At 42.5% G+C, this 72,089-nt stretch overlaps 1 protein-coding gene across 1 annotated transcript; it reads right to left on the bottom strand.

Moving 5' to 3' along the window:
• Window positions 1-57,246: 57,246 nt before the first annotated feature.
• On the bottom strand, window positions 57,247-62,738 carry SEM1 (SEM1 26S proteasome subunit). The gene is made up of 3 exons (XM_065731284.1): window positions 62,577-62,738; window positions 59,220-59,313; window positions 57,247-57,426 (listed from the first exon to the last, which is right to left on the bottom strand). Exons 1-3 carry the CDS (start codon window positions 62,650-62,652, stop codon window positions 57,384-57,386), a joined length of 213 nt encoding a protein of 70 aa, XP_065587356.1. The 5' UTR covers window positions 62,653-62,738; the 3' UTR covers window positions 57,247-57,383.
• Window positions 62,739-72,089: the final 9,351 nt, after the last annotated feature.

Raw genomic sequence — 72,089 nt, 5'->3', positions numbered from 1 at the left:
GTATATTTGCTCATTTGGCAAAGGTAGAAGTTCAAATTATGTCTCATGGCCAGTTGACATATACCGGCCCAAATTCATCCCTAGGGTAACTCCACAAGCTTCAGAGCAGCTACTCAGGGAATGAATTTGCAATTTTTCTCTTAATGTAGCTTCATTCCAAGCATAATTATTTTTTCATGTGCTATTCAATACGCGCCAGCTGATACGACACAGAAATAGGGCTGCTAAAACCTGTATGTTGTTTCTGATTCTTTCACTGTACCTCAGCCCCTACCTATTTCAGATGTGCAGCTGTTTGCTCCACACTTTTGGGGGAGCTGAAACTGTTTCTTTCTGTTTTTTCATACTGCCCACAAAAGCAAGTTCTCACATCATTAAAAATCTCTAAAATGTATCATACAAAAGACATGAACAGTGACTTTTTTCAGAAGGATAAGCCAATCTGAGAAACAGTCAGCAGAACGAGTCCCGCCTGCTCTCTGTGCTGATTTTGCCCATGAAAAGTTTTGAGCCCATTACTGAGGCAACAGACCCTTCTCTGCCCATCTCGCCATGTGGTCAGTAAGGATACGAATGGAAGCAGGAGGTGGTTCTACACTTGTGACTTTTTTTCCAGTTCGGCTTTCATACATTAAAAAGTTGGACGTATCTCAGAAGGCATGGCAAGTTCCCATCTGACTAAATCCTTCCTCATCTGTTTTTTCTTTTGGCTTTGGTGTAAAATGTACACATATAAGCCTGAACTTACAAATATAACTTTACTGTAATGCCCCAGGAGGACATTTACTTATATGCGAACTCTCACTTTGATCGTACTCAGCTGGGAGCTGGTAGATGGTGCAGCTTCTTGTGAGCAATGGGAAATTTGGAGAGCTGAGGCTCAGCAAGATGGCAGCTGAGACCCAAGCACCAGGGGAGAGCCCTTTCAGCTAAATTCCTGGCCCTGGGTTTCCCCACTAGATGGATGGGGGCAGGGTGGTGGGTTTTAGGTGTTTTTTCTTATCCACCTCAACATGTAAAGGTGGTGAAATCATCACCATCCACTTCAGATCTCACTAAAAACTGGAAAATCTGATACCTGTTGATGTAATCAGCACAACCAGATAGACAAAGAGATCATGACTGAGAAACACGTTCCCATTCTGGGAAAAGCTGCATCACTATCCTTTTTCTAGACACTTCCTCCTCTTTGTCTAATGAGATAAAAAAAGACCCAGTAGAACTGCAGTTGTGTAAACTTGTGTTATTCCTTAGTACCTCACACTCCAGTGTCATAGCACAACCTGTTGCTTTCATGGCAGCACTACCTTTTAATTTAGGTCTGGCTTCATTTCTTCAGAACCATCCTCAGGTTTCTGAATTTCTGCCTCTTTTCCATCCCTGGAGGACCCTCCTTCCTTGTGGGCAGCTCTGGGTGTCCTCTCAGATCCATGCTAGTCCCAGCAGAGCTGCAGCCTCAGTACATCTGTCATTTAAAATCTCTTATCTCTGGGAGCAATAAGAAAGTGGAATATACTGCTGGCTATATTCTATATGAGTCCTCTCTTTAAAAACTATTGCACTCCTTAAAAAAAAAAAATAATTTCATCTAAAACAAAGTGTTGGTTGCTTTTTCTGAACCTCTGGTAGCTATCTTTTCCCATTAGGCATATGGATGTGCTACCAGTAAAGGAGACATGCATAACCTGCTGCAAATATGTGACAGACAGCTTGTCAGGAAACGATCAGGATAGGCAATGATTTGGGACTAATTTCATGGATGTTTTCCAGTTTCTATTTTCTCCGCTGATCCTCCTTTCCCTTTCTCCGAACAAGAGGGCTTCTGAAATTTCCTGCTTAACATCTTTCACTTTGAATAAAGAATACGCTAAACATCCCCCCTGCAGCTGGTCCTGCTGAAATTGCTCCTCTGGAGGGACTCGCAGATGCTGCTGCCCTCTTTGAGAAGGCCCAGGCAGGAGGCTTAGCCCCCAGCCAGCCCACACTGAAGCCTGCAACCCGACACGCTGTGCCCCCGCAGCCACTTCCACCCAACATACACACTCTCCAAGCAGAGGCAGGGCTTTAAATGAACCCAGATGGCTGGCACACAGGGAGTAGGCATCCTGGAAAAGTGCCCCGGGGCTCTCTGGTTGCTGTCATCTTGGTCGACGAACCAAGTGCCTTCAAGATGTCTGTGTTGTTTCTTAATCTGAGATCACTCCCGTTTGGGCTTTTAGCCACTTCCTGTTGGGAAATGTCACTGAGGCATCAGAGAGATACACAAAGATTGATTTGACTGAAATCAAACATTGCCCTAACTCAGAGGTTGTAGATTATTATCCTTAATAAAGACCATATTGTAATAAAATCCAAATCAGATCCCAATTGATGCACCGTACTTTCCCCTCTCCAGTGCCTGTGCCGTCGTCTGATTGATTTGAGTCTTGTGCAGAATAAATTAATTGCTTACAAGACGTATGAAAAGTGTGAATGTGATGAATGCCCAGAACCAGTTTAAAATCTTTTTCTTTTCCTTTACTTGTGTGTGTGTGTTTCAACCACACTGAACACATGTTACCCCTCCTTATTTCTCTATAAAAATATGCAAACAATTACCTGGCTTTGGAGACATAATTACAAAGAGGTTCATCTCTAAAAGTTATTATTGATTTATAGAGTTCTTTAGTTTAATGGAAGACAGACAGGAATAAAAAGAAACTTTCTTCTTTCCCCACAGATAATAGATGAGCTGCAAGGGAAATGTAAGATTTAGAAGTAATATTTGCAAGATGCACAAGCTACATAGTTCAGAGGGATGTTTCTTGGATGAGCATGAAGTTATTCAGAAACTGTAGTGCAGCAAGGCTGGTGCAGGAACCCACCTTACCCATCTTCCCATGTAAGTAATTCTGGACGGAGCACTCAGCAGCCATGGCAGCATCTGCAGCGCTGGATAGAGCGTAGGGGATGGGCTGCAACACCAGACCCAGGTTTGCAAGGTGAGAAGGACTGTGTCCAAGGGGAAAATTGGTTGCTTTGCAATTATTAGCTACCAGATAGAGGTTTTGGGGTGGTTTTCCAGTGAGTGTGAATTCATTAAAAAGTCTTACTAAAGAAATATAATTAGAAAGTTCAGCTTGCATTGGATTCAAGGAAGGAGCTTGGTGAGGTTGTTGAGAATGGGACCCCACATCCTATCCCAGGACAGTATTGCATGTAGTGTAGGGGCCCAGGCTGTTTTCCCTGTGATTTTTGTGTGATTTGTGTCTGTTTGAAACATGGGGTGCCAGAAACCCCTTGGGACAGGGGCTGCTGCTCTGTCAGGTACATACCGGGTTGGGATGGCATGGTGGGAAACTGGCCTTGTTCCTTGGGTGGGCTGGGTACTCTGTAGCCCTGGAGTAGGTGTGGGAGCTATAACAACACCAAACTACAAGACAGTTAATTTTCACTTTTCTCTAAGTATCTGGACAGAGTGAAGTCCCATTTATCTTATTTACCTGTGTGGAGCACAATTCTGCTGCCTCTGCCTTGCAATTAGTACTGCCTGAGTCTGATAAGGCAGCTCGTAAACAAACCTGGTCTGAATCAATTTTAAAAGAGAAACAGAATAAATCAATAGCGCAGCGTATGCGCTGTGGTTGTAATTGCACTTGATGGTCTTTCAGCTTCTTGTTTGTTGTTTTTCTGCCTATAAAGTGGAAAATCTTGGAATAATGATCTTTTGTCCAGCAGCACTTCAGAGGAAATCGAGAGCTCCCATTTGGCTGCTGGGGATGGCCCCAGAGTGTGAGCAGCCTGAGCACAGCCTTGGCTGCAGGATGCTGTTGGAAAGCTTTTCAGGAGGCTGAAAGGCTGTCACAGGTGGGCACTGCCAGCCTAAGCAAAGATGGGGCAAAGATCTGACATACTGTCACCATCTGCTAGTGCACAGGCTTAAGCATCCTTGCCTTAACCTCCTCAATAGATATCATTGCTTGTATAGTTCTCAACAAAACACATTTCTTGCTCCTTTATGTCTTCTGACAACAGTAAGCAACTGCTGTTACTGAAGCTTAGCAAAATTTAGTTTGGGGACTTGGAATGTAGAATAGAAAGCAGTGCAGGATTAGTTTATTTAAAGTACAGTCTTGTAGGGAATCATAATATCCTCTTGGAGATTTTACAATAAGGATTCATAATATCCTCATGGAGATTTTGCAATACGGGAAGACAAGGCAAACAAGAAGCTTGTGTGAAGAACTCACTTCCCTTACATGTATATATTGAATCCCTCTCTCACTTCTCACCTGGTGCTTCCACCATTAATCACAAATCTTCAAAGCATTGGGCTTCCAGATCCTCCTGAGAGATGTAGAAACCAATGAAAGTCACAGCCTTTGACTAACATTTCAAGGCTAAAAAAGCTTTGAGGGCCTGATATAGTCAATAAAACAGAAAGTTAATTTTACAACATATAATTCAGAAGATTCAGCTATAAGAAGCAGGAAAAAAATAGCAAATTAAGGAAAAAAAGATAACCTTCATTAGTTCCCAAGCCAATTTTTTTGTTTGTTTGTTTTCACCAGGTGCACCTTCAAAAGAGTAAGAGCATTGGCCCATGAGCTCAGCCATATACTACTGCTGGTAATAAAAGCACCGTTTGTTACAATTGCTTAAACCAGGCAAAAATATGGCTGCTTGAATGAATACCTACAGGATGTCTCATGGGGAGAAGTTAGAGACCTCAGAGTGGCCCACAGAGTCCTATTGTCTCAAACAAGATCTGAGTGGTGCTTCCTTTTATTGTACAGCCTTAATAGCAATCATTGATCAGCACTGCTAACATTTAATTTTATTTAGGTCTCATTTTCAGATGCAACTGCGGTTATTGCTTTGCAACAGATTTGTCTTGCATCGAGTAGTAACAGAGGAAAGTGGCACAAAGGATGGGAGCGGTGACACCCTGTAATTTATGCAGTAATGTGAATGAACAACAATAGTGGGCTCATAACAGAACATCGGTGGACATAATGGGTGGTAGAAAGCATGGCATCTGCCTTCCAGAAACTTGGTGTATTGCTCCTATTTGTTTCTAAGGAAAGCAAGAGTGCTTCTTATCACTTGTGTGTGCTGAGAGAGTGGACATGGGGAGAACACAGTCTCCCTCCAAAGAACTGAGGAACTGCTGCTCCCGATCAGCTTACAATGAGGACAGTGGAGGAGGCCAGATCCTCTGGCTGATATCTCTGTCAGGATAAGGAGAACCTGCAGGATCAGTCTCAGTATTTGTATAGGACAGCTCCTCCCATCGGTCTTTCCTCTCCTAACTGGGTGCAGCTAAAACTGCAGTAGAAATAATACAGACGAAAATAATGACTCAACTATTTAACTCCTTCCTTAAATGGAAATGGTTCAAATACTTCCTTCATTTATCTGTCCCAGCGGCATATGAGAAAAATGGCTGTGGGCTCTGCCTGGTGCCACGGGGATGAGGGGACGCACATGGCTCGCTGCTCCTCTCTAAGGATCCCTTTGTTCTGCCCAGTCCCGGGGGCACATGTCCCATGCGAGGCAATGACAGTTTTTGTTATCGCGCAGACGTATCAGTTTCAGTGACAATCACTCCCTTTTCAAAAAAACATTATTTCTCATGATTGTCTGCCTCTTGGAAAATGTGGCCTTTAAAGCCCGGGGGGGGATGAGGGACGAAGGGGAGACAACGAATGTCCTGGCGACACAGCCGCTAAATGGCGTGTTGGGGGGCGATCAGTCACTCAGCGCGAGGGGCAGAACGCAGCGCATGTGCGCGCAGAGACGAAGCACCGTGCGTCCCCAGGGGAGAGGGAGCATCCCTCCGTGATGCACAGAATAGAGGGAGCAGAGGGGAGGCGGGGAGCTCGCTAATAACAACATGTTTGGTTTTTTTTCCCTTCCTTCCCAGCTCAGTGGCACATGTGACTTGATGAAGCCAAGAAGTTATGAGCATCCGATGCGAAATTCCCCCCCCCAAAAAAATGCTCCTTAGCAAAGACCGCTGGGTAAACCATGTCACCACTAATTTCTGCAAACGCCTTGATTTAAGGCAGGCTCAGGCCCTGAAATTCACACCAGCTCTTTGTGTGCTGGAGTCACGCAGATACCAGGCTTGGTGAGAAGAAACTGCATACTTCCTATTTTATTTCACCACGGCTCGACCTGCTTTTCCTCAGACTTAAAATCGTTTGCCAGGTCAAAATAAACTCTTCAGAATCCCAATGTGAAAAATGTACCTAACAATTCAATCCTTGTCAGTTGGGAATTGGAAGAGAAAGCGCAGTAGAGTCTAATTAAATTATATAATAAGCAGCTTAACTTGTGGTTTCACTTTGGTTTCTGTTATTCTTATTATCATAAGCAATGTAGCTGGCAAGAAGCTATTGAAATATGCAAAGCAGAGATGACAAAACTGGAGGCTGTTTGGGTTTTTGCAGAAGCTTGCCTGTCAGAGCTCGGTTTTGTAAAGTCAAATCCAGAAGGGAGGTCAAGCCAATTCCTATTTAATTCAAATATTTCCTATGAGTTAGCAATGGGCTCTGTGTTTGACCTGTCTCCATTAGAGACACAAATCAAAGGCTACATGGATTTGCAAATCCTCATCTGTCAGGTTCTCGTTTGCAAAATGAAAACCAGCACAGGCTCAGGTGTGGGTGAAGCCGAGCACAGGATCGCGGGGCAGCTTTGTGTCCCTGGCACTTCTATAACCACAATAGATGCAGTTCTGAACACAGCACATCCTGCTGCAGGTCCTCCTTCCTGCAGGTCCTCTGCATAAGCAGGCAGACACCCCCAGGCAGGACATTTTCTGAGCAATAGCTGCTGCTCTGTCTAGCTCAAATGTGCCAGCAGAAATGTACCCCATGCTTTACCTGAGCTGTCAATGGAGCTGACTAGTGTTTACGTACGGGGAGGTTCCTTGAAGAGACAAATGCCCACAGATTTGAATAACAGGTTGCACTGCACACTGAAATCTGAATCTGGATCTAGAGCTCTGGTTTGGCACTGTTTCTGGATTTGAAGACTGTCTCATGCAAGCTCCAAATAAGAATAATTTCAGTCTGTTTAGTGGTCTGTAAATTCAAGTACCCCAAGAAGAGATGAATCACTCTGTTCTCTGCCCCAGGGGGTTGACTATTACAAACAATGACTGAAGTCATCAGCAAAAGACGAGGTCACAGGCTGAAAGAGGAAAATATGCTTTTTCATTTCTAGCATAAAAAAATTGAATGCATTGTTTGAAAATGTCAGCGCATGAACTAGGCTAAATGGAAGCAGACAAAGTTGGGCTCTGACATCTAGTGCTTCCTCCTCCATTCCTATTTTGTTTAATTTGACAGCTACTTACCAAGATATACAAGATCAAAAATTCTAAATACACTGCTAAGAGGAACATTACAACATTGTCTATGTCATGGTACAGTGAAATTTCATGACTGATGATAGGGGTGAGGTGGGAGCACCCTCCCCTCTGAAGTGGGCACTGCCACTGTCTGCTGCCACCAACGAGGTGTTTAAAGTCTTTTCCCAGGCCTTTCTTTCACAGGGATGTGCCCCACAGTGCTGAAGTGCTGTGTACAAAGCAGTTGCTCCTTGGGAAGCTGTGCACAATTCTTAGGGCTGGCGCTGAGTTGTGGACAAAGTGTGGGTTCACTGAAGGGCAGTGACCCCACAGGGTGCTGAGGAAAGCTACTGACCACATGCAGCCACCTCCTTTGTGATGTCCAGACAATCCCACAGGTTCTCCGGGTTGATTAAGAGAAAAGTTTAAATCTGTTGCATTTATTCATACATAAATATATATGGATATATATAAAGATAATCAATCTAGTCACAGCAAACCACTTCAAAATACTTCACAAGTACCTTCAAGTGAAAGAAAGAGATGGCACATGCATACTGCAGAGCAGCAGTGACTTGAAGTAATCCACAGTACCATTTTTTACCTGGTAGACCAATTAAATGTGACCCTTGGATTTTAAATCACAGAAGGATGTGATAAATATAATCTCAGACATGTACACACTGTCTGGCAAACCTTCTTATCGTAACTCAAGGCCTCAGAAGGTGAAAAGTTATCTACTTCTTCTGTTTAATATGCAGTCCCCAAACACTAAGTGCATTAGATGCCTTTACTTGAGGCTTTACTCCGTAAATACACAAATTCCAGCCTTATTCATTGAGCTGCTACTGAAGACACACTAGAGAACAGTCTGAAAATAAACCTAAGATGAAACTTCAATCCCTTTGTTGTGAATGTGCTTTTCCAGTGGCACTATCACAGCCTGACCTGGTAATATCTTCCTCAGTCCTTAATCTTCCCATCAGTGGCTCATGGGGAGCTCCTGTGTGCCATGGAAGCACAGGAAGAGTTACTGGAATAGAGAAAGCAGACTCCTGTCTTAAGTTCTCAATGCTCCTTTTTTATACAAAACCAAATCTTTTTACCTCATCAATGGGGAAAATGCTTAAAAACAGGTGCTCACTAGGTACAGGAGGTAATCCTCCTGTAAATCCAAACATACAATAAAAGAAGCCTAAATCAAGCATGTTCTACTCACAATGCTTCGTAAGCAAAAACCATTTTTAAAAAACTTTCAATTAATGACAATTTTCACTTAAATGCCGAGAGTCTGAACTTGTTCTGGTACACATTCTTCTTCACATACGGCTGATGATATGGATGCCAAAGCAAAATTCAGATTTACAAAGCACTTTGGACCTTTCCTGGTGTTTCCTACCAAACAAACCACTACTAAGACAGAAGGAGTTGGAGGAGTACAAAAGATTCAAAAACCGTTTCATCCATACCTACGAGACTAAACTGCAAATATCATCCAAACAGTACTCACCTGATTGGGCTCATGATGCATAAATCAGTTTCGTGGCGAACAGGAGAACAGACGATGAAAACAACAATGAAATAGCCAGAAGAAGCTGGTACTCTAAAATCAGCTAGTTTCACCCATGTTTAGGCACTGAGAAGCTTCCATTGACTTTTGTGGATGCAAGAGCCTGTTGTCATGTTCTTGCTCTTGAGATTTGAGTGTATGCTTTTAAAAATTGCTGAGACCCACTACTCATTTGCTGCTATTCAAGCATGGCTGCTACTCTTACCAGCAATAGTAATTCCCAGCCTTTAATTCATAAAAGAAAAAAAACTTCAGATATGGAGGAGTCATAACATTTACCTTTAAAAGGATACTGCAGTGTTTTTCCTTCCTTCTCTATCTTTTTTTTTCTTTAATAACTAGGACTAGTGGAAACCTTGCAGAGGAGAAGATAGAGAGAAGCTGAAGAACATCCTACATAGCATAGAAATTCCAGCACTGAGTTACAGTAGCTGTAGGTGCAATCACAATCAAACATCCATCCTGTGTACATAGGCAATTGGCATGTTCCTTCCTGACACTGCTCTTCTTGTTAAAGCAAGCAGGAGTCCTACACACAAAGTCCCCTTCCTAGAACTGCTCTTCTCAAAGGCAAAACATTCGGGAGAAATTTCCTACTTTGGGTGAGAATTTGTTTTGAAACAAAAAAGAGAAAAATTAATCCTTCTACCTTTCACAACACAACTTTTTGTTTTCCAAGTTTTCATTGTATGTCGCAACAGAAAACATTAAGAAAAATGCTTTGCCTCATTCCCTGCCTTGGTGTCTCTGGCTGCTTATCCTACACCTTTAGGAGCCAGATATACACCTCTTTCAGTGTGAGCCAGTGGTTGAACTGTGGTTGGAGAAGAGAGCTGCAAATCTAGGGGACAGCCAGCAGTGTCAGTGGTACAACATCAGCTTTTGGGAATATTCATGTTTCCACAGGTTCATTAGGTAAGTGAAAACACAAGAGAGAAAGCATTTAGTTTGTCTGAGGCTCCTTTTATGTTCTGCACTGGAAGATTCTGGGGAAAAAAAATCTCAAAGAAAAAGGGTAGAAATGTTCCCCTCTGGTGCTCAGTTGAGCCCAACACGCCATTATTAGGGGTGAATTTGGCCCATTCTGCCCACCAGCTGTACCTGCCACACCTTGGAGCATGCACTAAACCTTTCATTAATTTAGTATTTAAATGGTATACCATACCCATCCTGTTAAATGTAAATTGACTCCACGCTTACACTTTAGGACAATTTAAAGTGTCAACTTTACTGTGTCATTTCATGAACTCACAGCCATGTCTTCTCACTGATAATGCCAAGCTGAACCGACTGGGCTAAATCCAGCTGTGGGGTAACCAAACACTACACTCCTGCTGTCAGAAGTTATACCCCTATATGCCAGGGCTCATTCCAGGCTTTCATTATCTGGCATAATTTATGTGAAAAAGTGGGTGAGAATAGCAATGTTTCAGCTGTTACACACACTATAGGCAAAACGTTCCCTAGTAACATGTTTCCTTATCTCCTTTGACTACAATGGAAGCACCTTGATTTGTGCTGGATGGCACCCAGCCCTAGCTGAAAGCAAAGACAAAGAAACTCTCTTTAAACCAAATTGCTCTTGGAGACTGATGACATAATTAATAGCAATTAATATGCTAACATATAATATGCCGACAGTATAAGCTAACAACACAAAGCAAAGGCTTTGGGTTCAAGAAGACAGCCTTAGAGAGAAATGACTGTCCCTCTGCTTGTTTCTGAGCAAGGCTGAGCATGAAGTACGGATCCTTGTTGGGGACCTGGGCCCTAGAGCCCAGATTTCAAGGTAGTTAAGAACACAAAGATGCAAAAGGTGTTACCTTTCTTGATGTCTTTGAATTGAAGAGGTGTCTGTGAGTAAACTACCTATTGTTAGGCAACAGGATGCTGGTGGAAATCAGACTCTGCAGCAATTCAGATAAGAACAAAACCATCAGTGGGATCAACCATAATGGGAAAAAACTGCTAGCACAAGCAGGCAGTTCTCTGTGGAGCTTGTCTTCTGCTACATGCAGCCTTCCCCCACTGCAGTCCTCCCCGTGGACTCCTCCTGCCACAGCTCACGCTGCTCCTTGGAGGAATCAAGAGCGCTGCTTGCGGCCCCCAGCAGTCCCCCATTGTCAAACAAGTGGCACATCTTGATCCGTCATGCGGAGATGCCCACAGGGGGTAATCAGGAGGAAGGAGAAGTTTCAGACCTGCTTCCTCAGGTGCTGCCTCCAGTTACAGACTCCACTGCTACACGCACCACAGTACCCAAAAGTAGGCTGTGTCCTTTCTTTGTTACTACATAGAACTGATCTGTATTTTGGACAACTTTTGCACCAGCACTTAATTTTAGAAGTCAGCATGTATTACGAAGTTTTATTGTGTTAATTCCCCTCACCTTGGACTTCTTACACTGGGGGGGAGGAAAAGGTGCTTTTCAATGTCGAGTGTTTTAAATAAAACACATTCATTGTTGTCAACATCTCGAGCTGGTAAATCAACAGATTCATCATCTCATTATGATCCCTGCACCTGTTCCAGTTTGCAGGCTGCGGTGTGGTTTAGCTCATGTATGGTGTGTGCATCTGTTTAACAGGAACAGTTAACTGGCAGAATTTGTTTATAAACCCAGTGAAGAGCTAAATGAGGTAAAATGCATTATCTTACATGTTAATTGTATTTCATTGCAGACAAACATTTATTAAAGACGCAGACGGCAAACCATACTTTCTAATTGTGTTTGCACCCATTTCTGGTTTTACCCTGGTTTCCAGAATTTCTTTCCCCATCATATTTCAGCACTTCAAGATTCAGACTGAGATATCCCTACAGGAAGCCCTCCTGGCAGTGCCTGGGCACATACACTCACCTCTGCACACAGCAGCAGCGCAAAGAGCTCACCAGAGCTCTGTAGGAGGGATGCTGCCATGTCCTCCTGTCTTGCGAAGGTCCACGGAGAGATGAAAGAGATATCATGGAAACTGAGCACCACTTTGAAATGACTTCATGAAATGTTTCTGGGGGTCAGCAGCACAGTGGGAGCAGGACTCATGATGTTCAGCAAAGGTGCCCTATGGGCCCAGTTCCCCACAAACAAAATTTGGTGGTGGCTTTTACATGGTTAGTGCCAGACTATGCTTTCTCAGACCTTTGATGATCTGAAGATGAGGTGACAGAGGGACTCAGGAGCAGGAATCTGTACTGCCTGGTGGGCTCGTAGCCAAGCAGTGCTGCCTACAGCATGACCAGACCAGGTGGACAAACTCTGTATGCACTGGATAAAACCCTGGGCAGTGCTTGGAAAGACTGAGGTCTAGGAGAGAATTAAACCCAGCACTTTGAGTCCACATCCTGCATTGCAACACAAGAATCTCCTCCTTCCTTTTCTGTTCACCTGGTTGGGAATTCGGTCTCTGCAGAATGTGTTATTATCTGATCCTAAGCTTGTTGTTATGGGAGAAGGACAATGGCTGGTTCCTCTGCACAGGATAAATCCCTTCTCTTAGTCCCTCACTGCCTGAAGCCCTTCCAGAGTCAAACCAAACTGCTGCCTCGTCCTGAAACAGGACCAAAATATGAACTGCTTGAAGACAAGGGTTGTTTGGAGGATGGAGAAGTAACACAGAGCAGACTTGCTGCAGAGGAGCTGCAGAAAACAAAGGAACAACATATCCCTCCACAGCCCCCATTTTAAGACAAAAGCAGCAACAATTTCAGATCTTGGCTGGTTCCCCTGGTGCTGCTGAAGAAGATTGGCCTACACTTGGATTGCTGGCTTTTCTTGGCAGTGTTTCATAACAAAAATCTTGAAAGATGGAGCTGTATAAATGACTCAGTGATCCTTACGGGTCTCTTCCAACTTGGGATATTCTGTGATTCTATGAAATGTATTTACAGGCAGCAAAGCAGCACCAGTTCCTCACTGGAGTCACTGCTGGGGCTCACCTGCCAGTGACCAACTGCTCCAGATCTTTCCAGGAGGTGAGGCCAAGTCCTGGCACATCATAGGCACCAGAGGTCAAATGTGAGATAAAAGGTCAGGCCTCTGTAAAACTGGGAGTGTGGATCTGAATTTACAGCCTCTGAGGGAAAGCAAAACAACATTATTGGGGCAAAAAGGGTGCTGAGAATGAATGATACTCTGGCAAGGGAGAGGAGGACTGAAAAATAAATCTGCCAGGCTGGGAATCTCTATAGCATGTGGCTCTCATCTGCTCTGCTCTTTGCCTCATATGCAAAGAGGTTGCAGAATTAGATTCCCTAATCCAAATACTTTAGGACTCATTCTCTAATTTCCCTTAGAAATTCATTAGTCTTTTTTTAAATGACTGGTAATGCTGCTTGCATTTTTTGGTTATGGGAAGATTAAATGAAGGAAATCTTTGCCTAGAATAATCATTCTTACTTAACCTAAATTTATTCCATTCCTCTGCAACTTTGAAAAACAGCAGCTCTTTGGTCCCTGAAGCCACACTGAAGTCAAGCTCAACAGTCTTCTAAAATATGGCCATATGAGTAGAAATATTCTGCGCCGAGGAAGTGGGGTGGTACAGGAATAAAAGGTTGTTTGTGTGCACTGGCTGCCACTAGCAATGCCACCAATCTGACAACAAGAAACTGATAGCAACGCTTTCTGAAAGTCTTCCAAAGCTTGGCAAAGATGCTTGCTTAATGTTTTTTACGCTTAAGCTCTTAAAAGTTTACCAGAGAATAGCAGCTTTACTGATGTGTAAGTGTCCCCCACACAACTACACACCTATCACAGGAGGAAACCTGACAACAAACACAAGAAAATACTAATATTTAACATGTGCAGATTAAGTGCTAATGATTGGGTGTATGTTTCTGTTCTGCACTCGAATTTCTCACCTGTAACACACAAATAACTTAATGCCTGAGTTGGACTTAAGCTCCAGGTTGTTCTGCAAATTTTTGTTATTTCTCAGTGTCAATAAAGTAAGATCATGATTCATTCATTCCCTCCCTCCTTCCCTCCCTCCTCCCTTCCTTCTTCCTTCTTCCTCCCTCCCTTCCTTCCTTAATCTATGATATCCGAACTCTCCAGGACCCCCAAAATTGTGTCCACAAAAGTTAATTATGGAGGTAGGACCAGAACAGTGTCCTATAGCATGTGTTTGAACCTGGATGTCTTGAAGAAAAGACCTGCTGTAGTCAATAAGCCTCAACACTGTACTGTCATGGGCAAAGCACTACTTAAAATATCGTATTAAATCAGAGAATGAAAATCTGGCCCTGTAGTGTCAGCAATAAAGCTCCTCTTGTTTTAGCTGGTTGTTTTACTCCATATGGACATAGATGTACCTTATCCTTTGTGGCATTTCCAGCCTACATGCAGTTCAGCACACACATAGTAAATCTGATTTGATGCAGCCACCAGTCTGTTAGCACTCCCAGCTGCCTGGAAATTCCAGATGGATATCCAGGAGATACTAAAAATCTGCCAAGGCACCATTTCCGCATAGAAGATTCTGGGAACACCTTTAAGTATAATATGTATTCCTAAGCTGTTCAGATTTTTCTTATAGGACGTAAAGAGCCTCCTACCTTGTACCTACTTCTGGTTTACACCCAGTTTAAGCACAAAATTTCTTTTGAAGTAATGGCAGAAATGTGATGTACTGTAAGATGTCCATGTGTCCCCTGTGAAGCAAACAACCCCCCTGATTCTAGCGAGTCCTCAATCCTGCCCAAAATGTGGAGTGAAGCAGCATCAGTCCTACCTGATCAGAGTGGCACTCCTCCTGGGTTTCTGTGCTTTGTTGGAATTCTCCAAAATTAATAAGCAGCATTACCCAGATCCAAAGTCTAGGAGAAAAAAGGTAAAGTAATCCCTTTTTCTACCTGATTGGCAAACAGGCAGGGGCAGGCAGAGCTACTGAGGGAACCAAGGTGTGCCCATTTGGGATCTTGGCTTTGCACTCACTGCTTTGAGGTCTGACTCCCATGCCTGGGGAACCTGTGAGCACTGTGGCCACACAGCTGCCCCAGAAACAGAAGGAGAAAGGGACCATGGGCAGCAGGAGCAGGCAGAGTTCGCTTCCTCCATCTGTTTTGTATTGAGAAAGCTATTACTGTGAGTAAACTCAGCTGAGACATCCCCAGTCATTGCAGCCTGACTATTTAAGCTAGACTATAAATATCAGATTTTACATTTTTTTTCTTTAATGGTGATTATTATTTATGCTTTCTTCCTCTTTACCCTCCTTTGATTTAGTAGCACGAGGAGGTTTGTACCACTTCAGCACGCCAACTGGAAGCAGCCATCAGCCCTAATGCAGATAGCTCCTCGTGGCTTAGGTACTTGGGGGTCACACTGTCCATCTCTCCTCTGCAGCATGACCCCAGGTGGCTCAGAAGTACTTCAGGTCAAACTTATTACAAACTATTCACTATCCCAATAAACAAGTAGCGTGTTGTCACATTTGGAGTGCTGCGTATTTTTCTAGTAATTATGCCTTATTATATATTTACCATTCAGAAAATGCAGGTGTGGGCTGTTGAACTGGGGCCAATAAGAATTTGCAGTACTGGCAGCAATTCCTCAGTGAGTCATGTTTCACTGTCTGTTGGTTTTATAACTGTTTTCACTACTAATTTAGCTCGGCGATGCAATATGCAATTAGTCCTATTATGGAAGCAGCTGTATTCAGTTTTACAATGGCACTTTCCCCTTTGGCTTGTACCAGAGCCTGTTGTGGTTCTGCTGATTTGATGACTGAAGTTGTAAAGTGGTATCTGGATGAGCCACAGCGAGCCATGAGCCTCATGCAAATATGATTCTTGCTTATACACCACTGCTCTAATGCTATTTCTTACAGCCCAATTAGAAATGCGGTCACAGAGAAAGCTGTTTCTTGCTACAGTAAATAGTATTGTCATGCAGCGATTTGTTGCCACGCTGGTATCACCTCTGGAGTCTTGTAGCTTATTATAAATAACATTTGTCAGGCAGAATGTGCAAGCAATAAGCTTCTGCTTGGAAATTAGCTCTTGCAGGCTTCAAAAATCAGTTCCTGGGCCACAGTGCAGCCCTGAGGCTGAAAAGGGGCCAAAAGAGAATGGCTCTTAGGCCACCAGCTCCATTATTGCCTATGCCCAGCACTTGGAGGAAGAGCACTGGCAAGCCTCTGCCTCCAAATCAGTGACAACTGAACAGCAGAGTGTAAATACAAATATCAGTCATGCTAGCTAGCTGCCTTTACTGTCAACAAGGACGTGAGTAAAATTCAGTACATACTGTGCATTAGCTTAATCCGTATTAAAGCAACTCTATTAAAAGAGCAGGGTCTTGAGAAATTGCTGAGAACATTCGCTGCATTTTTCTACTGTGTTATTACCCATTTTCACACCCCTACATATGTTATGGTTTTGTTGCGTGTCATACAAAATGGTAATTTGGTTGTGAAAAAATGAGAAATCATGACATTTCACATGTGTTTTCAGTAAAGCAACAATTTTCCTTGTAACGGGCCCCAGTTTTCTTCCTCAGAAATAGGGCTATTTACAATGAAAACGTTCCTGTTGTGGTGGAGTAATGACACGAAGAAAGGAACCAGGCTGAGCACTGTGCAGAGAAGTTAAAATGCCGACATTTCAAGCGCTTTGAGTTTCAGGTGAGCACATTGCAGCCTCTCACACACCGCCCCGCAGACCGGCACGCACCCGCCGAGGAGCTGGCCCCAGCTGAGCCCGTCCACTTGCTAGGATTGTTCCTGACCACTGTTGCCTGCAGTTATCATCCTGGTCAGACTATTACAGTAGAAACTATTTTCCAGGAACTTTTCACAACGAGAGACAAAGGAGCTCTCTGCTCTGCACAGAATAACCATTTGGGAGAGCTGGACCAGCTGAGAGTTGGTCGTTTGCCCAGACCTTATCATTTTCTATCCAGAGGCTGGCTTTATGCTAGAGTAAACAGCTGGAGCTACGCACCATATTTCATCCAAAGCATGTAAAACAATAATGAACTTTATGGTTCTATAAAGATTTGCAAAATTATTCCCAGGTCTAAAGTTTAATTGTTTAATGTCACCAAATGACTTTGCAATAACTGAGCACAGTGGAGTGGCAGAAGTTAATCACTTGACTGAAGTGAATTAAGATTTTCTAAAGCTACATTTATCACTGTAATTTCAGGCTAATTTCATTTTCCATTCATAAAATATGATTTCAGTTTCTGTATCTCTATGAGCTGTGGAAAAGGAACGTGCCTGTTTTATAAAACATGTTTTTGTCAAACAATGTCAGAGGTGATGTACGTACTGATAACCGGAAAAGGCTAAGCTTATCTTGGCATCTTCAACTCATGTTGCACATGCCTTAGCACTGAAGTCCACGTGCTGTTTAAGGCTTCTCTTTTGAATCTCAATGGGCCACGTTTTCAGCATTAGCTTTGATTTATCTGTTTTTCCAGATCTCCTGTTGGGAGGCAATCACAATGGCAGCCATGCTGGAAGCAGGAGCCAGCTGGGGCAGCATTGATCAAAGTCAATCCACCTCCTCCCACAGGTGGGAACCCTCCCTGCCCATGTCAGGCACCAGAGCAGGACCCAGCTTGTGCTGCAGGAGGCACAGCTGGCTCACCATCCTCCTCAGAGGTATCGCACACCCAACATTGCCTATCAGGACAGGGAGCTCAGCTGGGTCCTCGTCTGCCTGAGGGCTCAAGGAGAGTCTCCCAGAGCCAGGGTGAAGCTGTCAGGTGGACTAGAGGGAGGGAAAATACCCATGCCTTTCTCAAACATGCCTCAAGTTTGCCATCAATATAGTTAACTGCAGGTGGTCATGCAGTGTCTGCTAACTTGGCCAATTGTGGCTTTTGATATTTTTTCTTTGGACAAATGCATGAAGAATGAATGAATTAAAAATTTCTCCAAGAGTGAACTGTACCAAATTCTGGACCAAAATCTGTAAAGCATTGAACCCTCTCCTCTGTCTTTTGATGTGGCCAAGCCTTTAGCATCCACAGTCTTTTTTACCTCGCAGCATTGATGGACAAATAGATAAAGCTGCCCATGATGACAGCATTTCTGCAATGTTTCCTGAACATCCAATAGGTCAGCTAAAACTGGGACCTATATCAATGCAGCTATTTGGTGTTTTTGTCATTTATATGGAAATAAGACCATCTTCTACCACCATTTTCCTCCTCTCCCTCTTGAATAATTGCCTTTCCCATGAAAGAGGCAAAATATACTACTTATTGTTTTGCGTTATTAATGAAGATCCAGATGGTTAGCCCTGCTATGGTTGCACCCATACAACAGCTTGCACACTCCCACTCATCAGAATATGCACTCAGGCTGTGGACAAACATGCTGTCCTGATCTGAAATTACTTCCAGGTTAGGTCATCACTGCCTGCTCATTTCCGCTGCTTTCTCTCCTTCACATTTTATTGGTTTGTTAGAAATCAGCCACAAATCCAGCCTAGTTTTAGTGTCTTTTGCACTCATTTGTTCCAACTGTTGTACCCCCCTGAACTCTTCCTCTCACAAAAGTACAGTTTATTCCCACAGATGACAGGCACGCTCGTGAATTATTTATATTGCTTTGGTAACTTATACTTTGCAAGTAATGAGGGAAGCAAATGTTTCCAGTGTAGGAGTCATAACAAGCAAGAAATCCAGCCAAGCTGCTGGGGAAGAAGGTGGTAAAAAAACAACAAAACATAACTTTTCAGTGTCCAAAGAAACATCACAAATGACATTCAAAGCAATCACCCTGTCCTCATAAATGGTGCTGATCAGCTAAAATTAGGGGCCAATATCTTGCAGTGACCAAAGAGGCTTTCGTTTCCCCAGTGTGCATCCTGCACGTGGGAAAAAAATTGGCAGTTTGAGTCTGTCCCATGTATTGTATCTGACACATGACCTGGACAAAGGTTGTGTGGAATAAAATCATTGACAACTTTCCCACCTCCTTGCACACAGAGAGAAACTATCACTTCCCCTCACAAATAAAGAAGACAGAGCTCTACAGAGAAGAAGAAAATTGGTTATATACACCAGGGGAAAGTACACTATGTGACACAGTTTTTGTGGTGCTTTGGTCTTACGTTGTACTGAGAGACAAAGTTTGGCTCTGGTTTTGCTTCCTGAAGACAGCCCACCACACGAAGCAGGGGATGCAAAATCTAATGAAGTAGTTCATTCAGGCAGAAATTTGGTAAGAGTCTGAGAAAACTATTCAATCATTTTCAAGCATTAAACAAACAAAGAAATGGGCAGGAAAAGTTATTCTATGTCAGTGAATGGGGCAAGGAATTTAACAAAATAATGACTTGTTTGATGTAGACTTCACCCCAAGTATGTGCATGAGTGGTAGGAAAAGCTTCATGACGGCACTGTAATGTCAGCAGCCTGGAGTGTGAGGAGTCAGCCATTTCACCCCACATACTGGCTGCTGGGGCTTTGAGCAAGGTGATGTGCCCATGTGCCAATACCCGCAGCAGAAGGGGCCACGCGGCCCTGCAGCATGTACAGCCTGACAAAATGTCTCATGTGACACCTTTGTCACCAGGGCTGCTGAGCTGGATTAGATCAGTAGGGATGTACTTTCTGTGGGTTGTCATAGCAACAAGGAACTAGTCAGGTGGAAAATGGCTCCTACCTATCTTCCCCAGACTTCATGGGGCTGTGTGGGATGGAGCTGGGGGCTCAAGGCCACGAGGCCTGGCCTTGGAAGATGGCATTGCCTGCAGGAGCCTGCGTGCTCCCAAGATCCAGAGACCCTCCAGTCTCTTTTTCTTCAGTAGGCTTAAACTTGGCATTTCTCTGCTTTGTAATGGATATGCAGGAAACAAAAACACTGAAATACAACAGGAAACTGATTCTTCTTAGTTTTCAGCTGTAATTCAGTATGATTGGTAAATGTGATTAAAAGTTATTCTAAAAGCGCAAACCAATGAGGATTTGCAGTCTCTATGCTTTGTTCACTAGGCCGCACAGAACGAAAAAGAAACTCCATTCAAAATGAAGATTCCAAATTAGAGATTTTACTTTTTCTCTTGGAATGTTTGATGTTTTCTTTTTGCTGTCCTGCAGCAAAGTTAATTGAGACCTAGCCTGGTCTCCCACCAAAGCCAGTGAGAACTACCAAGCACTGTTTTTCCTCGAGTCATGTGACATAATGCTCAGCTGCACTTCATAGGCAGCCTTATTGCCCGAAGACCATCAGTTTTCACTTGTTCTGCACTGATTTGACAGAATATTTGTTCCAACCTACTCCTTTCCCCTTACACGTTTTCCAGAACTGATATTATATTGAGTAGGTTTCTGTGCCAATTAAAAAAACCATATTTTTCTACAGAAATCAGTCCCTCCCAATTTTAAAATCCCTCTGCCAAAAAATGTCACCCAAATATCTTAATATTATGTTTCTTCATGTTGTTGATTTTGGAAACTCTTGGATCCTTTGGCTGTAGTTCTGTACCCTCAAAGAAATCAGCTGGAGACAGAAAAATGTCAGCTCAAGTAGTTTAAACTTGGCAAAATGATAAGCAAATGAAAACAGCCTTAGAAAGTATGAGAAGTCCAACAGTTCTGCAGCTGGATACCCAAACTTGACTTTCCACTCTTCCACTCATAAGAAAAACTGATAAGAATTCAGGAAATAAACTTTCTTTGCTGTTGCTAAAGTTAATGAAAAAAGACAGGAGGCCCACTTCTAAAGAAAGGAAAAAGCAAGTTACAGGAAAAGGAAATTCGTGCTGGAACAAACTCTTCAGTCATGTAGTTGCATCCGTTTGCAGGTGTTCAAAACAAGGCTGATACAAAAGGTCACTGTAACTGTTCCTTACCAGGGTTTGGACCAGGTGACCTGAAAGGTCTTTGCCAAAGCTATTATCATTGGTACTGTGATACCTTTATAAGACAGCTTTTGTACTCCAATAACTGAAAAATTGATGTTCTTTTTAGAATGACATTTCACAGCCTGTAAATCCTAAAATGGACTAATGGCTTTGACTTTTTGGGGTGGAAGATTGGTCTTGAAAGTAAAGGACTAGCTTGTGCTCAAAACTTTTGAACCTTTATTTGTTGGGTGTGAAATGGCTCACACACTTCCCCTATCGATAATGATGGTTCAGAAGATGTCATTAAAGTTGAGAAGGTCAACAGTCAGTGAACCACAATTTAAGTAAAAGGGCTTTGAGAGAAAGCTTTTGAGCCAGCCCATGCCATGGTGGTCTGACATTAACTAGATAGATACATTTCTTTGGAGATTTGAGGGACATCCAGATATTTTCTCACAGAAAGGCTTGAACTCATCTTCTTATGGATTATGGTATTTTTATTTATGGAGGCTAATATTCACATATACAATTTCTTGGCTTGAAAAGGGATGATTCTTTCTGCACAGAAGACGACCAAAACTGTTAAGAGATGGTAAAAGCAAATGTGGTAAAAGTAAACTTTGGTTTTAACTACATTTAAGACCAACTCCAGGGCAGCTCTAATGTACATCACTTAAGACAGCTCCTGAGTCTTACTCAGAAAGTCCCTTGGCAATTCCTCAGTGCTAACTCTTGAGAACATCTGAGAAAATGAGGAGCTGCTCAGTGTCTCAGTCGTCATGTAGGTAGCACCTGAATAATGATACTCTTCTTGAAGGGTGTTTTGAAATGAAGACAAGTTTGTATGATACCGGTTTGCATACAGATTGTAAAAAATAAGACAAGTTAAAAGAAGAAACAGGTGTGGGTTTAGCATGCACACTACTTTAACAGCAGCAAAACAGAGCCCATCCAGCTCATGGTGGCATCTGGCCCAGAGCAAATAGCAGCTGTACAAAATTCGTGTGTATTTTTTGTACAGTTCCTTTGACCTGAATATTTGTCTTGTGGAATTTCAGACAGAATCAAAAGCTCTATTTGCTGTCAAGGTAGGCATACCACGCGTACACAAGTACCTAATCCTGCATTCCTTGTGCATTCCAGGCACCCACAAAGTCAGTGAGAATTTGAGATGCAGAATGAATACAGGACCAGGCTCATCATTTGAATATTTTAAGGTATGTTCTTGGATTTTTACAGTTGATGTCATGTTTTCTACCCCATCAATATGGATTAACAATGGTCCAGAGCAGCAGGAACTCATTTCTTATTCATATATGCTAATTGCATGGTGCTGGATAGCAGCGATTTCTTCCTAAACTTAAAGTTTGTGTAGGGATTTTTTTTTTTTTGAGCTAACAGAATAGAGAAAGGATATGACTATGAAGCAGAGAAGTGAAGAGGATTTAACACAAACTGAACTGAAATATTCCATACCTCTAAACATGTACCCCATACTTTAAAAGGACCTTATACAATTCGCATGGATATAACCCATCCTCCCTTAATCTGAACCCCAGCTGACTTTGAGGTAAGACTGTAAATCCTATAGTATATTTTTCTTTATTGTTTCAATATGTTATTTCATTTTTGAAGTCTCTACGGAGGTAATTCATTAATAATTTCCTAGTTCCATACCACCACAGTATCTTGTATCTTAGAACAATGCATGAAGTAGTATAAGCACTTGATGTGTGAGACAAAGTGTATACAAAGCATATCTTATCCTCTTAATAACAATTCTAGATCTAATGTTTCATATTAAAATACATTTATTTTGCAGGAGACCTGGTCCAAAGGTGTTCTGTCTTTGCAGTGAAAGATGGTAAAATGTGAGATGCCAGTTCTTCACTTCTGCTAATCTTGGCTGGCTGCAGATGTGCTGGATAGGATTGCTAGCTCTGGTGCAAATATTTTTGCTGAAATTGTCTGGTTTTGAACAAACAGATGGGAGTAGAGTTGTTTCAACTGGCATAGGCCTTCAGCAATGATGTTTATAAAGTTTGCATATTTTATAAAGCTTTTTGATTTCCTAATTGATCTGTCTCTATCCAACTGATCTACAGACTTAGCAAATGGAACTCGGGAGTCTACGGACAGATGAGCATGGAACAGAGTCATTTATGTTTTCAGATAATGCGCACAACAAATCTGCTTTTCTCTCCTAGTTACCAGTGCCAACTAGAAGTATCTATCATCATTTCAGAGGTCATCACATCATCATATGGATATAGAATCTGTTTTTCACAAGCTCTTTGATTAGATTACTAGTATTAGATTATGGGGGCTTTGCTGATGCTAAAAGCCTATTTACTTATAATTATGAAAATAGTGCCAGCAAGCTACAACAGCTACAACCTCTTTCCTCTCTTTCTCTGCATGCACTGAATTCAAGGTGCTTTCTAGTCATCTGTTCTTCTTAGAGTGCTGTCATATGACATCTATCACCTTGGTGTCTAACCACCAGCATTCACAGCAGACACTGGAAATATGGCAGCAGCTGTAGCCTTTGGGCATCTCAGCTGTAAGCAGGGATTACTAGGCAGGCAATTGCATTCAGCTTGAAAATTCCCAATACATTTGAAGGCAGGCAGGGGACTTGGTGTTGATAACCCAGTGAGACCATGGGGTCCGGGAAGAAATACAGCCTTCAGCTTCTCCACAGCTCCACCATTGCTGCACTCAACAGAGCAGAGGCTCAGTGGCTGGGGCACCCCAATCCCCCTCATCCCACTCCATGTGGGAGGCAGCAGGAGCAATGAAATGGGCACCGGCCAGCTTCATCCTACACGCCTGGGAAATCTGCCACTGGAGGAAAATCCCCAGCAGGAGCCTGCCATGTATTGTCTGCTCATGGAGCGCACAGCATGACGTTGGCATAGGAATCAAAGCAGGGTAGAAGGTCTGTCATAATAGATGATTTTAAAACTAGAAAAACAAGGGGACCAATGATTTTTTAGTATATGTTTTACCTTATAGATGGAGACAAAGAAGGGGGAAGAAGACAGTGTTTAAAAGGAAGGAAATGTGTTTATCTCTCACATAAGAAGTGTCTCTTCATACAACAACAAGGAGAATAATATTACCTTTGTGCTCTGCTAAATAATCAGAGCAACAATTGCAAACACAATTGGACTTTCAAACAAGAATGAGATGAGAATGCCAAATCTACCACAGCAGCTCAACAGCACCAGCACCTGGTAACGCTGCCTCTTTGTATTCGCAAATGAGCGTTTGTCTATCTGTATGTAGAGCGTTTATATCTAATCCTGTCAATTTGGATTGTAGATATTGCATTTCCCTAGAATTAAAGCAACTCCCCTTATAACATCTGAGAGATTATTAGGTGTGATTTTCAAAAATATCGAGCTTTTATAGAAGAACTCCTTTTGACTTGACTGAGAGCTCTACTAGTTGGGGATCAGGCATATCTGAAAATCATATCCACTTTTTTGAAGATGCAAAGTGCATTTGGTATTTACATAATAGTATTTCTCATTCCAGGTCTTTCACAAACAGTTGGAAGATAAGTATCATATCAAGTCTAAAATGTGTGTATTTAGCATATTCAAGGGACAAAATAGTAATCCAGAGAAAACCAAATATTCCTTATCAACTCCTTGCTCTCTTTTTCCTCTAATCCCTTCCATCTGCCTAAGATTGTACGTCTAATGACCTATTCTGTATCAAATATCTGTAGCTACTATTCCCTCCTTAGTCATTATTTAGCCTCTTCTGACATCACCAGACCCATATGCTAAAACCCTTGTTCATTTTCCTCTCATTCTCATTCTTTTGGTACCTTGATTTCCTGCAGGGCTTCATTCAGACAACACAGTTCTTTCTCCTTGACATGGGCAGAATTTGCAGTCCTCTTTCATTATACAAATTAAAATATTGCTCTAGTTCCCCAGATCCGTTTTGATGAATGCAGTCTTCTCCAAAAGCAGTGTTGTTAGTAAAGCATCTGTGTATCTTGAGTGCAAATCTTCCAGTTTAAAATTAGGAATAGCCAGATAAAATGTTGGGAAAAGGATGTAAATTACTTTGCATTTTTCACCTGCAAATATTTCAACTCAGAACACCGATATACAAAATATTATTGTAGCTTTATTATTGTAGCCTCACACACAAAGGCACCTAAGCATTTCTGAAAGTCTGGGATACTCAAGAACATGTGTCTTTTCTCTTCCTTGCCCAAGCGTCTGCATATTAAATGTTTCAGAGGAAATAAAACACATTCCAAATCTGTTATGAGAACATTTTGGCAGATTGTTTTTTCCCTTTTTTTTTTCATGGAATTTTGAAATTTGGTGTTTGTGGTGTTATAATTACATTCAAGATGTAATTAGTGTTTAGCACTTAAAATTGGTCAGCTGCCTTTCAAATGTTCATGATCACAGATATTTTTTGTTATGCATCCAAGGGGATAGCTGGTATGACTTTGGTTTCTGAGAAGTCAGTGCCAAGCACTCCTGACCTCCTTGCTCAGAGACAGAGCCATTTCCAGCAGGACAGAATGGCCCTGCTTCTGACTCACCATCAGATTTTATAATGGTTTGCAACACGTTGGTGTTTCTACTGCATGGGCCTGAAATCTCATCCTGTATTTCTACTGGAGAACAAGGCCTGACAAGAGAGCTTTGCTTCTGTGCTTTCAAGAAGTAAATCTTCCTCTGCTACTTCTTTTCAACAAGGTTTTGAAGGTATTTCCTAGAAGGAGCAACCTAAAGAGAGAAAATAAAAAAAGATCTGTCCTTTTCCTGACTCCATATGAGCCAGTATGTCCAGACACATAATCAGTTTCCATTCCTCTGTTGTCAGTGCCTGTTGCTAGTGACGCATGGTGTCCTTATGAACTACAGTAAACTCTGACTTCTTGAATATAAAACAGTTATATGAAGCAGGGAAGAGTCTAAAGCCTCCATCTGAGGCAAAGCAACACTCCAACCCACAATGGGAACAAAGGACATGATATGTTCCTCTGTGTCCGTTCACAGCAGCAAGAAGGGCAGGTAAGTATATGGTTAACAAAATGAATAATTCAAATAACACTACTCAACAAATAGTTGAGACATTTTACAGATGATATAGTTAGAAAAACTATTATGATGGAAAGAGACAATCAAAATAAAGAAAAATCCACACCTGTGCCCTAGGCCTGCAGTAGGAAACTCCAAAGGAGAAATCTCCAGAAAGAGATCCTTCCCCAGTGGTGGTCAGCCCTTAAATGGGGTCTAGGAGAGGTGAAGCCAGACTCCACCCCTTCTGGTCACACAGGTGAATTGCCTTCACCTGTGCTCCTGCAGCTGTCTCAGTGCTCACTCAGGTGATCAATCAGTGGTTCAGGCCGTGATTCAACTGTTCCCATACAGTGGGCTATCAACCTCTGTTCCTTCTCAGAAGGCTCAGTGTGTAGGAGGAAGCATTTTCCACCAAGCTTAAGTCCGTCAGGTAAGGAATTGATGATGACCTCCAGTTTCCAAAAGATCCTCCGGGCACCTGTTATTCCTTGGAAACAACCTCACCACCCACTCCTTTCAGAGAAAATTATAATTATTTCTTTTTATACAGATGATTGTTTGACTCTTCCTCCAAAAAAAAATAAAATAAAATAAAAAATTAGGAGTGCCCTAGAAAGAGATAGTAACACCAGGAGAAACCTGCTGCTTCTTCTGTGATAAGTTCTTTTTTACTTATCTGACAACAGAAACTCTAAAGAACCTCAAAAGTGGCTTTTCTTTAGACAAATGTCCCATTTTTTTTCCAAAAGGACATTTACATCCACAAGCCAGCCAGCCAGCCCCAAATATAATTTTACCAAATTGTTAACATTTATGTCTATTTTTAGACACAAATCCTTTGATGATCTCAGTTGGGTTCTACATGAAGGAAAAGGTTCATTCATAGGAGTCTAATTATAAGACAAGCCCTAAAGTGAAAATACAGCACCTGCCATCTCAATATAGTGTTAGATAGTTGGTGAAGTTTCAAAAGCAAATTTTGAGGAACATCAGGGCTAGATTTTCAGACAATGACTCTCCACCTCTAGCTGACATCAGCTGGAATTGCTTGCTCTTGAGACTTCTGGAAAGTAGAGCTTTTATATACTTTGCTTTACACATCACACATTGTTTCCCAGGGAAGCTGTGTGTTATCCATAAGAAAAAACTCTACTGCAACTTGTACTTGATTTCATTATTTGTCAAAAAAAAAGTTGTGTTAGTCTTCCTTCTCCAAATAACCAAGTTAAGGTTTGCAGCCAAAGTTTGGCATCTTGAGTTTAATGCAGTCAAAGTGCACCAGAAGACTTGCACGTAATTTAGACATTGAAAGCACTTGTTTAAAAAGGAAGAGCAGGTTTAATTGAGCATACAGCCATGTCAACTTGTCATTCCTGGAGCAGGTAGTGTCGGCAGACTGGGGCTGTAGATGTCTGACTAAATCCTGAATTTTCAGGGGAAAGGGACTAATCCAGTGTTTTTCTGACACCTAATGATCCAATGGAAAATGGAGGACATTTGTGATGCACAATATGTTCAAGCCTGGGGAAGCATGAGAGCAGAAACAGTAAAGCTTTATCACGTTGATTTCTTCAAACTAGAAAGTATTGTCTTAGTAGAATATAGGGAAGAGAAAAAAGCCCAGATCGACTCAGTAAGTTGACTTTTGTCAGAACTATGCAATTGGATTTCTGTAGGCTGACTCCTGGTGTGGTCATAGTTAACGTGGAAGTGACGATTTCCTCGGGGCTGAAGAAATCCAGCTGAACAGGACTGGCTGCAGAAATCAGAACCTCATAAATCAAAAGGTAAGGGTCAGAAACACTTGTCAAACACAGTACATATTTGGGGTGAATAGAGGATACTGGATTTCACAGCAACTCTCACTATCAGTACAATCTGAGGGATGTAAGGGTAGAACACAGCCATGTCAAAAAGACCTGGGGGGAGTAATGGATGGCAAGCTGGACAGGAGTCAGCAGTGTGCCCTCATGTCCCAGAAAGCCAGCTGTATCCTGGGCTGCATCGAAAGAAGTGCAGCCAGCAGAAAAGCAGATGATCCTGTCCCTCTGCTCTGTGTTGCTGAGGCCTCACTTGGAGTACTGCATCCATATGTGGAATCCTCAGTACAGGAGAAACATAGACCTATTGGAGTGTGTCCAGAGGAGGGCCACCAAAATGATCCAAGGGATGGAACACCTCCCCTGTGAGGGCAGGCTGAGAGCTGGGGCTGTTCAGCATGGAGAAGAGAAGGCTCTGGTGGGACCTGAGAGCGGCCTTTCAGAATCTAAAGGGGAACTGTAAGAAGGAACAGGACAAAATCTTCAGCAGGGTCTCTTCTGACAGAACAAAAGGAAATGGTTTCAAGCTAAAAGAGGGGAGACTGAGACTGGATATAAGGAAGAAGCTTTTTTTACAACAAGGGTGTTAAGGCATCACCACAAGTTGCCCATAGAGGAGGTGGATGCCCCGTTCCTCGAGAAAATCAAGGTCAGCATGAACAGGGCTCTTGGCAACCTGATCTAGCTGTAGGTGTCCTTGCATACTGCAGGGGAGTTGAACCAGATGACCTTTAAAGGTCCCTTCTAACTCAAACAATTCGATGATTCTATGATTTGGTGATGATTTAATGAATATCTAAAACGGTGCAATGTACTTGTCAACATAATTGCATGATTGTATGATGATCCTGTTAAGCATTACAATTTATTTTTCCACTTTTTTTGTTTTGGGTAATTTTGGATTGTATTTTTAAGCAGTTATATGTGAATTATAAAGGAAAGAAACAGGTAAGAAAAATTATAGTCCAAATATGATTGTCAACTGGCTTTTTAAACTTAAGCACCTACGATAGCTTTACTGATTCTTCATATCTCTTTATAAACAACAAGGCTTCATAATGTTAATGGCAAAAGGAAGAGAGGCATGTAGTCTTGAGTGAAAGACCAGCTAGACAAGGAAAGAGGAGCAATGAATAGTCGCAGAGAAGTGGGGTGGTTTGCTAAGATTGCTCAGTATAAGTCAGCAGCAGAGCTAGAAAGAGAACCTAAGAATTTTTACATTAGAACATCAGCTAGCAGGCTGTTACCGTCCTCATCAGCACATTTACAAACCTTTTGTCCTGGAGGTACCCTATTCTCCAGCTCCTTGCACTACAGCTGCTATTACTAAAGGTAACCATTTTTTCTTTTCTGTAGAAGCCTGACTTGTCTTTTTCAGTCATTTTTAAAGAATTGCCTGCCATATGGGAGCAGTGTTCTCCCTAAATGGACAGCTTAGGTTCATCATGCTCCGTCTCTCCCACAGCAGCCAGTGCAGATCCTCTGAGCACCCCAGCCACGAGCTTCAGCATCCCCAGGGGCAGCAGCAGTCTTGCAGGGAGTGAGTATCAGTCCCAGGGCTCTGGCCTGCTCCCAACCTGGAGCTGCAAAATAGCCCTTCTGAGGGCCTGCAGAGCAACCTCCCTAAAGCTGGAGCCTTTGTCCACTACAGTGGTATCCCAAAGCATTTGAGACCTCTCACCACTGCATGCTTGTGAGGATACAACCTTAATGCCACTGAGCAGCAAGTGTCACTGAGAGCTGTACATCAGTGTGAATGCTTTTGTGGTGTATTGCAAATACACAAGATACTCCGTTTCACCAGCAAAAACGAATTAACTTGGAAATCCCACCCAGGCTGGGCTTTTCTTGGTTCTATTAATACATTTACATATTTTTAAATACGATCACAAAATAGCACACTAGTAGTGTTATTGTTATTAAATACCTCATAAATACAAGGATTTCTTACCACCATCACCACTCCATTTATCTTTTGCTTAAATCCTTCCTCTCAAGAAATAATACAAATCAAACCTCTGGGGCCTGTTTATGTAATGGGGATTTATGTCATTTCAAGACAAATGGCATTTGCTAAGTTTCAGGGAAACACCTGTATTAATTGTATTTCCTGCTCATGTGTTGCCTTTGTTTGCAATAAAAGAATTCATCTCAGGTGAGTTAACCTTGCTTTTAGAGAGGGCACCTGCAGTTATCTTAGTGCTTATTGTAAATCAAAACATGTTGAGCCTTTAAAGCAGCAAAATAAAGAGGTGCTGACAAGAGGGTATGCCAATAGGATTAGGAGCTTTTCTCACCGCTTGTATTATCAGGATGGAGAATTGAGTCATGTTAAATTACAGGGGGAAGAGATATTCCCAGAAATTCCACAGATCAGAGATTGACTCGCTCCTTCAGTAAGCCTATGGATAGGAGGGGCATTCTGTGCTTGGCAAGATTAAGGAGGAAAAAAAAAAAAAGGGAAGAAGAGAAAAAGACACCTCCCTTTTAGCCTTCGGCGTCTATAATTGACCAAGATTTTTCTGCTTGTGATTTGATCCATCCAAACCCTGTTAGAGGCACTTGCCCCCAACTGAGACCAAGGCTGAGGTGAATGAGAATTAGGTGACTCACTCATATGTACTATACATGCATTCACATCTATTAGGATAAATGACATGTCATTCAATTTAAGCACAGGCAACTGGAGATTGTCATATTTTGAAAATGACAACTGTTATTTATTTATTGAGAATATTTATACAGGTTTTTCCTAGGTACAGAGAATGCATTTTTCAGCAGCTGCTGAGACACGGGTGAATCGGGTGATTACACAAAAACTGGAGAGGCAATTGTGCAGGCAGAGAAACAAAGCTGACGTATATTGGCCACAGGGGCTGGGTCATCTCAGCTGAATGGTGCTAAACCACCAGAGTCATTAAGCTGACAGTGTTCTGTGGTCATTTTAAAAGGACTGCTCGTGATGCTCTGACCCCTGCTATATTAATACAGTATTGCAGAAAGCAGTGTGTTAGATGGCAGCAGGCAACCATGATCTAGCTCTGTTTTTAAGAATGTAAAAACTGGAACTAACCTGATACTGATTTCCTGGATTTGAGGGCTAGGAGATGGGAAGGTGAGGCTCACCTTCCCTGTCCCCACCCTGCAGCAAGGCTGTAGGCTGGGGGGTTCCTCCTCACCATTCCTGTTTAGATCACTGCCATCTGCGTCTATCTTCATGGCTGGTCCGTGACATCATTGTTAGTACCTTTCAAAAATACCAGCAACAATGTTCTATCTCATTCTTAAATGCAAATTGTTTATTAAATGGAAAGATAAGAAGATAGGTAGGTAGTAAGATAGGTAGATAGATAGATACATGCATACCAACTTACATAGATACATAGACAGAGATGAAAAAGAAAAACCAGTGTGATTATAAAGAGATGACATTATCAAAGTGGATATGAATCTCCTACTTTTATATGGGTACAAAACAGAACTGACTGTTACATCTCTGTCCAGTCTTCAGGATGCTGGATTATCACTGCAGCTCCATGGGATGCTCTCCAGAGCAGACACAAGAGATTTAGTTTAGTATTGATTTTCTTTTTCTAGATGTATTTATCATATTTTTTTTCCAACACATTTAACTTCTAATGCATTTAATACTTCTATCTCCCAGAATTCTGTTTGTTTTTTTCCTGTATTGTTTGGAAATCTTTTGGGCTTTTTTTCCTCTGTAGTTCTGACCTATGCACGTTAGACAGGAAGCTGAAGCACTCTGTATCTTTTATAAGTTCTGCTAACACTTAGTTTTGAGTCTGATGGTTCCATTATGCAATGATATGATTTATTGTACATCAAAAGATCACAGTTGCCACAATCATCATCCTGTTTGGTGTTCCAAGTTAGCTCTATGTATTTCAGAAGACTTGAGAGAAAGGTATCATAGCAGTGAGGACTGCTGAGTGCCCTCAAACAGGAGCCAAGGCCGATCAGCTGTTTGGAGGAGGAAATCAAGCATTTACCTTGCAGCGTTAAACACGCTCTCCCCACTGAGAAGGCAGCCATCAAAACACTGAGGCCGAAATTTTGTGCTGTGCGTTGACTAAAGTTAACTGTCCAAACAAATAACCTATGCTTCTGCAGCTCTTGCTAAGTCAAAGATGTGGACCTTCTGAAAATGAGTCAGGAGTTATCTGACCAAAGGTGCCTCCTGAAAGGCTGCCTGGCTCTTAAACATTGCATGGTCTGTTTTCATGCTTTACAGAACTAATTTTCCCGAGGATGTACTTTGCCAGTTTTGGCACCAAAATAGATAAGAAAAAACAGACCCAAGACAAGGGACTGATTGAACTCCAGCAGACCTCTTTTGTTTTCTCATATATTTTCCCAACCAAATACTTCAGAGAATGACTGAGGAAAGGATGAAAAAAGGATGATCAGATTTCATTTCTAAACAGGAGCAAACTGCAGGTACCAACAAAGCAGCTCTGCTCCAGCTCACCAGGCACAGAAGGACCTGCAAAGGGGTCAGCCATATGGCAAGGACAGAGCTGTGGGACAGCATAGCCTTACCCACGCCAGGTCCCCCAGCACAAGGCATTGTACAAAATCAGGGGAATACACAACTCCTCTCAAGTGAGTAATGGCTTTTCTGGCTGGAGGCAGGATTGGCAGAATTTTTAATATTTTTCCAATTCAGCCAGAACAATTTTTTGTCTTCAATGGAAAAGATGTAGCTGGGATTCAGGCAGCTCCATTCCACCCAAAGTGAGGTATTTCTTGAGATGTGGGAAGGTATTTGTAGCCAAATGAGGAAAATTAATGACTTTCATTGATTAAACCCTTCAAGGGGTGCTTTTTTTTTTTTTTCCCAGAATGTAAAAGCACTTCCTAGAAGGAAAGTCCTATCAGGCTTGGCTTTTCTAAATGGTTCTCTCTAGAGTTACAGCAGGGAGAGAGACTGAAATTAATCCGAAACTACAAAGATTTTCTTTCCCCTGACATATTTCCCAGGGAATACACACACAGAACAGGATCTGTTGACTGCATCCCTTTTGCCCAACAAAGAAATTCAGAGGGGCTGCATGCATGCACACTTCCAGGAAACAGCACCAGAGTAAAGCTTCTAATGCAGTTTCCAAAGGCCTCAGTAAGGATATTGCAATTTGTTAACAGAGTTAACACGAAAAAGGTAAAAGTGGACTGATAAATGTTACCACAGAGATACTTTCAAATCTCTTTGTTAATTGTGAGGCTCGCAGAAATTATGTAGACTGTTAAAAAGTCCATTTAAGTTCAATTACTTGCAACATTTGCTGAAGATCAGCATCGTAAAATTATAAATAATCAGCACACTCAAAAATACCAATTGCAACAGCAAAGGTGTTTCTGTTGATGCGGGAGCCTCATTCACCAAGCATAAGGGGCACTTACCTATGTGAACTGAACTCCAATTCCTTGTCCCACCTCTCATGTTTTTCTTCTTCATTAAAACCAATCATTGCCTTTTTTCAAGGGATATACTGTTGGCCAAGGAAGGGCCATTTCATCAGCTCATTGGAAAGCATGTACTTCCCCTCTGATGTCCAAAAGTCATACACAGGCTAGTCTGCTTAAGACTTTGTGCTCAAAGGAAAGTTAAATTTGTGGAATTCTTCTCATCTTCAGAAAAATGGATGTTTGAATCTTTGTGTAGCCTTGGAGCAGTAATTGATGAAATGACCTTTGATGAATCGTAGAATCACCTAAGATCACTCAGTCTAACTGTCCACATATCACCAGTATTTCCTACTAAACTATGTCTCTTACTACAACATCCAAACATTTCCTGAACACCTCCACAGACAGTGACACAACCACCTCCCTTTGCAGCCTGTTCCAGCACATGACCACTCTTTGGGAGAATAAATTTCTCCTAGCTCCCAACCTGAACCTCACCTGGTACAACAGATATGAATGTCTTAGGAAGCAGTTCAAGTTTAGCATTATTTCAGGAAATCTTTTTGCCTTGCTGGGAGGCTGATGAATATCTCTATGCCATTATCCTGGAAATTCTTTTATTATTTTATTCTATTTTGAACTATGTTTGAACACATACAGATTTCTAAAAGTCATTAATTTGTCAGTAATTCACAATGCTTCTTCAGGTTATAAACTATATTCCATCTGCAAATAAACTTACAAAATTCTTAAAAACTGAACGTCCTCTTATCCTCGGCTGAGTTGTCTGGGTATTAAATTCCTCCCACCCTACCTGAGTCTTTGCGGTGCAACCACCTCAGCACCACGCAACTGTGATAATATCACGTGTGAATAATATTTAATCACCAGAAAAGATAGACATAGTTTGCGTTCATGAAGTTCTCTCTAAAAAAGAACAAAATCCCGTGCATTAAAGTACTCATTAATAAAAAATTACACAAATGACATTCACAGCTTCTTCTAGAAAGACTTGCTCTGATCTCTCTGTAGACCCTTAAAATCTATACCTTGGCTAATTAAAGACTTTATCAGCAGCATCCTAGGTGGGAGTCCTTCAGGAGACCAGCTGATCTTAAAATCTGATGCTGGCACAAAGCAACCACCTGTCAATATTTCAATTACTGCACTCCCCGCCCGATCCCACTTCAATTGTTTTCCAATAATTATTATAATCATCCACCACAAGGGCAACTGGTTGTTTCAGGGTTTTAGGTGAGAGGCAAAGAAGACAAAAGCACCTGCCCTGCCGTTTGTATGCCTATTTCCTCAGGGCAGCTCCTTATTTCAGCAGCTGCCGGTGAGGCACAGATCAGCCTCAGAGCCAAGCCTGGATGGCACGCATCCTGATTTCTGGTTTTTTGTTGGTGTTGGTGTTGGTCCTAATTTGAGTCCTGCACATGACCAGCCGCTTTCCCTACTGGAAATAATTTCTCTAAATTAAAGGTTGCTGCAGTGTTTCAAGCCTGTCAAAGATCTCTTGTTGGACAGGCTCCTTAAAAAAAATAAATAAAATAGGCAGAGTCTCAAATCTTTGCCCTGAGAGCAAGATTTCACCTGATGAAAGGATTGGAAAATCCTTTTCCGATCAGGATAATTTTCTGTTAGATTTCACAGGAAGAAAAGATTTCAGTTTAGCTTTCATTTGAGGGGAATGAATGGCTTGGATCTATTGTTGTTTATGCAACATTACTATTAGGAGAATAAAAAAAATATCAATTGAAAATCCTGACCCAACCTTCTACAAACACAAAACCTCTGACAGACTTCTAGCTGGGATGGAAGCTAGTCCACAGTAAACAAGAAATGTGGAATATTTCTGACCTCATCTCCAGCACTTTTGCACTGACTTCATGCCTGAGTGAACAGAACTTCACCAAAACCATCTCTTTCAGCCACTGTGAGTTTTGAAGCAAACCTATCAGGGACAAAATCCTGAAAACTCTGATGAAAGCTGCTTGGTTTTCACTGGAGCCAGGAGTTCACTTTTAGGATAAAGATCTTGTGGCACTACATGTGGGATACTGCTACACAGCCCCAGTAATAATATTAATTGTTGTGCCTGGGGAAGGCAGCGAGGTCACAATCTATTATGAAATAGTATAATTTATAAAAGAGAAACAAAATAACACATGTTGGGATGGAAGGAGAGCAGAAAAAGACTCTTCCATTCTGCAGCACTTGCCCTGAATCTAGTGACTGCAAAAAGGAAGAAAGGAACCACTTCTCTCAGATCAGGGAAGGCTTCAGCCTTGGGTGCAGCTGCAGCTTGGGAGCAAATAAATGCTTTGCTGCAAGGGGAACACATGCTCGGTTGTATGCTGGATGCTGAAGAGCTGCTGAAAAAGCAGTTACAGAGCCCCAGCTGCATGGGTGGGTGAATCCCTTCATCCTCAGCCTTGGGGATGGGGGCCAGCCAAGACAGGTGCTGAGCCAGCACAGAAGAAAAAAAAACATCCAGAATAAGCAGAGAAGACAATGTTCAAACTGATAATATAACTCCTGGAGGAGAATCCAGCCAGCAGTTAATTAGCAGAGAAGAGGACACAACTCTTAAGAGGCTGTGGAAGGGAATCCTCTGTTCTCCTGGGACAGAATTCTCTGTTTTCCTGAGGCCATCCCTTCTCCCTCTTATTCCCTTCACCTCTCCCTGAAAGAGCACTTTCCCTTCTGGTGAGGTTTAGGATAAGCTTGTTATTTTGGTTGAAGTTCACTCATATGACAGCCTGTCCTCTCTGTCATGTACACTTTGCTCTGAGAGGCAGCAGTAAAATTCTTTATCCTGTCTTCTTCACCCTTACCTGAAGCTCAGCCTGTTTCTTTAGCTTGAACTTTGGCAAGACAGATGTTTCTCTCCACTTTTCCCTTCTACTGTTCGTATCATATCCTTCTATTACACAGGACCATAATCCAAACATGTTTTGTTGTTTGAGTCCCATCCTTTGTGTGTTACGGATGTTTAAAATCTATCGTCCCTCATTTTTGGGAGTTCGGTGCTTTGACCCGTGAGCTGACATCAAGGTCAAGGTAGAAATGCTTGTCCCAGATTTCTGAGAAATCTGAACCACCAGTAGTCTGAAGTCAGACATTCTTAAACTGCAGTGCCTGGAACCTAAAGGAATCTTTTACAAGCGTGTTAAGTTTTTTTCTGAGAGGTGAGATCCCTCTTCAGACTTGCTTTTCAGCAAGAATAAGGTGCTGGGGATGCTTCTGAATACTGAACTTAATCTCCCATCCCTCTGCAGTGCATGCCCAAAGTGATCACTGACCACAAGCAGTACTTTTTGGAAACGTGTTATCCATACAGATGACTGGGAGCAGACCACCACTACCAGTACTTCTAATGCACACTGCCACTTAAAATGGTCTTCTGTGTGTCAGCTGATAGCCTAAGACTGGCTCCTGGCTTTTACCAAGTGTTCTGCTTTATTTCTTTTGTGGGATTAGTCAACAAACACTGGCAGTAGCAACATAATATTTTTAAATGAAACTATGCACAAATTCCTGTCCAGAAACATATATAATTGATTGCTGAGGTCAGGACCTGCATGGTGGCAGGCCTCTGCAGAGCTGACTATAGGAAAAACATTTTCAAAGTTCTCTTGGCAGCGCACAAACAGCACGTGGTAGTCTGCACACTTTTCTTTTGCTCAATTTACACTGTTCCTATTTTTAATGCGTATCTCTGAAAAATACAATTATATCAGCATCGTATTTATATCATTTGACATGTGAAATCTGGGTTTCCTTACATAAATTGTGTAATTTTGTGAAGTGGTGCATTTATCAGAAGTTGTTTAAGGTAATACCATTAATTTGTGAAGCTAACGCACGTCACATGGTAAATACGTTCCAACCCTTGCTGATTCGCAGTGTGTAAATAGACCATCAAGAAGATTTACCATAATACGTTTGTCGTTTATCATAATAGATAATAATTCTCTCTCATTGCCGCCCCTTTCCTGCTCCGCCGCCCAACACTTCTCACCTGACCTCTGTTCGCCCACTGTTGTCTACTCTGAAGCATTTTAAAGTTTTTCTCTATCTTTTCTTCCACTCATTTGAACTCCTGCTAAGTGACACCGCTCAACTGAGCCATCCTCAGAATTGTTCTCTCTTTGATCACTTCAAATTGGCCCATAGTTTGCACCAGTTTGGGTTCAAAATTAGGCAGCGACTTAAGTGCTTTGCTGAACTTATTTGTCCTGTGTGTAATTCTGTTTAATCTTCTCCCTGCCTCACCATCTCCCCTCACTGCTTTGCAGTGATTATTGCTGTTATCTTCACATACAGGCTCCTTCAGCAGTACCAGTTTTGAAGTTACTGTTCTTGTTGAGCTAGTGGGAAAAGTCATTAACTTGTTGTCTGCCATTTACTCTTGGTTGCCAATAAGCTGTTCCTACAAAGCAAGGGTCAAGAGCTGCTCTAATGTGCAGCTGCTCAGCCCCAGCTCCAGCATCAGCAATCTGCATTTCCACCAAACCACTGAGCCCAGATGCACACCCAGCCATGGGGCAATGGCAGGGAGCCGCAGCTGCCAGTGAGATGGAGTTTCTAGGGCTGACTCTAACAGCTACCATGAAAGCTGACAGAATTGTATCAAAACCCACAGCACTGCTCTTGCTGCTTAGGCCTTTCATCCTCCGTTCCCAGCTCACATTACAAACACCAAGCAAGACACTTTCCACTAATGCTGTTTCACAATCCAAGATTTCCACCTCTCACGCTTCCCACCGCTCCTACAGCTTTCTGTTTTTCCCTTCACTTTTTCCAGTACTCCATTTGTTCCAGAGCTTACACACACTCTCTCTATTCCTTTCCCTTTGCATTACAAGTCCTGATTTCTGTCACTGTCACTTGGCTTCTTCTCATCCCCATTCTCCCCCCCAGGTCCCACACCACTGGCCATTTCCCTCAGCAGCCTTCTGACCGCTACTCTGCCGTTTGCCCCACTGTTTGCTTTACTCTTCCCATGTCCTCACTCTCCCCACAGGGCCAGGGAGACCCTCACCCTACTGGTTCTCAACACAGACCCGGGGGGCTCCCATCCCATGAGGATGAGCAGGGGCTGAACATTTCCACTTGCGGGTAATCCATTTAACTTCGCTCACTATTAGGGCAAGCAAATTTCCCTGAATAGCGGAGGCGCCGAGATGCTGGTTCCTATAGCAACTGTATCCAGGTGAAAACTCCTGCAGCAGCTCCCCTTCCCCCTTCCTGCTCCCCATGTCTCCTTTCTTTTCAGTGGCTTTTCGTGGCAGGGGGTGAGCGAGAAGGGATGCTAACCAGGCAATTTAACCGTCTCCGGTTACCCACACGTTAAGTGCTCGCGCTGGGGAGTGCGCCGTGTGCCCACGCATCCCTCATTGGTGAGCAAGGTGTCAGTGACCGTGAATGATCAATAAATACGGACTGGGGAACACCTTCATTTTGTGAAAGGAGAATATCAATTGATTTTTAAAGCTTTGCGAAGACGTTCATCTGCCACCTTCCTTCTGTTGCGCTTATCATCTACGCCTTGCTATGCATCCAATGGCCTTGTTGCAGAAATTGCCACTTCCTTCCACAGCAAAATTAAAATGGACTGCAGAGTGAGAGAGTTAAAAAGCTCTCCTGAGTGCTGGAGGAATATTCTCCAGAACGAATTACTACAGCATCTAAGAGGAAAAATGGGCAATGGGCAGCTCTGGGGATGGGGTCACAGAAAAATGGACTTCACAGTAGAGTTGTCTGTCTGCAGCCATCTGTACTCCATGTGATAGCATAGCTCACGAAGTACTGAGTGTAGTATAAAATCAAAGTGAGAAGGAGATAATCCATTGTTTATAACAAATATTAGACAGGGTATCAGCATCAGTCAGTGGAACTCAAGGTTTCCTCTGCATGAAGCTTTTCTCTGCAGCTCTAAGGGCTAAAAAGTGCTCTCCATTCAGACAAAAAGCTGAAGTTACAAAATAGTAAGAGCATTAGAAGCTGTAAGTAGAATGAAATTCTCCATAGCCTCAAAAGTACATAAAGATTGACAGCACTGAATTTGTTAACCCATCTAATTTGCCTCCTCATGGAATCAGTGAGAATCAACCTGTTGGTATCAAAATGTATCCTGTAAGTCCAGAAACTGCTGCTTCTTCCAGCAATGGTAACAGCTATGTGGTAATTGCAATAAGGGTGAGAGAAACCACAAGATGTTCGAGGTTATACAGCTCATTGTGGAGTATGTCTGGAAAGAAAGTGCTCAGTTGGACTCAGTGTCCCCAGGCTGGCATCAGAACTGTAGCAGGAAGGTGCAATCACCAGTGAGGAAAGCCAGGACTGTGTGCCAGCACACAGCTGCAGCAGTGCATTGCGTTGCACACAGCAGGCTAAGTCAGTATTAAGACTACCATTTTATGCATGTTCCTGATTGCCTTCAGTGTCTCTGTGAGCTTATAGTTTTAATAGTAGGTTATAGCCCTTCCTGTGTGCATTACCCAGAGAGCATTTTCAGCTGGCAACATTACTGGCTTGAACAAAACTTTCCTCAAGACCTTGACATCCTCATAACGCTAATTGGCTTTCAAAGATTTCCTCGGGTTCCTCCTCCAGCTGCTCTAGGCTTTTTTATAACCACCACGATTTTCAGGTTAGATATTTTTCTGGATCTCCCTTTAAAACATTTTTAAAATCTGAGAGTGGAAAAGTAGAAAATTAGCTCAAAAGCATTGGAAGTGGCTTTAATCTCTTTGACTCTAAGAAGTGTCCAGACACCCAGACACCTTTCCTTTGGAGTCCTACATCTAAAGTCCAGTGCTCCAAATCCACAGCTGGTATTGCATACAGAAGTGCAGAGTCCTCTTTCTCCTGCTTGTAAGAAAAAACTGAGTTTTCTGCTCTTGGTTTAGACAACCAAAAGAGGAAAAATCTTGATCAGAATCAGTAAAATATGTTATGGAATTGCTGAAGGATCTTTAGAACTGCATGAAGATAACTCAAAGCCTCTGCTGATCTGAACTGTGCTGTCAAGCTCTCCCTGGGGACAGCCACCCTTGGGATAATTACAAGACATCACACAGTGCATGACTTGCCTTGGAAAACGAGCAGTGCAGCAGATGGAGGCTGCGAGCAGAAACTCTAGGCAAAGAGAAAGGAGGACCTTATGGCTTTTTTCAGGATCCCAAGAATAACAGTCAGAAAAACGATTATGAAAACACCTGAAGAGCTGTGAAGAGCCACAGCCTAGCAAGTCAGTGCTCTTCCTGCCAATCTGCTCTGCTTCACTGCAGCCCGCTGACAGTGTGACTGCTACTGGCCTCATTGCTTCAAATGTGTTATTTTCAATGCAAAAGATGCTGGCAGCAATGGAGGCACTGCGACAGAGCTGTGGCTGTCACACAGTGAGGGACAGCTTCCTGAATAAGCATGGTTTTACAAGCCAGTACATTCTTCAGACTCCTGACACCGACTATGATCTGAGTGAAAACAAGAAGCAATCTCCAGGTGCAGCAGGAAAAATGACAGAGCAATAAGTGGATGGTGTGGGGATCTCAGTTTGTTATCACCATCGATATCCCAGACACGTGCCACCATCCACGTGCCACCTTCCACATTAGCCAGAAGCCCTGAGATAGCCAAAATCAGGGCCTCAGAAAGGCAGGCCAAAGAGAAGCACACTTTTCTCCGTGGGTTTATGGCTAAAATAGAAAAGAGAGACAGTGAATGAGTGCCTTTGGGAAGAAATGCAGCTATGGCAGTGACAGAGATGTGCAGTTCCCCTGACTCTGGGGTAGGACTGAACATGCTGATTGATAGAGGGGAAGGTTGCAAGATCTATGCCCTGTTCATGTGGCCATTCCCTATCCCATCCAACGTTCATTATCCAGAGAGGCTATAGGTGAAAGCTTTAAATAGATTACATCTATTTTTTTCTGCCTAGAAAAGTATGCCAGCACCATCTTCTATTTATGAGGGACCAGCATAGGGAGGGTCAGTGTGAGGGAAGAAGGGAGCTCTTGTGAAATGGAAAACAGCAGGAGAGCTGGATTTTCTACGCTATGCTGTGATGCTATCCTAATAAAGCAACTGAACATGACTCTGAAACTGAGATTATAAATCTGATTCCCATTTCTTGGGAAGGCTCCTCTCTACAAACCTGACAATACATGCATGCATTACAGTGGAAAAGAATTACTTGCTGCAAATGAGAATCTTGCTAATTCATTTTTATAACCTGCCTGCCTCCTTACCACCAACACATAACTGTTTGAAAATTGAATAATGCTCAGGGATGTGCAAACAAACACAAGTAAAAAATGACAAAACTCTCAAAATCGAGGCATGATTTTCATGTGTTTATAAACCCCTAGCCAAGCTGATGCCACAAGGTTCATCCCACACCATATCTCGGTGGTGGCCAGCAAATTTACATAAATGTCAACGGTTTACGGGCAGGTTCGGCCCGGTTCCGTGACGATTGGTGCGGGGGACCCACGGACCCACGCCCCAGGAAAGGGGAAGGGGGAAAGGGAAAAGGGAAAAGGGAGATGGGCCTAGGAACAAAACAGCGGCAACGATCTGAGGAGGAAAGCTAATTTACTAAATAAGATATCGGAAAGCAAAATAACACAATATAATACAATATAATTGGAATTAAAGCTAATAAATCAAATAAAATGAGCAAGAGAGAGTGTCCGATAAACCGAAGGCCTTACGCTAACGCTGAAGGCGAACGGCAGCGAGCACCCACTGCTGAGTCGATCCCAAAGGAAAGAGCAGTGTCCTGTGACCGCAGACAGTTTTTATCTTTCCCTCTGAGCGTAAACATGTAAGAACGCAAAGCATCGCAAAGTCCTCTGGGGAATGGAGTTCTTCTTCTCTTCTGAGACAGGTATACCTGGAACTATCGATGATCCACGGAGCTGGAGCATTAACTCTTTAACTCTAAATGCACTACATGATGTTATGATGTGGAATACCAGTACCAAAAATCATAAAACCATGACAATAGCAAGGAGAAGAACTGATCAGAGCCTGGGGTGAACTGTACCATGCACATTTGGTATGTGAACACAGTGTATGCCTGTGAGAGGAACAATATATGGATTCAGCTAGGCTGGAAGCCTGCCACAGCTTAGAGGAAGTGTGTGCAAAATGTCTAGAACCAAAAAAGAACCTTTAATGTTCATCAGATTATCAACAGGTGTTTCTGGCTTTAGAGTCACTTAACTTTATCAGCTCTAAAGAATATACGTAATCATTTTGATGCAGAGGGAGAAATTACTGTAAGTCCAGCCAAACATTTGCTATTTCTGAGAGCTTGGTCATGAACTCTCCCTAACCTGGTGGGGACTGAATAGAGAGAAATATTCCATAGTTCCTATAGTGCAGATCCTGCCTAGGTACTTTATTCTGTACATTGGGAGCAAAAATCCCACTGACTTTCAAGCCATAGTGTGCGTAAAAGGAGATGCCTACACTTCCAGAAGAAAGCCTCAGGTTCAAGGAGGACACATCTCTCTCTAGTCCCACTGTGCTTTTGTATTTGCTGGCCCTCATTTAGTACTGGTAGATCAGTAGTGTTTTTTAAACTTCCAGGTGTCTTTCAACAGCGCCATAATCTTTCTCATTCAATTCTCCTCCATCAAATCTACCTCCTTTGGATCAGAGATTTCCTTCTGCTGCACGTCTGTGCAATGCTTGCTGCAGGGAAAATCAGTGAGGCTGGTGATGAGATAGCTGCCAAGGCCATCAGTGACCGCTCCCAACTCACAAGTGAGCACAGAGCAGATGAGTAAAAATTTCTCTTTGATTTCCTTTCCCACTGGGAAAAACTACTGTTGCTTCAACTGTAAAAGGCAGATTTCTCATAGACATGGCTCTCAGCCAACCTTGTGGCCGTGTATGAGAAGCTTCACACAGCCAGGATGCTGACAGTGCATGCCATTGACTAGTGTTGACGTCATGACCCATTTCAGGGCCTTGCTCAGCTGCATGGCCTGATCTTCCTTCAATGGCAAGGATACGCTCGTCCTCCTCAGAGGGCCCTGCCTTGACACTCCTATGGGAAGTGCTGTAGAGTCAAGGTAGGCAAAACCTGGAGACTTGGCAGTGGTGTGTAGGGGTGAGTTCATCCTGTTCGGCCTCGGTGGCAAACATGCTAGCTGGGATCCAGTGCTGTCTGTGGCTGTGTGAGCCACCACCTCAGCTCAGAGCCTGTGACTCCGGGTGACTCAAGTAGCTCCTGACCTGGGCATGGCCCTGTGTCCCTCTGAGGCATCTGTGTGATGTGTGACTTTTGGTTGTTTTGGTAGACTTCAGAAGTGGTTGCCATGGTTTTCTGCTGATAATAGAGACCCGAGGAGCTGAAATGAAAGAAGTCAAAAATTTAACCATAATATTTGAGTTGCACATGGCACCTTTTTAATTTTAATTTGCCTGTTTCTCCTTAGTTTATTCTGGCATTAGCAGTAGAAATGCTAAACGTCGCAAGACAAATTTTTCTCCTGGTAGTTCAAATCCAGAGGGCAAGACAAAATGCTGAAAATAAGGCAACGAAGTCTGCACTATGTCATATTCACAAATTAAGCATTCTCTATTCAAAACACTGTTTTCCCTCTGTTGTAGAAAAAATCCCTATTTTCCAGGGTTTTGACCCAGATCCAACACAAGTCTGTGGGAAAAAAATAAAAAATAAATAAAAAACCAACCACACAATACAATAACTTATATCTGGTTCCAAAACACACTGTATCACTTACTACTCAATTGAGAATTAGTAACTATATGATACGGAACTTTCAATTATTTTATGAGAAAAATACTTTGACTTAATTTAAAGAACATTAAGAACATGGAATAAAGTGGTGTTTCAGCAAGCATGGATGTTTGAGGAGGTAACCCAAGGCAACATAGTCTGGACCGTTTCTGAATTCTCTTGCATACTGAGAAGCCGTGGTTACTCCTTAACAAAAGATTGGAAATACAATTACTAACAAACAACAAAAGGATGAAATTCTTGGCATAAAGTAGGACACATCAAAATAGTGGACATGTTCTGTGGTTGCTCATGCTCACGGACTAAATTTCTACAAACTACAAGGATGGTTCTTGGTTCAGAGAAAATATTTATTAGTAATGAATAATATAATAATTCTTGTATACTTTCAAAGCCTCTACTGAGCCTGGACACCAGTGCAAATTATTTACTGAGTATTTCTTTCTTCTTGCATTGTAATTCAGGTTTACATTCACTGAAATTGGCTTTCTTTGAAAAGCATGGTTTTTATGGAGACAAACAGACTTCATAGGGAGTCACCTTTCACCTTTCTGATTAAACAGCAGTTCTACTTAAAAAGTACACTCTAAATATTTTTACATGTGGAAAAAAAATTGCCTGTGTCTATAAAAAAATCCAGTGTGACAGAAAACTCAGACTACAAAAGGTAGAAGCAGCCCTAGGATTATGGAAATCTAACTACAGTTCAATATTTGGCTTTTGGTTGAATAATAAGCAAAACGGCTTACAGCTGTGCTTAGAAATCAGCCCGAAGAAACTTTTAGTCTTTCAAAACAATTTTGATGGAAATTATTTTGACTATTCAAGAAATTAAAAGCAATAAAAATGAATGTTCTCCCCACTGGAGCTCTTGGATAGTACAAAGTTACGTGACTGTGGTTTTGATAAATAATCATGGTAATGCAGTGTGTTATAATATCTCTGAAAACTACTTGGAATACATGGAATTGGGAGTACTTGGTAAGTGGACATATTCGCTGCTCTTCGTCTGAAATAGAAAAGCTATTTAGTACTTTGTAAAACAGGTTAAATGAAGTTTGCTCTCTCTTGGAGATACAGTTATTTTTCCATAGTTGTGTGCAGGTGGAATGTTTGAAAATTGCATGAGACAGGCAATTGTGGCACTTCAGCTTGGAGTACCAAACGTTAGCAAATCATCCTGGATGGATCTGAAGTTTAAGACTGCAATGTTATTCTGTGTGACAATGGATGCATTTCCATTTTTACCTATTTAAATATTCACAGTCACAAATGCACGGTAGTTATTGCGTAAAAAGGGTCTATTTAGGAGGAAAAGGCAGATACCATTTACAAAAGCTGTTAGTCAAAGAGTATATGTATACCCTCAAATGTATAACATACTTTTACCTAGAAATGTTTGTAGCAGGAAAGTGGATCTGTACAGGGGCAGAGAGCCAAAACAGAAACAAGAGAAATGGGCAGGTCTTCACCAGGGGTGCCAACCTCCTGCAAGCATGTTAGGTAGTAGAAAACCACCTGCCACAAAGAAAGTGAAATAGTTCAGCTCTGTTTCCTAACTAGTCCACACTTTATTTTCTTGGGAAAGTAAAAATCCAGTTTGGTGAGCACAAAACACCCTCTCCAGGGGTTGTTTTTTTCCCTTCTCCATCTCTGTGGAAGACCTCAAACCTGGGAAGGAGTCAGAGTTGCTGTGACACTACAGTGTACTCAATGGAGGTCTTATTTTAGGTGGAGGGTAGCAACTGACATTATTTCCTTCTCAGTGGTATTTCTGCTCTTGATTTCCCCACACAACCAGCTCTGCTGCTTTTGGGAACTGAATGAAACAGCCAAGTGTTGCCACAGAGACGTGCAAAGGGGGCAGGTCCCCCCAGCTTGGTGGCTCAGGCATGAAATACAGACTGGATTGAGGCTATAGTGACAGGATGGGATGAAAGTTATTTAGCTAAGTGCTTTAATGGGGGATTTTTTTTTTAATATAGGTTTCATTCTGCTACCAGTAAATGACAGAGATGACAGCAGGAAGCACTTAACCATTCAAGAGTACTGCATCTCCAAATCAACTCCAAGCTACAGAGACCACTGCAACTACTCCACAGTGACAGAAACAGCAACAGAAAGGGTATCACACCTTTGGGGTCAGAATCTAACTCCAAAAGAGTCAAGAAGTGCTTTTGTTGGAGGCATTAGCTGCTATTTGGGTTGCTAATAAAAGGTCTGATAAAGATCAGTCCCAGAAGTAAACATGTTTATCTGTGTGTAGGACATCATCAGGCAGGATTTACTTGTCTAATTAGCCCAACAATTTTGTTGTTGGCCTACGTATGGGAATACTTCATTTCCCTGCTAGAAAAGTCTGCTGTGCTTCCTTCAGTGGTGCTGCTCATAGACCTCTACACCTTCATTCTGGCTGAAGCTGGCATGGCTCACAGTCCTGGCTGAAGTCACAAATGGTTCACTCTCCTGGTTGAAAATGACCTTGCCTGAGCAAAGACTCAAGAGTTTTCTCTGAAGGCCATACTTAATATCGAGAGCATTAAACAAATTGTTTTGTGTGTGCTGTGGAAGAAAAGGCATTTAAGTCTGAATGCAAAGGCCAGTTCTGGGTAAAACCAGGGTCTCCACTCCTACAGAGTAACGTTTGTGATAATCAGAGCTGAAAGGGAAGATTTAACCTCCAAGGCTGATGGAGACCAAAAGGATGAAAGGATTTTTTAGATGTGAAAAGACGGATCAAGAATTTTACTAAATCCTGGGTCAGAGGGAAGGCTGAAAATTGCCTTTGCTCTGAATCTGAGACATTTCAGCCTGAAGCAGGTGTGCCTTACGTCTCAAACGAGTCATGTGTTTCCATTTCATTTCCTCTGTTTTCAATTCCCATTCTCTCAGACTTTATTTACTTGTTTCTTCCAACAATATGATAGCAAAAACAGCCAAGAAGCAAAGCTTGTCTCTAAATGCCTGATTTAAATAATGCATCCATTAATTTTTGCACCAATAGTGGTACAACATGAAATAGTACATTATTTTTCAGAATCTGATTCTGTAAATATTGGACCATTTGACTAAAATATTCCTGATGTATAAATAAAGTTACTCTTGTGCATTAGTGTTTTCCGGCTCAAAGCTTCAATGCGCTGTTTTAAAATACAAATATTTTCCAAGGTGCAAAATACAAATGCAACCGTATTTAAGTCTTCACTGAAGAGAAGCATGAAAAAAAAAAAATAGTGGCGAGGGCTTTTCTTCCTGCTGCTGGAAGATGGCTTTCACCAATTTAAACAGAATATCCTCAATATATACATTGAATATTGTGTGTATAGTAGGTTGCTTCTCTGCAATTGGGTCGACTGAATAAAATAGTTACACTAGGTTTGCACAGTAGTGGAGCTACATCATGGAAGTGTAGGACTGGCAGAAATCTGCCTGCTGGAGCCACTATTGTGTTTGGTGGTTGGGAATTCCAGTTTACAAAGACAGCAGCTTTTTAACATCAGTTATACTTAGTTTGAAACTATTTTCTATGTTGCCCTTTAAACTAAGAATCCTTTCCAGTGGAGTGAATTTTTTCATTTTAGCTTTGTCAGAATCTAAGGGACGGTGTTTTCTCCCCTGTGGCCTAAATCCAAGAGGAGTTTTTTGAAAGCATATTAAAGAAATAGTGCTTTGCTCTCTGGGTAAAACAGGAAGCTTTTAATACTGCCAAATTTTTGTCATCTGGATGGGGCATTGCACTGGAGAGTGGCTGACTCTACAGAGGGCAGAGAGGTTTTGCAGAGAGATCTAGACAAATCAGAGGGCTGGGCAATCACCAGCTGCATGAGGTTTAACAAGAGCAAGTGCTGGATTCTGCACCTGGGATTGGGTAGCCCTGCATGCAGGTACAGACTGGGAGATGAAAGGCTGGAGAGCAGCCCCATAGAAATGAATGTGAGGGTTCTGGCTGACAGAAAGTTGAGCGTGAGCCAGCAGTGTGCCCTGCAACCGAAAGGCACAACTGCACCCATGGGGAGCACCAGGCCCAGCAATGCCACCCAGCGAGGGGAGGGGTTGTGCCGCTCCAGCACTGGGTGCAGTTTGAGTGCCACAAGGTAGGAAAGGCATACAGCTATTAGAGTGTCCAAAGGAGGGCTATGAAGACAGTGAAGGGGCTGGAGGGCAAATGTGTGAGATGCCTTAGTTTGCTCAGCACAGAGTATTAGAGCTGAGGGGAGGCCTCATGGTGGCTGCAGCTCCTCACAGCGCTGAGCTCTGCCCTCTGTGAGGGAACTGAATGGAGCTGAATGGGAGAGGGGCAGCAGGGGGTCAGGGAAAGAGTCTGCATCCAAGGGTGGTGGGCAAGGAATGGGCTGCCCAGGGTCACAGCTGTCAGAGTTCAAGGAGCATTTGGACAGTGCTCTCAGATGCAGGGTCTGAATTCTGGGTGCTCCTGTGAGGAGCCAGGGGTTGCACTCAATACTCATCGCGTGTCCCTTCCAGCCCAGGCTATTCTGTGATTCTATGGAAGCTGCACAAAGCCTCTTCCCACAGCACGGCCCCCTCCCCCCAGGGCCCGGAGCTGCTCATCAACCACTGGTGAAGGCACCGTGACAGACTGCTGCCCTCCCAGTGGGGCTCCATCTCTCCTGGGGACAATATGCTCCCTGACACATGCTGCCCGTGGCTCTCTGTGGGCGAGGGGGAGAAATGCCGACGCTCCATTGTGGGGGGCATCAAATGCTTTTAGCAAGCAATGACCACCCTTAAGGATTTCCAAGAGAGGAAATGAACCTCCAATCAATTATGACACTTGATTAAGTTACTTAAATTGCTGAATCTCCAGCAAAATCAGCAGTGTCAACTCCCTGACACTGTGTGTGTGATTCGATGGCCCTTATAGTAATGCAGCTCTGCACACCTCCTGTTTTATGTACGTCCCCTCTGCTGTTGCTGAACTTCCATCTCATTACGGGGAGTGCAGGTTTCTACCTTGTCACTTCACAGCCTTGTTTGAGCAGCGCGCTGGCGATCACCTGGTGGTTTTCAGGAAGACTTTTTTTTTCCCTTGAAATGCTAATGCAGTCCCTTTGAAAACAAACACACGCCTGTGATTGTAATATTGCCTGTGTTCATTTTTATTTCAAATGAAACAGAAAAGCAGCTTCAAAGCCCTCAAAGCAATGGGTGACTGTTGAAAAAAGCCACTGATAAAATGGAAGGCCACTTTAATAGCAAAGCCTGATAGGAAATTATGGTGATCATTAATAGTATGTAAATCACTTATTTTTTAGTTGTAAGAGAGTGTTTGGGAGCGGCTAAGTGGAATATTGAAAACAGTGCACTATCCTGTCACAGCTCCAACCCTGTCAGGAAGGCAGCAAGCTTCTATTCTTCCCAGCACCCATCTTTGCCCCCTCCAAAGAGGCAGTAAGAGAGAAGACTGCAATTGCTCTCTGCTTTACATTCCACACACTTGGGACTCTGTGTGTGACTGCATCTACTGAATCCCCAGACAGAGGTGTGCGGACAGATGGCAAGCCAGAGAATGCAGGGTGCAAGGGAGATGTAACCAAATACAGCTCCATCTGGGCCAAGTCCCACAGAGGGTAGGGGCTGCATCAAGGTTGAAGCTCTCCCTTGAGCTGTACGCCTGTCAAAAAACAGGTCTGCCAACCTGAGCAGGGCTGTTCCGACAGGACAAAACAGTAAACGCCATATCTTTTATGGGAAAGCAAACATTTCAGATAGGCTCCACAGAATCACAGAATGAATCACAGAATGGCTTGGGTTGGATGGGAACTTAAAGATCACCCAGTTTGAAACCCCCTGCCATGGGCAGGGCTGCCACCCACTAGATCAGGCTGCCCAGGGCCCGTTCAACCTGGCCCTGAATACCTTCAGGGTTGGGACAACCACAGCTTCTCTAGGCAATATGTGTTAAGCGACTGAAAATAGTGAAAACTACACGATCAGAAATTCAGTAATCTTTACCAGATAGAAACAACAAAGTCTCAAATTGTAAATTCCTTAAAATAGCAGAGATATTCCTGAATGAAAGCAGTATAGGGATCTCCTAAAACTGGAATTTGCATTTACTGCCATTTCCTTGGCAACATAGACCCAGGAGCTGCTGAAAGTGATGAAGTGAGAGATCCTGGCACTCATACCCATCATGTGTGGATCCCCCACTGGTGATCAGCATGTGGTGACATGGAAGGGATCTCCATCCACCCAGCTGCCCTCAGCCCAAGTGAAGAGCCAGCCAGGAACACCCTTGCAGTTGCCCACTCTCTCCCGTGGCAGAACTTGAAGTGTTTTGCTCGAAGTGTGCATCCCTATGGAGATTTTTGGTTTCAATAACTAAATATTTTTTGAAATATAGATATTTCTGTCTGGAGACATTCCAGCAGAGTCTATGGACTGTGCAGGGCTGGGGACGCGCAACAGCTTGCTATCACTTTGTAAAATGGATATTTCTCTCTTTCCATACAGAGGAGGCACAGCACAGTGCCTAGAGCCACTCTGCACAACAAGCAGTGGTAAAACAGCTGCAGAACCCAGGCATGGGGAGGCAGTGCAAGCCTTCATCCTGGTGACCCACCCCACTGAGGATCAATAGGTCCCTTACTTCTGAGGGAGCACATCTGCATTCAACACTTCTCACCTCTGCAGCTCAGGATGATGTGGCTTTTGCCCCTTTTGCAATTCTGCATCTCTCTTGCCATCTCTACAATTACATTTTTCTTTCCTCGTATGTTTTTCACAAATGCAATGTTTAACTTAGCCCATCCCCTCCCTAACTAACCATGTATTTGTTTTCAAGATTTTCCAGCAGTAGGCTGAAGAGGCTCCGCTCTCTTTTCATGAATGTCGGGCAGTTTTTCCAATCACTTGAAGTCTCAGTAAGAGCAATCAGTGATGACGATTAACAGCGCTCACTACAGAGTTGATGCTGAAGTGCCACAGTCCATCAGAGCTTGTCACTTCTTTGGAGCTGAAAAAGTCACCAGCCCACACCACAGAGGCATCCTCCGTGGATATCCTTCCCTCCTTCTTGCTGCTTCCTGTTAGGCTCATGCTCTGCAACAAGCTTTAAATTGCAGAAATTATCCTTGAGCCAAAGACCAACACAGAAAAGGAGATTTCTCTTCCCCATTGCATGATTAAGCAGTGGATTTTTTTTTAATAATCAAAGACCAACATGTTGCAAAAGCTTCATGGTACATTTGTTGCAGAAGCATCCACTAAGGACCATTACAGTCCAAGGTGGGAAAACTTGCAGCCACAGACTTTTGGAAACTGGTGAGAATTTTCCAGAGAAGTATCAATATATTTGTGTCCAGCCCTTACACATTCTCTATGCATGGTGGTGGTACAGCAGAAACTCACACTGGCACTAAAGGCCAGCAAAATTTTCTGAAGAGCTGAGCAGAAGGAGAACAGGAAAGCAATGGTGGGAAAGGACTGAAATGCTCACGTACATTTATCCTGTTTAACACAGCCACGCTTGCATACTGCCATTCCTGCCTCGCATCTACACCTTCTTGCTCAGCCATCACAAAGCATCAAGAAACTTAATCCATTTTACCAGCTCCATAGGCACAGCCCAGCACTCCTCATGGGGAAATCTTTCAACAGTTCGATTCAGAACCCGCTGTAAAAGTATACAGCCTGAATTTGTCTTGCTTGAGCTTCCAATGTCCCATTTTCACTATGTCTTTAAGCTATCTCCATGCATGACAATTTTCTTCTCCATAGAGGAACTGGAGAAGTTCAATCAGAGCACCCCACAGCTGCCTCCTAGGTGAGCCAGATGGACTGTTCCCTCTGCCTTCCAGATGTGCCGTCCATCAAGCTAGAAAGAGAGCTCACTCCATATCTACTTTTTCAATGCAAAGGCAACTGTGCATTTTATCCTCCGAAGCTGAACCAGAGCATCCCTTGCTTCCTAATACTTCACTCAGGAGCCTCTCTTCCTCCAACTCCTCTTTGGTGCTGCAACCACCACAGTCCACTCCATCCTCTCCTGCAGGGTCTTTGCAAGTTGTTTCTGTCTCAGCCTCAGTGCAGGGGTACACCTCTAATGTCATGTTTGTAGAAGCACGGTGTGTATCTGGTGTGACAGCAAGCTGCTGCTGAAGTGTCTATTTTCTCAACAAGCAATGTAACCCACAAGGCCCCAAATATCTGTATAACATCAAAGTTATTTTTAAAAAGAACAGCAATTTCTAAATATGTCATTGCAACCACAGAAAGGAGCCTATTTATAACAGCAATATATATATTCTATTTAAGATGAGTCACACACTTTCTGCAGCTCCATCAAGTTGCAATCAAACCTCTACCAACTGGCTTTATTATTACTCCTTTAACCGTTGTGATACCCACAGGGTTCAGCAGGAGACCCTCTGTGCAGTAGAGGCAGCAGCACCCGGCCAGGGAACAGACTGCCCCTGGTTCAGCTCAGCACTGCCTAGAAGTGATGTCCCGGGCAATATGTGCAGTGCCAACATCATCTCACCGGCACTCCCAGCCTAGAAAACGGCGTGTTCTTTTCTTTCCTAATGCACATTGATGATAGAGGAGTTGAGCACCAGCTCACTCACACCTGGACAGAAGGCCAGTGCTGCAATGGAAGAGTAAGTTGGATGTGGGGAAAATTTCTTCTCAGAAAGGGTAGCGAGGCACTGGAACAGGCTGCCTGGGGAGGTGGTGGAGTCACTGTCCTCGGCCGTGTTCAAGCACTGAGAGACATGATGAGAGGGCATGGTGGTGACGGTTGGACTAGATGATCTCAAGGGTCTCTTCCAACCTTAATGATTCTACAGTTCTGTAACTGTCCCCACTGCCCCCCTCCAGCATTCCTCGTATACCCAACAGCGCACCGGCGTCCCCAGAAGCGTAGTGCTTCCATCATGCTGGTGCAGGATGAGCCAAAGGGTGAGGCATGGAGTGTGGCAGGGTTATTTTGCACCCTGGGTAAGCCAACAGAGCAGCTGTGCCTCCATCAGGTGCAGTGCAAACCCAGCCCAGTGCCTGCTCCTTTTCATTAAGTCTTGAGATCACTGGAGAAAAGATGAAAAGGGCTGGTCATTACCCATTACATGTGACCCATTCACTTGCTGATGTGCTGTTTTTCATCTCCCTGCTCTGCCTGTAGGCAAGCATCCCCCAGTACCCTAATCTGCCTTTTTTATTCTCCACCATTTATTTTCCTGGGGGCCTTGTCAGCCGTGGCTCCACCGCTTCCCCGTGCCTTGCAGCGCTGCGGATTCGGGAGCACTAAAAGTTCCAGCTCACACTAACAAACTCCAGAAAGCCCGATCGTGTATTACGAAGCCGGCACGGGGCAGGTTTGGGAGAAACTCGATGAAATGAGAGAGCTGAGACGGGAAGCGCGGCCACATCCCAGAGACGGGCAGAGGTGAGAGGAAGGGGAGGCGGGGAGCGCTTGGAAACCCATTAAATGAGGGCTTATCATCAGCGTTATGTAAATCACTTCAAATGCCTTCTTTTATTAAAAGTATTGAGCCGCATTACTGTCTGCCTTCGGTCTCCCTAATTCGGTTGCTAATGCCTAAGACTACTGTTGAAATTAATTTGAAATTAATGTTCCTCTGTAATTACTTAATGAATCTCACATTCACTGCCCTTAGCTCTCCGTTGACAAAGGATCTCACCCACCGCATGGAAGAGGTTGGAACACTGACTGCGATTTTTAAATGGTTGCTAAATTATAGTTTGCAAATATAGTGCGTATATATCACACACTTCATCTTGAAGGATCTCAGTGTGTTTGAAATGTTACGTAACATTCATTCTTTAGTAAAATTCCATCACAAAAACTTTCTGGGCATCAATCTTCTTACTTCCCTGCATGCCTCGGAATTAAACCGAATTTAGCTGTATTATTATGCAAACAAATTCATACCTGCATTAGAGGATTATTATTAGGGCTATAAAGTCAAACACTTAAAGATAGGAAATGCTGGAACTCTGTGCAGTGTGAATTCCTTCTTCCATGCACACGTACACTCACAGTCCTCGGTTTTATGACAGTGTATTTCCCCACACTCACCCCCTCCCCCCAGGGACTTATTAGTTCTCCAGAAAGAAATAGGGTAAGAAAAAAAAATATCAAGAAAAAGCAAGCAAAGGAAGCCAGTGACTCACGGAGCCCTTGCCTCATTCATTACCAAAGCTACAGAGGTCGTAATGCCTGCTCCTCCTTTTCTGGGTGGCTGACTTGATACCCCATAAATCCCACTCAGCAGAAATGCTGAATGTGCACAGCAGTACGGAAACGTTTGCGCACACGGGGCATTTACTCGCTACCGAACCCTGTGAAACATGAGGTCCTGGGGTCTCACACTGAGCTCTTAAAATTAGCGTACACTTCAAAGAGGGGAAAATACTTGTCCGTCTCCCAGAGATGGTGAAAAACAACTGAGAACGTGGTTAAAGCACACAGACCCAGCACTGCTTGCCTGTAGTGCACAGCACAGCTCGGACGCGGCGATAACTGGGACAGGACACGCTGCGACCCAGCAGCAGCCAGCACAGAAGATGCTCGTGCTGCTCTGAAACCTGGCAGAGGGAGGCAGTGGGAAAACAGCGAGGGCTTTGTGGAGACAAAAGAGCTGCACGTAAGGCTTTTCAGATAACCTGCATTCTGCCTGCTTGCCATTTGGACTGCCTGCCTTAGCCGTGACTTCGCATTTCTTTTTCAACGTGTAGTTTTCTGAGGATCAAGGTAAAGTCAGAGCCCAGCTCACGAGCAAACACGAAACTCTCAAGGCTTTCCCGAATTACCTGAAGGGTGCTTTGCCCCAGGATATCCCCAGCATCTGGGCCAGAGCAATTCAACCCTTCCTTGCTGCCAGAGCTGTGCACAGCAGGGAGATGTAGATCCACATTATGTACTTTCAAACCCTGGCAAAGGGACTGTGACCAAATATCCCAGCTCAGCAAAGGACAGACTGCCATGGGTGTTAGGTCCCCAGGTGCAGTGCTACACCCACCTCACTGTGACCTGTCCTCTTCTCACAACTGGGAACCAGATCCCTGCAGTAGCCCACACCCAAGCAGTAATCACCTCCCACCCCCACGTTGACCTACTTGCTCGACTAGAAAAGCCCAATCTCACCTGCACCCGGGTCTGTACACTCCACTGTATGCCCACCTGTGCCTGCATGCAATCATCCTTCCCAAATCCACCTTTTCTCAGAGCGTCCTCCCCCACAGCCCCACAGCATTCCCATCTCCCACGCTTCGTGTGTTACAACAGGTGAACTGGGGTGAACTGCTACAGTGACATCTTTGACAGCTTTCCCTCTAGAACATCAGAGCACTCAAGCTTTGGTCTCAAAAACCAGCTGGATTTGAATATTTTTAGAAAGAAAAACAGACCATCTAGAGAGAGTGGTTACAGTCTTTTTTATACTAGAAAGATCAAAGAGAACCTGCGTGACCATGCAGTAAACTTGAGAGGGAAAAGAACTGAAGGAGCGCTTGGTTTTGCAGTGCGTTCCCATACCGTTTTGTGCGTGACTTGTTTATCTCTTTGGAATGAGTCCTCTTACGCAGATAGCGCTGCACAACTGTATCATCAAACCCACCTTCAAAACACATGATGGGCTTCTATTCTTTTAGCTGGCAGGTTGTTACTGAAACACAGCCTAGACTTCTAGTTCTGCTTTTGTGAAGAAAGCAGAAAAAGAAGCAACCCTAGCTCAGCAAAAACTAAGCAAGATTTCTTGAGGCAAAGGTGCTTTCCTGCCTCAACAGCTTCCTCCTGCTGCTAGTAACCGATATGATAGGGCTGCCCCAGCCAGGTTCCCAGAATCCTATAATGGAAAGCAGCTGCCCATACACAGAGATTGCTCCAGACGTTCCCGTAACTCATCTGTCATTTTCCTTTGGTCCACCTCATTACTCAGCTTCCCAATATTAACACATCAATAGCACCAGCAATCTCAGAATTGTACTCAGTGTACATTTTAAGCCCCCAACCCTAATTTAAGGGCATTCACATTGCTGCTTGTTGTTCAACATAGGGACTCCAGTTATTCAGCAAAACATGAACACCAGTACTTTGTATGAGGCTGAACTGGGCTGCACTGGCCATGTATTGCAATCCCGAGCAGTCATTTATTCAAACTCCTTTTTCCAGCAGTACTAGAACTAGAAATAGTCTAGTACCATCTGAAACACTTAGATTTGCAGAACCATCTGTATGGTGATGAAAGCTCTCAGTCTTTACAGAGCTATCTTCACAAAGCAGTAAGAACCCCAGCCAATCTAACTCCACCGTAAACACACCACCACTGAAATGGAAGGGGTGGGAGGGACAGCTGCCTTTGTCACCTTCCCAGCATTTTGCATTAAGAAACACAGCTAAAACAGAAGATACCACCATTTAGTTAACGGGGTTAAAAAAATACAAGCATTTACTACCATTAGAACGCATCCATCATCTACTACCTTTACTCTGAATGCTCGCTTCAAAAAACAACCTCCTCTCTTCTGCAAAGAACCGATGAAACAGCAAGCAGCTCATTTGCAGCTAAGCAGCTAACTCCCACGAGTGCACAGCTGTATTTGTCTCCTGATAACAAAAAAAATATTTTTTATTATTTGCAATCACGGTCTACATTTCCAGGACGCCTTATCTCCCCGTGCCTTTGTGTACACCAGTTTTAACAGCTCCTTCAAGGAGGATTCATGGAATTGGTAATAGGTTTTGTAATTTCCACCTTCTGTTTTCTAGTTCAGAGAGTAATCGAATCCAGTCACTACACTCGTATCTATCTGGCAACTATTTGTCGGGCTCCATGAAATGAGTTGGAAGTTTGATTTCCGTTCTCAGCAGGCATTTGTGTGATACAGATGAACTGCTGTAACTGGCAAATTGGAGGCAATTTCACCAGAGATTCCCAGGATTAAATAACCATGAGAACAGAACTTTCCTCACCCTCAGAAAGGTCTCTTCTTTAACAGAGTTGAGAAATGACAGGACAAAATTGTCAAATTTGGATTTCTGCTGTTGTAAAGTGCACTCTAGAATGGGTTTTTATCTTCCAAGGCTATCAAACTGGTACCCACGTTAAATTACAAGTCATTATGACCAAGTCTTAAAGCAAACTAAGCTTTATCACTTCCCCCAAATCCTTTCTACCTCTGCTGCATTTTAATTGGAATACAGGAGTAATTTTTTCTTTCATAAGTATTTTATTTATTTCACACTCCACATCACGCGTAACAGAAATGTTCCCTAGTCCTCATTCTGGTTGTGCATGTTTGATTCCCCATCGCTGGAGCTGGTGCAGTGACATCAGCCACTGAGACCACCAGTAGCACCCTGCAAGAATCTGTGAGCTCAGTCACACAAAGCATCTAACAACCAAAAGACAAGTTACCAGTGTAGCAGAGGCTGAACATATGACTCAGGCTAGGATTAAAAACTTTATTTTCCATACAAAACAATAATAAATCCAAGCAGATAATGAACCAAGCATCTTCTCATTTTCCACCTTTTCTCAATATAGTCTATCCAAAGTTCAACGTTACATCGCTGTATCAGTAAAAGCTATGAAGTTTCCATCTTGTATCCGTGTTTTTCTAATTCAGCTCTGTATGAAAAAATAAAGATGCATATATTAAAAACAAATACTTTTTCAACATGCACATTGCACAACATACAATCATTTTAGAAACAGTGAACATGCCACACTGCTTGCTCGGTCACATTGATAATCTCTACTTACTTTACAGTTCCTCATCTTAATGTCTTAGGATCACCAGAAGTATATCCCATAGGAAAAATACAGACATTTGCTTCAACCACATTTTCTTGCCCCCTGACCAGCTGTGGCTTGTTGAACTATATGTTGCAAAGCAGTACCAGTAAGCCAGCAATAATCCGTTAGAAAAAAAACACTCCATGATCAATTCATACTAGTTATTCTCAATTTCCTAAAACTCCATGAGATCACTGATCTGAGTGATTTAAATGCACATACGTAACAAAAAAAAGCTAGCTCTTTAATATATATATAATATGTATTAATACCATGTTTAAATCTTGGTGCAATTCCAAGGAAAAAGGACTGCTTTGTTCACTTTAATCGTGGTTGGGACAGCAGGTCAGCAATTGCCAAAGGTTACTGCTCCTAACCTGGCCCCAGTTAGCTTCTTACCCACCTGCCTCCAACACATCAGGTAGAACTACACCCTGTTTTATATCCTAGCCCTAGCATATATGTATTTAGACACAGCAGTCTAAATCTCAGGTTAGTTCACACAGTGTTGGAATTTTAGAAGTGGAAGAGCGCATCACTTTCTTTCTGAAGATGAAATAAAAACATGCTGCAACAAAGAAACATTGCAAACTATCATTTTAAGGCAAGTATAAGGACACCAGCACTACAGGCTGTAATTAGGACATACACTGACGGTCTGTCGAGATCAACTACGCTCGTCAAGAATTACACTATCCCTGTCTTTCACTGTGTATCAGCATTAACATTTCCAGAATTACAATTTAACTGCATTCCGACCTTGTTAAGGAAGGACTACAAGCTTTTATTTCTGCTACACAAAGGGTCACTTTCTCCCTTTACACAGGAGCTCATCCCAGGAAGTTATTCAGGCTGTACTGCAGACATTTACTCTGCATGCAACATAATGAAGGACTAATTATGAAATGTGAATTTGTGTTGACTGTTGAAACAATTCAAATTATAATTACATTAACTGAAATGGCAAGTGACCAGGAGGATTATACAAGTGGATTACAGGTACGTAAATTACTATCACTTTTTTAAAGCATGCTACAAATATTTATTCTGCTACTGCTGCTCATCACACAAAAGAAGGGAACCTGAATAAATATGGTAAATTTTTCCAACAATCATCTGTTTGGTCAAAGCACAGCAATGCTATTTTGAAATTACTGGAAAGGGTTTTACCAACACACTTTGCTTACAGCATAGTGTAGCACAGAGCATCTTGGCTCCCTCGCCATTAATCTCTGCAGTACAATTCAGACTTTTCAAATGCATAGCAATGGACCAGTGCTAAACTGAAAAGGTCAACTGTATCATGATTTGCAGACATCTCTGTACTGTCTTAAGTAGCATAACATCATAAAAGGCCAAGCATGATGACAATATTAGGCATAACTCAGGGCTCATAGTTAATAATTTAAAAGACTAAATGATCAGTATTTCAAATCGTGCTGTAATCCCCTAAGTCTGGTTCTGAAACCTTTCAGACAGAAACACAAAGAGAAGCTTCCATTTCTGTTTTCAGATTTCTTTTTTAAACCAAGTAGATTTCCAAGTTTCAGATATTACTAACTGAACAATACGGTTTTAAACATTTTATCCAGCTTCTAGAATAGTAAGTTAAAAAATAATATCACCTTAACTGATTGGAGAAATCATCTTCTACGTTGTCATCATCCCAATTGTCTTCCCAGACATGTGCATCTTCATCTTCATCTAAACCAGTCCAATCTAAAGACAGGAAAAGAAGGCTATATAGCATGTTTCACACTGCTTTGGCACCACGTCCTAGTGACCTCTGGGTAAGGCAGACTTCAGAGGACAAGGAATTTTATTAAAGTTCAGATCATTCTCAAGTGTTCATGAGACCAAACAGCACAGAGTGATTAATAAAGCAATAAAACAATCTTCTGACAAAACCAGAACTTGGTAAGAAAAGCACTGCACGCTTCACACTGTGGCACACAGGATCTACTTTCTCATAAGGGATATTTTGAATACAAGTGGACAAGCTGTAGCAGCACATTACAAAAAAAAAAAAACATTATTTGATTCCTAAAAGTTCAACAAAAGGCACTCAGTCCCAGCTTTGTATTTAATTTTTTTTTCCTCGTGATTCAAAAGATAAATACGCATCAAATGCTTTTTCCAGAACACACATACAGATCCTCGCTTCACTCACACCACACTGACAGCCTGTGGATAAATGTCAAAAATGTATCTGTGCTGCAGAAGCAAAGGCAAACTGAAAGATGCACCTGCCAACTGCAGTTCCTACCAGTAACCTTCTGCTTCTCCCTTATCATCTGCCCACATTCAGGGAAAGCGTGGAGGACAAAGGGCCAATGTAACATTAAACATGGACAGATATATGAAAAAACATCTTGTAGGGTAAAAGATTAAGAGCTAGTTCATTGGGAACAATGTTATTTACAAGAAGGAAAGTTGTTTCTTGCATTTTTCTTCTCTTTTTTAATGCTAGCAGGCAACAAAATTAGCACTTGAGATTCACCAGGAAAGAAAATCCATTTGTAACTGATTAAAAACACAGAAGGCATTACAACTAAACTTCTCAAGCTATATAAAGGAAAAAAGATGAGGGAACATAGAAATTATACTTGTCTTAAAGAAAGCAGAGGAAAGAACTGGGGCAGATGAAAACCTGCAGTATGAGAGAACGCAGTACTTCAGTTTAGTTGTACTGCTCATTGGCAGTAGGAAGCAAACCTCGGAACAGTACCAAAGTCAAATTTATCTACTAATGTAAGTAGCTCAATATGGTTTTCAAAAAACCACTGTAACTAGCATTCATCACAACAAATTCAGCTTCAATCACAAAAGCGCTGGGGATGCTGGAAGAATGCTTCAAACCACACTGAGTAAAGGCAGAAAGGCCCAAGTCACCTTCCACAGCAGAAAGGAGAAAGGGAGGTAGGAGAGAGTAAAGCCAAAATGATACCCTCCCCGCTGCAGTCCTACAGTTCTGCAATCTGTATGTTGACACCACACCCCAGAATTACACAAAACTATTCCAGCTATACCACGTGCCTGTGAGGAACAGTACAAAACAACAATAGCATTACCTGGGTCTGGAAATTTGAGAGCCTGCTACTATTTCCTGTACACTGAAATGACAACATTGATTTCAATAAACTTGTCATGGATGGGCTCACAGAATCACAGAACTGTAGGGGTTGGAAGGGACCTCTAGAGATCATCAAGCCCAACCCCTTAAAAAATTATCTGAATATAATGCAACTTCTCCCCATATTTTTCACTTGGGAAAAGAAAACAACAAGTTCTTTAGAATACATGATAAAAAAATAAAATCCAAGTATTTTACACAATACACTCAGAGCAGCACTATACATGAAGCTTTTTAGTGACCAATTCACAGACATTTAAACAGATCAGGCTACGTTTCTTAAGGATATAGCACCTGTGATGGGGGGGGGGGGCAGAGAATAATAAAATGCAGTTTTTCTGCTACATAGGAGAAGGTGTTTTTACTTTGAAAGAGCAATAATTTGGTATGAGTTTGATCAAATCCTTATTATAGCTCTTTCCCAAGTAACTGAAGATAATCTTCCAGGTGGTCCAAACCTTCGTTATAACCTCTCAACACTATTACCTCACTTGAGGATTTCATTGAGCCTCTTTAAGCAAGATACAGCAACAGGAAGTCTGCCTGTGGCCGCTCTTCAACAAAAGTCTGTTCTGCCCAGGAAGCTTGCAGAACATCTCCACTCGGGTTACTCAGCTTTAGGAGCACAGCTAGATTCTAGTAGAATTTTACCATGCTCTGTATATAGATGTATGTTGAGTCTAACAAGTAGTTAATTCAGATTCATCTGCTGGTAGTAGCATTTTCTCCGATCTCAAACACAGTTTTATAGTTTAAGCTTTGCTTAACTGTACAAAGAACTTTACCTCAGGGTGGTGGCAGGGGAACAAGAAGGTAAGAAAAACTTAAAGGCACCAAATGTTGAGTTGAGATGAATACTAAGATTCAAATCATAAGCACTGAGCTGTGAACCTCACCACTTTGTGACACTGATGAGCAGCTTGTGCCACGGCAGCTCAGTGTGCTGTTCAACCCCAGGTTCAGATGCATGCTTTGAAAACTTCCTTTGTCCTTATAGTTAATACTTATGTTAAGTGACAATAACTTTTTTTTTACACTTTTAAGAAATGCATGGAAAAGCAAGTAGAAGGGCTCGTCTTCTCAGTTTGTTTTAGGTCTTATCTCAATTAAATTAATAACTTTTTCCTCTGCTATGTGCAAACAATGTTAGTACAAGTACTACAGTGCCCTGCATCCTTAAGGGCCATAAAGCCACTGAGAAATCATCTCTGAGAAACATGGGACAGACAAAGAACCACCACCATTCTATCCGTGTTGCATACCACTTATCATCACCAGTAGCTCAGCACAGCTGCCAGAACTCAGGGCACAGAACTGAACAGAGGCCTTTCTAAGACCACAGATATGACAAGCCCACGGGCTGTCATACTGAAGCCCATGTTCCTGCAGCCCCCTCCCTCAATACATTTTGCACCTACACAAAGCAAACCAACTACAACTGTGACTACGAAACCGCTACTCAGAGCGTCTACAGCGTGCACTGTTTCCTTCCCACACCTGTCCTCACCTCCCAACTCCCACCCCTGCCTGCCCGGACACGGCGGGGCCCTCAGCGGTCCCGCACGATGACACAGCACGGCCGGGCTGCACATCCCTTCCTGCCCGACCGGGCTCTCACCGGGCAGCGGGGACTCAAGGCCGCTGGGCGCTAAGGGCTCGGGCACGGTGACCCCGCCACCCACCCGCAGTGCCCTCAGTGGCCCGGCCCGGCCCGGCCCGGCCCCGCCCGCAGCAGGCCGCGCTCTCTCCCCGGCCTGGCCCGGCCCGGCGCGGCCTGTTGGCAGGCGGCGCGGCCTACAGGCGGCACGGCCTCCGCCGCCCCGCTTCCCCCGCCCGCCTCTCCTGGCACCTTCAGCCGGGAACTCCTCGAACTCGTCGTCTTCCTCCAGGAGCCCCAGGTCCACCGGCTGCTTCTTCTCCGACATACTCGACCCCGCGCCGCACCCCACCCCACTGCCCGTCGACACTGACGGGATGGCGGTACCGCGCGGCACCCACTGCGCCTGCGCCACAGCACCGCCCCTCAGCGCCGCCCCTCGGCTCTCCCGCCGCGCGCCGCCTCACAGTGCCCCCCCCCCACCGACACCTCTGGGTCCGCCCATGTGAGGAAGCTCCCTTGGTCGAGACCCTAAAACGAGGCCCACTGTGACCGAACCAGCTCCATCCCACAGTGATCATGCGTCCTCTTTGTATTATTTCACTCTTGGTTTCTATTTGGTCTGTGAGAATCGTGAAAACTCCAGTTTAATAAATCAGTATATGGAATCTCGGCATAAACTAGTTGGGACGGCTTAGCAAGCCGTGTGGTTTGGACTGCTAGATATCGTTCTGTAGCAATAGAGTACAAGGCAAAGTCACATAGCAAAAGCTTGTGCCATATCTGTGATCATGCAGCTACAACCCTCTAGACTTTGCCTTACCTGGAGCTGACCTTGTAGCATGTGCTGTTCAAGAGTATAAAGATGCTCAGCTGTACCCAAGTTATATAAGAAAAAAGATTTGACTTGGAAACTGCTATCAACAAATTGCTTCAAATAGCTTGGAGAAGGGAGCAGCTTGAATTTGTTTCAGCAACTTTATGTATACATCTGCTACAGAGAAAAATGATACTTGTGCCGTCATAGTTACCTGTTTAACTTGTAGGATTGATTTAAAATAGTGTATTTAAAAACAAACAAACAAACAAAAACTTTAAATCTATTAAGTCTCATACCACAGGCTTTGGAAGCCTGGGACTTGTATTGCATTATTTGCCCCAGATGGTCATAGACCTCACTGTAATCCCGCAGAGAGTTTTGCTCTCTTCTGGTAATGTCCCCAGGGATACAGGTATCTGCCATACCATGTTTGTCTTCTTAACAAATACACTGCCTAAAGGACCTGATCTGCACATCATTCTCCAAACCAGACCTTGTAAGAAAAGGTCCTGAAAGTGGGTGATGTGAGTGACATCTCCTATCCTATACTCTGAACCACCTGACCGTACAGTAGACAAGTAGAAAGCACTTACCCTCCCAGAGCCAGTTAGAAAAATAATAATAAAAAAACCCCGACTGTTTTTATTGCCAATCTTTTGCCTGTGAACTCTTAGCAGATGCAGGGTCTTACGCCACATATTCTTAAGGTTTCTTACAAGCATTCTTAGGTCACTTCCTATTCAGTCTATAGGTCCTGAATATACCATATCTTACCATCCCTAGGAAGCATATAAAGAACTTCCAGATCCTCCTCCACTGAGAAAAACCAACTCTGAATTCTGTGCAGCATTACAGCATCTAAACTTGAAGTGATCTATTTTGTAATACTCAAGCCTTTTAGTGGACCTAGCTCCACTGATGTCTCTTAATTCTTCAGAGAAAAAGATGTAAGGATTCAATTGTCCAGAATAAATTTTCCACCATGATAGCATATTTAAAAGGTTAGAGGATAGTGCCCAATACCCAAGTACAATTGATGTTTGATGGTTTCTGGATGGACCATCAAGAGTAAGAGTTGCCTTTCAGCATCTACCCTGTGCAGTCAGAGTGGAAAAAGGCCACTGATATCTCATTAGGACATACCGCCACTGTGTGTTTTTTTATCCTTCCCTTGTTGCAGCACCAGGGCCACTTGCAGTCACGAGGCTTGTATCCCACAAGGACTGCAGACGGAGACTGAGGAATAGTTTTGATCAAGTTGGGAAGACACTTCTTGCATTCGCAGAATGGACTAAGTAAGAGATCTACTTTTCTGAAGCATTAATCTCTGCACAGTAACTTGGTTGTATATTGAGTAGAACCAAAAGCTTGACATTCCTGAGTGCTTCAGCAGGGAGATCTCCACTCTGTTCCATGGGAATTAAAGGAAAAACCTCCTTTAACTCTCAGTGGTTCAGGATATGACCATCCCAATGAAAACCTTAACTTAAATATACCCTTAACTGGTAGCATGTTGGAATTGGTTGAACAAGACAATCCTGAGTAACTCATCAATCCCTCTATTATTTTTTCCAGAGCTGCACAGCAGCTATTTACTCTTTATGATTTTTTTTTAAATTTCTTTATATTCAACATGTTTGATGCATTAGTATTAGAAAAGCCTGTCTTTCTCTTGGCAAATGTTGCTGCAAGTTGTCTAGCAGGGAGGTGAGATTATGTAGATTTATTTGTTCCGAGTTTAATTTGCATACATGAGAAATGGAAATAAAGCTTTTATTTTCTTCACGGCGAAACAAAAATGCGTGTGGTACAATAGTTCAGACTTCTAGATTTTTTTTTTTCAGGTAGACCAGTAGTCATTTCAATCAATGCCTGGGCCCATCTTCTTTGAATTGGAGAAGAGAAAATAGATCAGATTGTTAATTAATTTGATTATAAGCTGCCTTAGTTAAAGGTGTCCGGTTGAAAATAAATTTCAGAGGCATATTAAGGACTTCAGACATCCTGAGTAAACTGTTGGCTTGGACACAGACCAAGGCTATCAAGCAGTACCTACTAAGAGAAACTTTATACTGCAAGAGAATGATAATTGTGTGCATCTGATCCAGCTGGTCTCATTGGTGTAATGTGGAATCCATGTGCATGGGCACTGCCTAGAGGACCAACTGAACCCACAAAGTGCCTCTGGATGCAAGAGGCAGGCACCTCTCTGGATATTACAGTGCAGGCTTGTAGATTTCCAGGAAAGCAGTCAGTTCCCCAGTACAAAATGGGAGATCTTTTTACCACATGGTTTTCATCCAGAATGCAAGAATTCACCATGCAATACAGAATGTCCATCCCGCATTACGCAGCATATCCAGCAGCTCGAGCAATAGTTACTGCATCCTCCAGAACTGACGTTTTCCATTCCAAGATATCACTGCAATTCATGATATAACTTTCTGGATTAAACTGAGGAAGGAAAGGATATCCTACATCCAGCATATTTGGACATCAGAAATGGATTGCCTCACCTCTTCCAGTCTAACTCTGTGCAGCTCTGGACTCATGGCACTGTTCCTGAGATCAGTGCCTTTGGTTTGCCACTATTTATTTGTTCATGTCTGCGGTGGTTCTCTTTTTCTCTCCAGCTGCTCCATCATTCACCAGCACCTCCTGGTAGCCCACCCAGCTCCCACAGCCCATCTCTTTTCACAGTTGACCTTCACTGAGGTCAGTATGCGATTAGGTGGCTGGAGATCATAAAGAATATTAATCACAAGGAACACTTAGATGTTGCTTTACAGACTTCCTTATGTGAAATACACTGTGGCAAGCTATCAGGTTACCAGTGGCTGAAAAAGAAACAGGTCTCTCTTTACCCTTGACAGTCAAAAGAAAGTTTGATTTATTTTCTCATTTTCAGTTAGTCTAAAGGCAGCTGGACAGTATTGCTGCAAAGCTCTAGCTGTGTGTCATTGTAATAAGGGCAATATGTTTGTTCACTTCTGCTCTCTTCCTCTGTTTAATTGTTCTATTGTCTTTCTGTTTTCTCTCCACATTTGGGCTGACAAAATGTCTCCTTGGGTTTAGCCCTCTAGCCAAAACTTAACGGGCTCCTAATCAAGGACTAACACCACCAGCGGGCTATTTCCTGTCTTTGTTTACCATTCCTGGTATCATCTTTCTTCTCCTCTCAGTTCGTCATTTCAAATTTTCACTGTTATTTTCCTTCAAATCTTCTTCCATTCAGAGTGCAGGAAGCTTCCTATACACCACTCCCCTTTCATTTTCTGGCCACTTGATCTCTGGCCTCCCAACTGTATATCCTGGAAGAGAACCAGATGCATTTAGAACCAGATTTAAAACAGTTCTGTAACCCTTGAATACATGTAGCTATGTCAGCAAGATATTTATTACTGAGCCTCAATGCGAATTATATTGATGTTTTGAACATATGACTAATTACTAGGTACTGTTCACCACAACTTGCATTTCCCTGCAGATATCAAGGCAGTCAGGGTACAATTCAGTTGCCTAAACAAAGATTTCTAATGTCATTTGAGATGCTCTAAAACACAGGGCTGCATGATGCATAATCTGGGAGGCCTTGACCCTTCCCCATGGCAGCTGGAGGTGAAACGAAATACCCCAGGTTTTCCACAATGGTACCAGTTGCCTGTGTTTAAGGAATTGAATTGCACTCCTACTGTATGTTGGAATAACTGTTATTGGTGCTTAAGTGTCTTTTTTCCTGTTATTACACAACTGCCTTTGTTTATCTCTGCCAAGTCTGTCTTGAGAATACTGAATTCGTGTTGGCAATCTCAATCCAAACTAGATGCTGAATAGGTTAGTATGAATCACGAGGAATCAGATGAACAGAGAAGGCTTTTTTTTTTTTCCATATGTAAAACATCCTTCTACATTTACATATCTACATAGTGGCATAGGTATGGCCAAGATCTATCTAGATGAACCTCCACCCAAATAAAACCAAATGTTGTAGCCAGAGAATAATTGCCAAGTGTTATTTCTGATGTTTTAATAGCTAAGCAGTGCTACTGCTCATAAGCTATACTGGCAAACAGAACGACCTATTGATGCCTAGGTCAAATCAAGGGACGGTATCGGTTCCTGGTCATCTTACATAGCTTGCTCCTCTAAGAAATCCCTCTGGAGTTTCTGTTTGGAAAAGAGAGAAATTGGCACAAACAGGTGGAGATTGAGAGCACTTGGCTTATGTATCAGCCCTAAAAGATAATTTGAAGGGACCTGTCTAATTTCTGACTGTATTAGGAGCCAAGAAAGACTTTCCCCATAATTATTTATGAAAGGTCAGGTGTGTATAAATTATCTCTTGCAAGTTCTCAGTTTCCATCCCTTCCTCTTCAGGGACCCTCAGTGAGGTAATGGGCAGCACAAGGAGTTCGGGATAAGGCCTCATAGTTTTGGCCTTGTGCCTCCCTCCTTGTTTTCCACTGTTTCTTACTCTCATCACTCCTCTGCCCCAGCATAGGTTGTCCAGAGACGATAGTCCCTTAGGTGCATCCCAGCTATAGCTATAGAGTCACTCATTTTCAGAAGTGTTTCCTCAGTCATGTTGCCAACATTGTTCACTTCTCTAAGTCTCCAACAACATCTTCTACACTCGCTTCCTCAGTTTCTCTTGCCCCTCACAGCTACTGCTCTTTCTCAAAAATACTTGACCATCATGGGCTCTCCTGACTGGAGGAGATTTTTGCAGGCATTGAGGTGCTTGCACCAATTCTGAAGCTGGCTGCAAGCAGCCCAGGGCAGTTCCTTGGCCTCCTCCCAACATGAGGTACCCTGCTTCACCGTGATGAACCTGTGGCCACCATACAGGCTGCAAGGTCACTCTGTCAGGAAAAGAAGAATGTAGAGCATGTGATTTGACCCAGAGCATTACTTTTTCGAAGCAGAAGCCCATAGAGATGGAAAGCCCTTCTTGATCCGTTCTGCAAAGCTGAAGATACCTGCTTCCTCAAAGATCCTGTTAACTTTGTCATGCCTTGTTCAGTGTATGCTTTAATGAATAATTGAGTGGATTTCCACCTAAATGAACGAAGAAATACTCTGTCACTAGCAAGTGTCCATTTCTTTTTAGAATGAGCACACTCCTGAGAACTTTCAGCTCTTTACTGTGGGTTACCAAGTAAACTAGATGAAGTATGTCAACCACAGGGAGGTATTGGGTCAAGTTCTCTTCTCAGTCAGGCTTATTTAACCCTTCCATATGAGTTCCAACTACTGCAGTTTCTGGGCCACTGTATGTACAACTGTACAAAACTGATAGTCTTTTTTTTTTTTTTTTTTTTTGTCTGTGTTGGATAGGAGATTACTCTGAATGGAATTTTAAAGAAAACACTTAAAAGTAGGCTCTCTGTTCCTGCTTTCTGAAGCACATAAATCTCTCACTAACTTTAATTCTAGCCTTGTAGTAAATACGACAGCAACAATGATAGCTGGAATGCTTATGAAAACAGTGTCAGAGTAAACAGTGAACACAAGTCAAACCAATCTTCAAAACTAATGGTTTTATGGAAATTTAATCATTTTGTCTACATTATATATTTGCCTATATTCATATATTTACAAATACAGTTCTGATTAAACTACGTCAGGTGAACTACAAAATTAAGTGGGGTACTAATTATTAATCTAACATATGAGGTAAATTAAAAATAGGTAGGCTCACCCACAGCAGTAAGTTACAGCAAAAAAAGTTGGATTTAAGTGTGTTATTACTGAGGTTGGCTGAAAAAGAAAGTAAAAGACCTAACCTGATTGTCATGTGAAGGAGTGCTCTCTCAGTTTTACTGTTTCTAGCTGTGTCTTTTGTAATACACAATAGAGGAGTCTTTTCTCTGATTTGCTTTTAAGGCTTTAGCACAATCAAAAGCTGGAGGTATTGTGAAGAAAATCTGCAAATAGCATGAAAATGTCTTGTGGTGACATTCCTATTCAGGCTCTGGGCCTGATTTTGAAAGATCCTGAACACCAAGAGCTGGCAGTACTAAGCACTTCTGCAGATCAGATCTTTGAGGTATGAAAGATTGTTTTATAACCTTGTTTTCATGCTCCTGCAAACCTATGAAGACTTTTTCCAAACAGTAACGCAGATTTTATTAAATTCAGAGCAGGTCCCTATGTTTTAAGGCCACAGTTTTGTAGTGGCCGCTATGATACAAAACTTCAGAAAAATAATGATGTAGACTGATCCAAAAGTACTGCCTCCTATTTCATTATGTTTGCCCACAACATCAGAGGCAGATGTTGGTGGTATGGCAGTAGAGATTGAACCTTACCACCCATATCCCATTACATCTTGTTGCTGTGCAACAGATGGCAGCAGAGGGGCAGTCTGACAGAATGATATCCAACGTGGAAGTAGATATGAAGCAAAGGTGTGTCGCTGAATTTCTCCATGTGGAAAAAGTGGAATCTACTGACATTCATCAACATTTGCTGAACATTTAGGGAGACCAAACAGTGGATGTGAGCACAGTGAGGTGGTGTCTGCTGCATTTCAGAAGTGGTGACAGTGACAATAGGTCACCTCTGCTGGCTTTTTGACTTTTATGAGTGCAGCCTGCAGGTTCTAATTCATTACTGGCAAAAAAAAAAAAAATCATAGCTAATGCTGGTTATTAAGCTGAACAACAGTGTTTTGTAGCTGAGAATTTGCTCTATCAAATAATGTTATTGTGTTCTTTGTTTAAGTTGCACTATCCATGAAAATAAATAGGAAGCATTACTTCTGGAGCAAGCTACGTACTTAAAATCAAGAGAATATTAATTATTTGAAAACAGTGTCTTTTCAATACTGGAAATTGTAGATCATTCCCACCACATTATTCTGCCTTACTATGGCACAATCTTCACAGATGTCTTTGAACATTAATGGAAGAAACGTTTCTAGGCCATACATACTATCAGCTCTTCAAAAAATTGATTCTATCCCTTGTCCTTCATTGTTTGGTCATTTGTAGGGAAAAGTCCATGTCTGCCACTGTGCCTTCTCTCAGAAGTGGTTTGAGGTGACTGCAATCTGAAGTACAGCAGTAACAAAACAGAAAAGTTTGAAGTTGTATATTCAGCGTTTATGCAGGCTGTATGAAAGCCACAGGGCAAAGTAAATTTAGACAGTCCTATGCAGTTCTGAGAGAAGCAATGGCTCCTCAAGTCCCCCAGAAGTGACTAAATTTAGAAATTGATTTCCCACCTGGTTATGACACCCATGATTTATTGGCACAGTGTAACTGAGCATGTCCAAATGCAGTTTCAGGTTTGTCTGGATTTAAACCCAAAGCTAAGAGAGTTGCAAAAAAATGAAAGTCCCATCTTCTCTCCATTTGTTTTCAGAATTGCTCACACAACAGTCACTTTTCTTCAGCATATAATATGCTGATTTGGCTGACAGACACATAACCTCCTTTATTTGTTTTAAAAAGAAAATTCAAGCTATTTGAAGAGCACTTGAGCACAAACAAAAACTACAAATACAAATTTTCTAAAGCAATGTGATTGGTAACCTTCAAAATAAAATTTAATCACTTTTTTTTTTTAATATACACTCAGGTAGGTGTTTATATTATAGACATATATATTATGCTGATGATCCTACACAGATTTGTGTAAACTCATTTCATAAGCACATTTGAAACACTTGCTGTACAGAAATCTTGAACTGTACATTATAAATAATGGTTTTCAAATTATAATTTTAATTTTCTTTTATGGCTGTTGCAAATTTATATTAAAGCATCCCTGAATTGGACATTTTTTTGGTAGAGTTTACTTAATGTTAATCTATTCATTTGGGGGTAAACGAAGACTTTAATGGTGAAGAGGTGTAACTGGAATGTAGTCTCAAGTGGTGTGTTAGGTTTATCAATCAGTGAAAATTGTGCACTTGAGTGTAAGAGCACATGTCTATCTATATGCCTCTTGCTAGCTCAGTTAATTGAAACCCTTTTTCCACCCTATTATCAATACTTGAAAAATAGCTCCAACCACATCTATTAACCAGTGTCTTAACAGATGCTTTATCAGCTCCATATAAATTGCATGTATTTTGCTAGAAAGCAATTTCACTAATACAGGGGCCAGTTCCATGGTTCACTGGAGATGTTCGGTCAGTTCATGATGAGGCACATCTGGCTGGCTGGATGGAGATGGATGGAGCTGTGGGCCTGGTCTTCAATTCACTGAAGCACAATACAAGGCTGGAGGTCCAGTCTGATTGACACTCTCACTTTTGATTAATTTTAGCAAAGGCAAATTATGCTCATGAGGAAAATGAGCCAGACACTGATGCTTGTACTGGGAAATCTGTATCAGAATAGAAATATATATATTATTTATTTATTTATTTCCCATAAAATAGAATGTAAAAAATTTAATCTAGTTTAGACTCAGGAGAGCAGAATTATGCACCAATACTTAGATGTCACAAACATCTCTGGAAATTAAAAGCTCTTCCTTCCAAAGCAACTTCTCCCCTATAAATTGAATGAAAAATAAAATAAATAAAATGAAAAATTAAAAGAATTTGAATGAAAAATAAATCCATATTTTCTGGGCATATTTTCTGAGCTCAACTGAACACGTCCTGAGATTGACAATTCAGCTTTGTTTTACTGTGCCTTATATAAGATGTAGGTACTTCCATCTCCTATGCCCAGCCTACAAATATGTTTCTGAGCATATTCAAACCTAACTGTGCTTATGGGAAATTCTTCCACTTCCCAGTCCTCCTTCTTCCTACTGCTTCCTTCCAATTCACACGCTCATTCTGGTTCTCTCCTTTCCTATCAATGTTCATGCTTGCTTTGGCTTTCTTAGTCAATTGTTGACCTTATGAATCAAAGTAGAAGGAAAATGTAATGGTCTACAAAACAAAGAGAGATGAAACACTCAGTAGTCTCTAATCTAGTACT

The sequence above is a fragment of the Cyrtonyx montezumae genome, unplaced genomic scaffold (assembly GCF_038088225.1).
Source record: "Cyrtonyx montezumae isolate F1298 unplaced genomic scaffold, pur_monq_1.0 scaffold_14, whole genome shotgun sequence".
NCBI classification, from domain to species: Eukaryota; Metazoa; Chordata; class Aves; order Galliformes; family Odontophoridae; genus Cyrtonyx; species Cyrtonyx montezumae.
Note: the sequence above shows the minus strand (reverse complement) of the source record. Positions and strands in the feature narration are given on the sequence as shown.

Bases quoted from the DNA above. Each gene is read 5' to 3' on its own strand.
- SEM1 (XM_065731284.1), bottom strand. From the start codon at position 62,652: ATGTCGGAGAAGAAGCAGCCGGTGGACCTGGGGCTCCTGGAGGAAGAC. The intron at 59,314-62,576 runs GTGCCAGGAGAG...TCCTGTCTTTAG, and splicing joins CGAGGAGTTCCCGGCTGAAG to ATTGGACTGGTTTAGATGAA. The intron at 57,427-59,219 runs GTGATATTATTT...TTTTTCATACAG, and splicing joins GATTTCTCCAATCAGTTAAG to AGCTGAATTAGAAAAACACG.